Below are 72,089 nucleotides of genomic sequence, written 5' to 3' on the forward strand. Positions count from 1 at the left end.
TGACTAGCTATCCTGGTGGGGGGGGGGGGGGGGGGGGGGGGCTGGGGAGCCAGAAAAGCCACTACTCAACAAAACACTAAACAATACATTAATTGCACTATACTGTGCCCACAAACTGTTAAGGCCCCAACATCAGTCCCAACACCTTACCACTGCTACACCTGGCTTTCAGCGGAGCCTTATCTGGCAGCGAAACAGTTAATTCAGCCTCATTTACTGCCTTTTGAAAAAAACATAGCTGATATGGCGAACTTGCTTAAACAAATGTGGTTTCAACTGACAATTGAGATGCACAAACTACGGCATAAGGGGACGAGCTGGCTTGGCTACCCCTGGTTCCATCGATGTCGGCCCCAGAACCTGACGTCACCACCAAACGGAACGCCAGGACTCCCCGATGTTTCATATGATGGCTGCTGCATCCTGTAAGAACCGACGCCGGAGTAGAGAAGCAGGTACGGGGAGTTGACATTTAATTAGGAATAGACAGAGAACAAGACAGGAGCAGCGTCAGCATACGGGTATACAAGGACAAATGCCAATTAATGCAGCAGCGGGGAACAGAGATGGGGAGGTAATAAACAGGTGATTGAGTCCAGGTGAGTCCAATAAAACGCTGATGCGCGTGACGAGGAAAGGCAGGTGTGCGTACTGATGGTGGAAGGAGTGCATAATGCTGGGGAGCCTGGCGTGACACTTATTATCCATTTATTTAGATATCCCTCTAGTGGTGTGGGGGCTGTGCTTTGGCAAAGTGGGTGGGGTTATATCCTGCCTGTTTGGCCCTGTCCGGGGGTACCGTCGGACGGGGCCACAGTGTCTCCCGCCCCCTCCTGTCTCAGCCTCCAGTATTTATACGGCAATAGTTTATGTGTCGTGGGGCTAGGGTCAGTCTGTTAATTCTGGAGTATTTCTCCAGTCTTATCCGGTGTCCTGTGTGAATTTAAGTATGCTCTCTCTTATTCTCTCTCTCTTATTCTCTCTCTCTTATTCTCTCTCTCTTATTCTCTCTCTCTTATTCTCTCTTATTCTCTCTCTTTCTCTCTTTCTCTCTTTCTCTCTTTCTCTCTTTCTCTCTCTCTCTCTCTCTCTCTCTCTCTCTCTCTCTCTCTCTCTCTCTCTCTCTCTCTCTCTCTCTCTCTCTCTCTCTTTCTTTCTCTCAGAGCCCTAGGAGCCCTTAGGACTACCTGGCCCGATGACACCTTGCTGTGGTCGTGCTGTTGCTCCAGTTTCAACTCTTCTGCCTGCGGCTATGGAACCCTGACCTGTTCACTGGGCGTGCTGTTTTCAACTCTCTAGAGACAGCAGGTGCGATAGAGATACTCTGAATGATTGGCTATGAAAAGCCAACTGACATTTACTCCTGAGGTGCTGACCTGTTGCACCCTCTACAACCACTGTGATTATTATTATTTGATCCTGCTGGTCATCTATGAACATTTGAACATCTTGGTCATGTTCCGTTATAATCTCCACCCGGCACAGCCAGAAGAGGACTGGCCACCCTCATAGGTTTCTTCCTAGGTTCCGGCCTTTCTAGGGAGTTTTTCCTAGCCACCGTGTTTCTACACCTGCATTGCTTGCTGTTTGGGGTTTTAGGCTGGGTTTGTGTACAGCACTTTGTGACATCAGTTGATGTAAGAAGTAGTTTCGTTGGTGGAGTTTGAACACTTGATCAATGTATATATCATAGAAGAGTATAATTGTTTTTAGGCCAGCTGTTTTTAGTCAAGACGTTTGTGTTTTTATTGTCAAATGTTTTTGTTGTACTGTATGTGTGTTTATAGTTTTGTTTAATGTTGTGTTAGTGTTTGTAAGTTGTTTTGTCTGAAACGTTGTTCCCTCTGCTGCTATTGGACCAGGTCTCTCTTGGAAAATAGATTTTTTTTCTCAATGAGAAAAAAACCTGTATAAATAAAGATTAAATTAAATTAAAAAATTAAAAAGAAGGGCTTTCCAGGACCTGGGAGCGGGCAGCGGAGAGGTCCGAGGCTTCATCCGAGCCCACAGGAAGACATCCCGGGGCAGGCTGTGCCGACTTCAGGCAATGGGCCTGGCAGAACAGGCTCCAGCCCACAATAGTACCAGCAGTCCAGTTGATAAGGAGATTGTGGCGCTGGAGCCAAGAAAACCCCAATACCACAGGAACCTGAGGAGACTTGATGTGCATAAACTGTATAGACTCACTGTGGTTTCCGGACACACGCAGGTGTATAGGAGTAGTATTGTGGGTAACCCTGCCTACAGAGAGCCCATCCAGTGCTTTAACGTCCAGGGGACTGGAGAGGGGCTGAGTGGGGATGCCCAGCTCAGACACCAGGGTGGCGTCCATGAAACTCTCGTCGACTCCAGAGTCGACGAGAACCCAGAGAGATTTAGACTGGTCACCCCAAAGCAGGATGGCATGGAGAGGGGTGCGTGTAAGGGGAGAAGAAAAACTCTCCATATGGTCCACCAGAGTATTCGTACCTACTGATGAGCCGGGTCTATTTAAAGGACAGGTAGACACATAATGACCGGCAGTTCTACAATACAGACAACTCTGGGTGTTAACTTTGGGAAAGGCGTGACGCTAGCGGGACACCTCGACAACATCCGGTGAAATTGCAGGCGCGAAATTCAAACTACAGTATTATAAATATTTAACTTTCATAAAATCACAAGTGTAATACATCAAAATAAAGCTTCCTTCTTGTTAATCCAGCCGCAGATTTCAAAAAGGCTTTACGGTGAAAGCAAACCATGCGATTATCTGAGGACAGCGCCCCGCATGCAAAACCATTGAAACAATTTCAACCAGGCAGGTGCGACACGAAAGTCAGAAATAGCGATATAATAAAAGCCTTACCTTTGATGATCTTCTTCTGTTGGCACTCCAAAAGGTCCCAGTTACATCACAAATGGTCCTTTTGTTCGATAATGTCCTTCTTTATATCCATAAAACCTCAGTTTAGCTGGTGCGCTTCAGTCAATAATCCACCCAGTTTCCCTCTATCAAAATGCATACAAAATAAATCCCAAACGTTACTAATAAACTCTTCAAAACAAGTCAAACAACATTAATAATATGCAAATAAATGATAAAATTTAAGACGGAGAATCGTTAGTGCGCTCTCTTCCACGCACTTGGAAACACTACAGCCAAAATGGGAGCCACCTAGAAAAACAAAAATTTCTGCGTCATTTTTCCAAAAACCAGCCTGAAACTCTTTCTAAAGACTGTTGATATTTAGTGGAAGCCCTAGGAATTGCAATCTGGGAGGACTTCGCCTTTTAATAAAAGTGATAGCCATTGAAAATAGTGGTAAGCTGAATTTCTTTTTTGGGGGGGGGGGGGATGATTTTTCCTCAGGGTTTCACCTGCCATATAAGTTGTGTTATACTCACAGACATAATTTTAACAGTTTTAGAAACTTTAGAGTGTTTTCTATCCAAATCTACCAATTACATGCATATCCTAGCTTCTGGGCCTGAGTAACAGGCAGTTTACTTTGGGAACGCTTTTCATCCGGACGTCAAAATACTGCCCCCTATCCCAAACAAAAATGACTTTATGCCCAACCTTGGCACTATGACTTTCCTTTTTATTGCCACAATGTTATGGCCACTACAGCCAGTGGGACCTGATATTGCTCTGGAGTAAAGCTCTTCAGCATTAGTGAAGAGATGATCAATACACTACTGGTATGCACTCTAGTTGGTTGAGGGATAACCTGGGTCATATTACAGTCATAAGTCACAGTTAGAAGCTTCCTCTTGAGAGGACAGTTAGTTGCTAACCAGTCAATGTTTAGGTCACCCAGAAAATAGATCTCTCTGTTAACATCATCACACATTATCAAGCATTGCACATATACAGTATTATCCAAATACTGACTGTTAGCACTTGGTGGCCTGTAGCAGCACCCCAAAAATAGGCTTTAGATGAGGCAGGTGAACTTGAAACCACAACCCGTCAAAAACATTTGATATGATATCCTCTCTAAGCTTTACAGGAATATGGCTCTGAACATATATACAGCAACACCTCCCCCCATATCCCATGTTAGCAAGTTATTGATTTTATTAACTTTATTACTAAGGCTACATCTATTAATATGGGTTATTCTTAGCCCTTTCCTGGGTAGATTATTGGACAACAAATCAATCAAATAAAAATAAAGACATTGTTTGGCTGATAGAGTTAGTCAATCAGATACTTGTCAGTTGGTGTGTGTGTGTGTGTGTGATGTTGGGTTGAAGCTACTGACCAGGAAGCTTGCCTCTCTCAGTCATCCCAGGCTTTTGGGAGGGAGGGTGGACAATGAGCTTGTCATAGCAGACGTAAGCAATGTCCCTGTGTTCTCTGGCATCTTTCATAGCTGTTGTTTCTGCCTCTGGCACACAGCTTCAGAGAAATCCTTGTTGAGGAAGATGTTGGTTCCTCTCAAGTTCTTGGCTCTCTTCGGAACAGCCATCTCTTCCAACGGAATGACTGAAATATTCTGCTTTTACAAAGATGTTATGCTGTTTTCAAATGAAACACAGTCCCTTGCTCTTGTTAAAGCTTTAGACCTTTTAACCAGGGGTCATATGTCATAGTGCTTGGCTCTCAGAGTCAAGGTGACAGCAAAAAGTAAAGTACAGCCTCAATATCGGAGTATTACATTGGATCTATCACTTGGAGACAATACGGTTTGGAGTCTACTGTTGCTATGGAGGTCTGCATGGAGATCCATCATACAGTCGATAGCCTTCTGACAGGGAGATGAAACGGTAGGAGAGAGCAGTTCCGATTAATTTTTCCTTTTCTTTTTTATCCTCTGGCTCTGAGAAAAGTACACGTTACTGTACCTTCCATATCTAAGTTATGCTCCCCACAGTCCACTGACTTGACAGATGCTTTCTTTCTTGATCGGCAATTTTTCAACTCCAGCCTGCGAGGAAGGAAGCCTGTCGTTTGTAGCTGTTGCGACTGTAACAGCTAAGGGGATCCAAATAATAAAGACACGGTCTTGCTCTCCTCTGCTTTCTATGAAGTTGTTTGGCTTAATGTATCCTGAAATCTAAGTTCTGTTGTCTGCAATTGTGGTATTTGTTTCCCAGTGAGTAGCCTACCCCAACATTGTTTATAACTCTTTCCAGAAGACAACAACCAAAAACGTGACACCCTCGAACAAAGTGCCCGATATGGTAGTGAATGTACAACCAAGTAGAGTCTGAGTCAGTGCGGCTCACATTCCACATTCCAGGGAGCTGAAGTTAGGTGACTTGGGCATAACTTCTGTTAGCTGGAGGAAGGCCTTAACCTCAGACAGTTATGGTAGGCTGTACTAAAAGACATGCTCTAGGACTTTGGTGAGTAGTACACCAAGTATTTTTTAAACCTAGCGCTTTGGGCTGCGTGTTTCAATGTGTGGATCATACATCCCTAATCTATGAACAGAAGTACTGTTTTACCTCAATTAGCCACAAAATCCCTAGTTTCAAAGCAATGATTTTCTGGAAGCTGTGCTGCGCCATTTTCGCTACATTTTAACCCCAAGCTGGCCAGCCCGTAGCAATTCGAGTTTAACCAATGAGCTTCAGCTCCTCGCCATATGAATGACAGTTAGCAAGATGCACATGTTGCACCCACAGCAGAGCGAGAGAGAAAGCAATAACATGGTGGACATATCTGCACATACAGCGCCTTCAGAAAGTGTTCACACCCCTTGACTTTTTCTACGTTTTGTTGTGTTAGATCCTGAATTTAAAATTGATTAAACTGAGATTTTGTGTCACTGGCCTACACAAAATACTCCCTAATGTCAACGTTTTTTAAAACAAATGTATTGAAATTGAAAAGCTGAAATGTCTTGAGTCAATAAGGATTCAACCACTTTGTTATGGCAAGCCTAAATAAGTTCAGGAGTAAAAATGTGCTTAACAAGTCACATAATAAGTTGCATAGACTCACTGTGTGCAATAATAATAGTGTTTAATATGATTTTTGAATCACTACCTCATCTCTGTACCCCACTCATACAATTATATGTAAGGTTCCTCAGTCGAGCAGTGAATTTCAAACACAGATTCAACCACAAACACCAGAAAGGTTTTGCAATGCCTCAAAAAGAAGGGCACCTATTGGTAGATGCGTGAAAAAAAGAAGAACAAAGACATTGAATATCCCTTTGAGCAAGCTGAAGTTATTAATTACACACTGGATGGTGTATAAATACACCCGGTCACTACAAAGATACAGGTGTCCTTAGTAACTCAGTTGCCGGAGAGGAAGGAAACTACTCAGGGATTTCACCATGAGGCCAATGGTGACTTTAAAACTGTTACACAGTTTAATGGCTGTGATAGGAGAAAACTGAGGATGGATCAACAACATTGTAGTTACTCCACAATACTAATCAAAATTACAGAGTGAAAAGAAGGAAAAATCCAAAACGTGCATCCTGTTTTCAACAAGGGACATAAGGAATACTGCAAAATATGTGTCAAAGAAATGCACTTTTTGTCCTGAATACAAAGCGTTAAGTTTGGGGCAAATCACACACAACACATCACTGAGTACCACTCTTTATATTTTCAAGCATGGTGGTGGCTTCATCATGTTAAGGGTATGTTTGTCATCGGCAAGGACTCGGAATAAAAATAAATGGAATAGAGCTAAGCACAGGCAAAATACTAGAGGAAAACCTTATTTAGTCTGCTTTCCAACAGACACTGGGAGACAAATTCCCCTTTCAGCGGGACAATAACCTAAAACACAAGGCCAAATATACACTGGAATTGCTTACCAAGACAGCATTGAATGTTCCTGAGTGGCCTAGTTACGGTTTTGACTTAAATTGGCTTGAAAATCTATGCCAAGACTTGAAAATGGCTGTCTAGCAGTGATCAACAATCAACTTGACAGAGCTTGAAGAATTTCTGAAATAATAATGTGATAAATATTGTATAATCCAGGTGTACAAAGCTCTTAGAGACTCGCCCAGAAAGACTCACAGTTATAATCACTGCCAAAGGTTCTTCCTACATGTATTTGAATCATGGGTGTGAATACTTATGTAAATAAAAACAAGTTTTCTTTTTGACATTATTTGGTATTGTGATTTAATCCATTTTAAATTCAGGCTGCAACACAGCAACATGTTGAATAAGCCAAGGGGTGTGAGTACTTTCTGAAGGCACTGTATGTGATGTAGCAAGTAATTTTAATGGGACAGCTTTTTGCTTGTGAGCGCTACTTTCACTACTTACAGTAAAGGTACACAAATCTACCAGAGAATCCCTATAATGAATTGAAATTAATAGGGATTATCAACCACCAAAACCACACAAGATTCCAAAGAGAAAATTATATTAGTCTCTCTATCTCTCTCTTCTCGCCTCATAGGAACAATGCGTTATTATAAAGTTGATACACAAAAATAGTTACACAGCATTAACGATATTAGGATCAATGATGACATTGAGCATAACGTTGTAACTTATTTATAGCTCTAATCATCATCATTACAGACTCAGAGCCTGTACAATTAAATGTTGATTCATTCGTTTAGCCTCCGTTTCCAGTCTCCTCCCCGTCGATGACGTCACCAATCTCTTAGAGCAGAGCGCTTTTTTACAGAACGAGCACTCATCTAAGGGAGCTGGAAAAGAGCAACGTCCGAAGCCCTTTCCCGAAGTTTCCGATACGTTTTGGAATCCGGTCAACATTTTGATTAGGTGTTCACAAACCCTGGTAAGGTATGTCAAGCTTCTAAACTATTTTACATTTCGTTAAACGAGAGAGATGTCAAGATACAGTAGGCCTATTTATGATAACCGATTAAATGATGAAGCACACAAGTCATCGTTATTGGGTTTCCAATACTTTCTGAAGTAATGCCTTACTTGTCGTATCCGTTACATAATGTATAAATGGTTGTAATAATGCGCAATTAATTTAAAAGTCTTTACCATACCCCTGGATAGTCTTTTCTGAAACTCTCTTTGTTGAATGTGGCAAACAGCGGTAACTGACACTTCATACCACACCGTTGACCATGTGTAGCCTACTACCACAAGAGCTGCTGCTATGAAACAATATGGGGTTCCCTGTTATGTTTGGCGTGTTACCAAATAATAAATTTTCACCAGAAGCATCATGCCGAGTGGCGCAGCGGTCTAAGGAACTGCATCTCAGTGCTAGAGGCGTCGCTACAGACCCTGGTTCGATTCCAGGCTGTATCACAACTGGCGAACTTCCATAGGTTGTAGCACAATTGGCTCAGTGTCCTCCAGGTTAAGGTTGGGCCGGGGTAGGCCGTCACTGTAAATAAAAATATGTTATTAACTGACTTGCCTAGTTAAATAAATGAAATAAGAAAATCAACATCACCTTTATACTATTACTACTATAACATAGTATAAAAATATAGAACTATAGAAACCATCATCATCATCATCATACTCTTCTTTCTCTTGTTACCTATTCTCCTCTTCCTCCATTCTTTATTAGCAAATCATATATCATGTATGTTGTCATAATGAAGGGATATGCTCCTAAATATCACACATTCAATTCAAGGAGAAATAGAAAGTAATGAATGATGTAATTTGCCATGTTGTAACATTCATTAACCTTTTACTGCAGTGGGCTAAATCAGGGTCACACAGAGCGATTCTTGGTAGTCTTAAACAAATCTACTTTGAAACAAAAGTACACACCTCACACACATGGTTATAGTTTGCATCCCAATATTACACTTTATATACATCACAGAAGACGGAAATATAACAAAAAAAGTCTGTTTTAAAAAAAGTCTGTTTATTAATTATGGAATTCTGAAAAATATGAAAAACACTAGTCATTCGACTGAGGTTACGCTATTGGAGTCTTTCAAATTTGATACCGTTTTTTCCACCAAAATGGTTTTGAAGCCAGGCCATTTGTCCTCAGTATTATTTTGGTAATTACATATTCATAGTGTGTGTGTGTGTTATTGTGTGTGTGTTTGTTTGTTTGTGTTTGTGTGTGTGTTGTGTGTGTGTTTGTTTGTTTGTGTGTGTTGTGTGTGTGGAAAGAGAACAGCATTGTTGTTGGTATTGGGAGGCCCTTATTGCTTCTCTCAGACTGCATTAGAAGTGGATCAGGGCTTGGGACTGAGACGGGGACGTGGGTAGCGGCCTGCCTGGGTAGTGAGGGGATTTCAGGCTTATCAGATGACCTTATCCACCAGGGTGCATCCCAAATAGCAACCTATTCCCAATATAGTGCACTACTTTTGACTCTGCACTTTATAGGGAATAGGGTGTCATTTGGGACACAAACCAAAGGCTCAGGAAGTGTTGGAGAACATGCAGCTCTCACTCACATTTGACATGCCCCTCACGCCTACCCTTTACTGTTGTCACTCAACATTGTGGGCCTTTGACTCAAATGAATGTATCAGACTATGTCATAGGCCGGTCCTTCCCAAGCATAGTTATTATTTATTAAATGAAATATCTTGCACCCCATGATTTCAAAGCGATCCAGAATCTATGTTGTTAAACCCATGACGGGTGCAAAAAGAAATGATCATAAGAACATAGTAACTACACCTTTCATGACTCTCGTGACTTTACTAAAGGCTGTTGAATGCAGCTTAGCTCTGCCGTCTTGCTGTGTGACATCAGACAGACACCGTTTCATTTCCTGGCTGAGATGATTTAAACCAGAGGGTTGGGGGAATTCTACGTTACAGCAGGAATGTGGGCTGAGAGGTGCTCTACTGTAGTAGACCGGAGACCTGCCTGTAGTTGGTCTGTTTCCCATCAGAGAAGCATCTCCTCTTGTCTTGCTCTCGTCTCGTCTCGTCCTCCTCTCTTCTTCTCTCCTTTACTGCATCGCTTCCTTCATGTTTTCTTCTCTTCTTCTCTTCCTCTTCTTAATTAATGGGGGGGGGGGGTGACATAGGAAAAAGAGGGCTTTGGTTTCAGAAGTAAGACAGAAAAAGCTTAATATTGTTGTTCTACTGGTACAGGGCATATTGCTGTCTTTGATCAAATAAAGGAAACTTTACGACAGTGTGACCAGGATAGGAGAGGTGTATACTTTTGGGAGGGGACTGGAACTGTACTGTGGATTTCACTGTTGTTCGCACTGGTGAGGAGGAGCCATAACCTACAGTCAGTCAGTCACCTGTCTGTCTAGTCTACTAACTGGGTTGACGCTGTCTGATGTGTGGAGGGTCACACACACAAAAGTTAGACAGTACACATGGTTTAAGGGCGGTGATGGTAAGGTCAGTGTAGCAAGGTTAGCCATGCTGTATGTATCTGACCACTACAGTGGTAGAATTATGCAGTGTGCCATTACTCCTGTGGGTTTTACAGATCAGCATTTTGTCACTTTGAGACATTAAAGGTCAGATGCAGCCGTTTTTTTGTCTCAATATCAAATAATTTCCGGTCAACAATTAAAATGGTCAGAAAGAAACTCTTACACTAAAAGGGCATTGTCATAATTTTCACAATTTCACAGTATTATTCTAACCTCATAGTGTGCACATACAGTATATATAGAAAACAGAAAAATCATGTTTTTGACTGCTCTGGGCCTTTAAGACAATGGTTGGAGAAAAAGCCCAAATATGTGTGTTTTGACAACAGTACAGTGCCTTCGGAAAGTATTCAGGCCCATTGACTTTTTCCACATTTTGTTACGTCACAGCCTTATTCTAAAATGGATTAAATGTTTATTTGTTCTCCTCAATCTACACACAATTCCTCATAATGACATAGCAAGAACAAGTTTTTAGAAATTTTTGCAAAAGTATAAAAAATATAAACTGAAATATCCCATTTACATAAGTATTCAGACCATTTACTCAGTACTTTGCTGAAACACCTTTGGCAGTGATTGCAGCCTTGAGTCTTCTTGAGTATGACGCTACAAGCTTGGCACACCTGTATTTGGGGAGGTTCTCCCATTCTTCTCTGCAGATCCTCTCAAGCTCTGTCAGGTTGGATGGGGAGTGTCGCTGCACAGTTATTTTCACGTCTGTCCAGAGATGTTCGATTGCGTTCAGGTCCTGGCTCTGGCTGGGCCACTCAAGGACATTCAGAGACTTGTACCGAAGCCACTCTTGTGTTGTCTTGGCACGTGCTTAGGGTCGTTGTCCTGTTGGAAGGTGAACTTTCACCCCAGTCTGATGTCCTAAGCGCTCTGGAGCAGGTTTTCATCAAGGATCTCTCTGTACTTTGCTCCGTTCATCTTTCCCTCGATCCTGACTGGTCTCCCAGTCGGGCTGTCATGCCTTTTACTAAGGAGTGGCTTCCGTCTGGCCACTCTACCATAATGGCCTGATTGGTGGAGTGCTGTAGAGATGGTTGTCCTTCTGGAAGGTTCTTCCATCTCCACAGAGGAACTGTGGAGCTCTGTCAGACTGACCATCGGGTTCTTGGTCACCTCCCTGACCAAGGCCCTTCTCCCCAGATTTCTCAGTTTGGCTGGGCGGCCAGCTCTAGGAAGAGTCTTGCTGGTTCCAACCGTCTTCCATTTAAGAATGATGGAGGCCACTGTGTTCTTGGGGACCTTCATTGCTGCAGGAATGTTTTGGTACCCTTCCTCAGATATGTGCCTCGACACAATCCTGTCTCGAAGCTCTACGGACGATTCCTTCAACCTCTTGGCTTGGTTTTTGCTCCAACATGCACTGTCAACTGTGGGACCTTTTATAGACAGGTGTGTGCCTTTCAAAATCATGTTTAATCAATTGAATTTACCACAGGTGGACTCCAATCAAGTTGTAGAAACATCTCAAGGACGATCAATGGAAACAGGATGCACCTGAATTTCGAGTCTCATAGAAAAGGGTCTGAATACTTTTTTGTTTTTAATACATTTGCTAAAATGTCTAAAAAGCTGTTTTCACTTCGTCATTATATTCTTTTATATTTATTTTGTGTAGATTGCTGAGATTTATTTTTAAATGAAATTCATTTTAGAATAAGGCTGTAACGAAAAAAAATGTGGGAAAATTCAAGGGGTCTGAATACTTTCGAATGCACTGTATACATCTCTTTATACCATGGCAGTGTTGAATACTTGTTTCTGATTGGCTTGAAGGCAATATTTTGCACTATTTCCCTGTAACACACTGTATATCATAACGGGAGAATTCAATGGCTATACTTAATTTTTAAATGTTCTATGTTTGCGCTGCTTTTGAAAGCAAAAGTAGATTGGAAAACATCATTGGCATTGTTGAAATCGAATACCATATTAGCAAACAAATACTGTAGTTATCTAGTAAACTTGCAAGCAATTTCAGTGGATGTTGAATACATTCGCAAATTAACACATTTTTAGCATTCCTTGGAAAGTAATGCAACTCCCTAGCACATCGTGGAAAGTACCTTCCACGTCGGTTATTATTTTCCCTATAGCGCATAGCCCCTCGTTGATTTACCCTTACGTGTGTATGTAAACAGGAACTGAGATCACCTGAGCAAGATATGAACTCTATTGCGCTAAAACTGCTCACTCAGAATGACCCTGGTCTGGAGAGAGTTTTGAAAGACAAAATACATAAACTGGGGTTATTCCTACATGAGAGGGGGAAAGGGGCCTTGGTCAGGTCTTGTTTAATACTCTCAGGGAAAAGGTATGACAAATTATCCTAGCGCGTAAAAAAATATATATTTTGGACAGTCGGTAGGGAGTTTGACCTCCTAATAAAGGTGATTTTAACATTCAAATGATCTTCCTCTTCTCTTCACTTTTTCTCCTGCCATCTCAGAGCTGTGAAGAGCAAACGGTGTCATAGTCCTCAAAAGCCTCAATCCAGCCTCCCCATTAAAGGTTGCAGGTAGCCTAGCGGTTAGAGCGTTTGGCTGGTAACTGAAAGGTAGCTAGTTTGAATGCTCAAGGTGAAAAATCTGTTGATGTGCTCTTGAGCAATGCACTTCATCCTAATTTCTTCAGGGGCGCTGCTGATAATGGCTGACTGTCACGATCGTCGTATGAGAGAGACCAAGGTGCAGCGTGGTATGCGTACATTCTCTTTAATGAATGAACACTGAACAAAAACAAGAAAATCAACTAACGAAACGTGAAGCTATACAAATGGTGCAGACAGGCAACTAAACATAGACAAGATCCCACAACACAAATGAGGAAAATAGCTACCTAAATATGATCCCCAATCAGAGATAACGATAAACAGCTGTCTCTGATTGGGAACCATATCAGGCCACCCTAGACATACAAAAACTAGAGTACCCACCCTAGTCACACCCTGACCTAACCAAAATAAATAGAAAAACAAAGATATCTAAGGTCAGGGAGTGACACTGACCCTGGCTGTGACCCCACTCTCAGGGGGAGTTGAGATATGCACATTTCCATTTTACAGGTGTACAATACACACTTGTACATGTGTGAAACAGGACCAATATATATTAGTATTATTAGGGCTGGGAATTGCTAGGGACCTCACAATATGACATTAACACGATACTTTTGTGCTGACAAGATATGTATTGCGATTCTATATGTATTGTGATTCGATTCTATCATTTTATTGTGATTTGATGTTCCAAACATATGTCTGCTGCAGAGGGACAAGAGCGAGCCATGAGAAAACACGTTTTGATCTGTCATGGAAATAAAAGTGCTGGAAACAAATGGTCTTCCTGTTTAAAAGAAGATGGAGAACAAGCTATGAATGAAATATTTTTTGGTGCAGGACAGGTACAGCCAACTAGCGCAAAAATTGTCCAAACAATACCACACGATATATAAATAATATCCCCATATGTAACTGCATAGATTTTCCCCCCATCACAAATTATTAGTTACCAAGCTACAGCCAAATAACCTCTAAATAAACATCTCAAAACATAAATCAAATCCCAGATATTTACCTGTTTAAGGTGAGTGATAGGGGACACAATTGTCAAGACAATGTCTACTGTACATGATTGTCAATGTTTGGTACACAGAGTGGAATATAATGGAGGGAGATGTTTGGAAGGGGAAGGGGCACAAACAGCCAGTACCCATTACTGTCTCATTGGAGTTTCCTAGGAAGCTCGTCTCCCTTCTCTGCTAGCATGTCTGGTGCAGTACAGTATAGAGGTCGACCGATTAATCGAAATGGCCGATTAATAAGGGCCGATTTCAAGATTTCATAACAATCGGTAATCAGCATTTTTGGACACCGATCATGGCCGATTACATTGCACTCCACGAGGAGACTGCGTGGCAGGCTGACAACCTGTTATGCGAGTGCAGCAAGGAGCCAAGGTAAGGTGCTTAAAAAACAATCAATATTAACATAATCACTAGTTAACTACACATGGTTGATGATATTACTAGTTTATCTAGCTTGTCCTGCGTTGCATATAATCGATGTGGTGCCTGTTAATTTATCATTGAATCATAGCCTACGTCGCCAAACAGGTGATTTAACAAGCACATTCGCAAAAAAAGCCCTGTCGTTGCACCAATGTCAGTCAATACACAAGTATATATTTTTAAACCTGCATATTTAGTTAATATTGCCTGCTAACATTAATTTATTTTAACTAGGGAAATTGTGTCACTTCTCTTGCGTTCTGTGCAACAGAGTCAGTGTATATGCAGCAGTTTGGGCCGCTTGACTCGTTGCGAACTGTGTGAAGACTATTCCTAACAAAAACAGCCAACTTCGCCAAACGGGGGATGATTGAACAAAAGCACATTTGTGAAAAAAGCACAATCGTTGCACGAATGTACCTAACCATAAACATCAATGCCTTTCTTAAAATCAATACACAGAAGTATATTTTATTAAACCTGCATATTTAGTTAAAAGAAATCCAGGTTAGCAGGCAATATTAAACTGGGGAAATTGTCACTTATCTTGCGTTCATTGCACTCATAGTCAGGGTATATGCAACAGTTTGGGCCGCCTTGCTCATTGCAAACTAATTTGCCAGATTTTTACGTAATTATGACATCGTAATTATGACATATGACATTGCACAACCTTCAATGTAACAGGATTATTTAGACTTATGGATGCCACCCGTTAGATAAAATACGGAACGGTTCCGTATTTCACTGAAAGAATAAACGTTTTGTTTTCGAAATGATAGTTTCCGGATTTGACCATATTAATGACCTAAGGCTCGTATTTCTGTGTGTTATTATGTTATAATTAAGTATATGATTTGATATTTGATAGAGTAGTCTGACTGAGCGGTGGTAGGCAGCAGCAGGCTTGTAAGCATTAAATCAAACAGCACTTTCGTGCGTTAGCCAGCAGCTCTTCTCTGTGCTTCAAGCATTGAGCTGTTTATGACTTCAAGCCTATAAACTCCCGAGCTAGTTAGCGGGGTGTGCGCTAATAGCGTTTCAATCGGTGACGTCACTCGCTCTGAGACCTTGAAGTAGTTGTTGCCCTTGCTCTGCAAGGGCCACGGCTTTTGTGGAGCGATGGGTAACGATGCTTCGAGGGTAGCTGTTGTCGATGTGTTCCTGGTTCGAGCCCAGGTAGGGGCGAGGAGAGGGACGGAAGCTATACTGTTACACTGGCAATACTAAAGTGCCTATAAGAACATCCAATAGTCAAAGGTATATGAAATACATAGAGAGAAATAGTCCTATAATTCCTATAATAACTACAACCTAAAACTTCTTACCTGGGAATATTGAAGACTCATGTTAAAAGGAACCACCAGCTTTCATATGTTCTCATGTTCTGAGCAAGGAACTTAAACGTTAGCTTTTTTACATGGCACATATTGCATTTTTATTTTCTTCTCCAACACTTTGTTTTTGCATTATTTAAACCAAATTGAACATGTTTGATTATTTATTTGAGGCTAAATTGATTTTATTGATATATTATATTAAGTTAAACTAAAAGTGTTCATTCAGTATTGTTGTAATTGTCATTATTACAAATAAATAAATACATTTTAAAATTTGGCCGATTAATCGGTATCGGCTTTTTGGTCCTCCAATAATCGGTATCGGTGTTGAAAAATCATAATCGGTTGATCTCTAGTACAGTATAATGATGAGGTTTCAGTCTCTGTCATGCTGGCTGGGTCACTCACCAGTCAACCTCTCTTTAACCCTGCTCCCGCTCAGAGGCTGGCATCATATTAACGAGGCCTGGCTGTGCCAGAGGACTGGACTAAAATATGGAGGAACAAGGGCAATGGGAGTATGTGATCAATCACAGTGTGGGCCATTTCCACACACACAAAGCATACACATACACGAGAGCATACACACACATTGTGGTTCACATCAATTTTAGAAGTCACATGCCCGACAGGGGGAGAATATTGGGCTAGCAACCATACACATCTCAAAATATTGGAACTAAAGTACCTCCAAAATTGGTTTTGTTCATCTGGTGGTTTTGGTAATGCTGGAAGCCTTTTTCCCTCAGGAGCTAGCTAAGCTAGAGCTAGCTAAGCTAAGGCTGAAAAATAACATTGTTTTCCAACTTTCCGTTTCATAATTAATGGTTGGGCTAAACACAAGTATCTTGCTTACTAATCCTTTTGATAAAACACCTAGCACCTCTGTTATGAGGAGAGACATTAAATGCAGAGTTAGGGAAGAATTCATTTCTATTTATCTAATGTATTCTCAAGAGATATAGGCCTAGCCCTAGCTATTACAGCCTGCATACACACACATTCTCTCTCTCTCTCTCTCTCTCTCTCTCTCTCTCTCTCTCCTCTCTCTCTCTCTCTCTCTCCTCTCTCTCTCTCTCTCTCTCTCTCTCTCTCTCTCTCTCTCTCTCTCCTCTCTCTCTCTCTCTCTCTCTCTCTCTCTCTCTCTCTCTCTCTCTCTCTCTCTCTCTCTCTCTCTCTCTCTCTCTCTCTCTCTCTCTCTCTCTCTCTCTCTCTGACACACACATACAGTGAAACAGTCTGAAGCCCATTAGTGTCAGAAAGCTCCACTTAGTTCCATTAGCTGAGAAATAACTTCAGTTTAATTATGATGTTGTGTCACTGTGTTTGAAATTAATTTAATAATCAGCGTTTGAGCTTCCCGGAAGGCTGCTTTCTTTAAGAGCTCATTTATCCTTCCCTCGCCCAAGGCATGACTTCAATATCAGGCTCCTATAGTTCTCTTGTTAGTTGTTTCCAGCGAGATAATGGAATGCTTTAACACCAATTAATGAATGAACTAATGCTAATGAATGCAAATTATTTCGCGGTTGACTACCATACCCATGTCTTCTTGTGCAGAGATCTTCTCCACACCAAAGTGGATACCAATAACATAGTACTGTTGGTTATAACATTAGAACAATAGGTCTATGCTGACTAAGGTCTAATGGTCTATGTTGAAAGAAGTATAAGTCCTGACTGTTTTACTGCAGTATACTCTCATCCCTCGGCTAGGAACTAAATCCAGTTCTGATTTACTTCAACCATTAGCTCTCTGTGGTCTCAAATTAAAGGAACCTACAGACTCATCATTCACATCGTCTAAGAGTCTCGTAAATAATTCATATCTTTTGCTACTTTTTGTATCGGGATTCACAGCCTTGCTTTTGACAAAGTCATTCGCTTGTCAGTGAAGCAGGACAGAATGATGACATTGGCATGAATCAGTCGACATAGTGTGAGAAAATCAGGTTACACATTAAGTTGAAGATATACAAAAAAAGAGGTTATAAATAGTTTAGAAACTGTTAATGTTAGTTTATAGATGAAATATATCTAAACATTAGAATATATAAACATATAATATATATAAAAATAGAAACAGTTGTTACACGTCGGTTGAAATTGTGCGTACTGTAACTGTTATTGAGAAGGCCTGCCGTGAATGGTTGTTTTTACATAGACTGCGTCTTTTTGACAGGCTTCTCATTCCTATAATGACCGCAGATATTTCTAGGAGCCAAAGCAGTAGGCATACGCTTAATGGCGTTGCTATAAAAACGGGGGAAAGACAATCTCTGAGAACATACTTGGAAAAGGTAATTAAAGTAGAAAGTCAATCAAGGATTAGAGAAAATTGCTGTGGAGTTAATTAAGCGTGTTAAAGTCTCAGCTCCCTCGCGTGTGTTTAAGGAACGGTTTGCTGAAACAATATACCCTTTCCACTTTGTCGGCTAGATTAGATGAGGCCTTTCAGAACGTATTGACGGAAATGAGGCCTTTCGGAATGTATTGAAGGGAAAACTCTGAGCCTCATAAATAATTTGGATATTTTATTACATTTTATATCGTGATTAACATCCTTACGTTTGACAACGTAATTAGCCTGATTGGGAAAGTTTGGATTATGCTGCACCCACAGGCATGAACTGAATTGAAGATTGATAGCATCTAGAGAGACTCTCAATCTAGCATCTTCAGAGACTCAGTGACAAGGAGAAGTGGCTTCCGGTTCCAGTTCATCATGTCTGGCTGTGGTATCTGTGGATTCATCTCAGGAAGGATCTGCTATTTAGCTTGGTGCAGAACATCGGCAGCAATCTGACCCCGCTGTAGCATCGAAGTGAATGCCAGTCTTTTTGTCAGTCGAGCGTTATTGATCCCCACATCCATGGACTGTCACTGTCCCCCGAGCCTAGCTAGCTCCCTGGCAAGGGGAAGGAGAAACTAACAGCTTACATTGAGCCACATATTTTCCTCAAGGATTGAGAGTGGGTGTGAAATCTCTTCCTGACATCTCTGGGGACTTTAGTGTCTCCTTTTCGCTTTTAGGCCAGGGCTGTACGGTTCACTGCATTGAGGTGTAGTGTAGCTCGCTACCCCCTCCTGCTTCCTGTGCGAGAGAAAATGCTGGAATCAAGAATACGGTCTCACTCAAATAAAAGTACTCTCCTCCTGAGCTCGACTGACAGTGTGTTTTGAATGATGGATTGGCTAAATGTGAAATCATGAGAGAGGTCTTTGAGCTAGTTTGTTGTAAGTAGCGGAAGCTGTGTGACATGGTACTCAGCTGTGCGATATTTGCTTGCGCTATACACATGACATACATTTTAAATGTTACATGTGAAATGAAGTCAAATGACACTAAGTCATGTCCAAATTCTTGTCAAGACAGTAGCTATGTCAAGGAAGGAACCTATCTGACCTGGCATTTTTCCTATTTTCTTGCCTTGCACCCTGGAATTAAAATATATTTTGGAGCGGGGATGTATCATTTGATTTACACAACATGCCTACCACTTTGAAGATGCAAAATATTTTTCTTGTGAAACAAACACAAAAAAACAGAAAACCTGAGCGTGCATAACTATTCACCCCCCCAATGTCAATACTTTGTAGAGCCACCTTTTGCAGCAATTACAGCTGCAAGTCTCTTGGGGTATGTTTCTATAAGCTTGGCACATCTAGCCACTGGGATTTTTGCCCATACTTCAAGGCAAAACTGCTCCAGCTCCGTCAAGTTGGATGGGTTCCGCTGGTGTACAGCAAACTTTATGTCATACCACAGACTCTCAATTGGATTGGGTTTTGACTAGGCCATTCCAAGATATTTAAATGTTTTCCCTTAACCCACTCAATGCATGCTATTCAACCGATCACTTCCCGCACCTGCTCGCCCGTCCAGCATCACTACTCTGGACGGCTCTGACTTAGAATACGTGGACAACTACAAATACCTAGGTGTCTGGTTAGACTGTAAACTCTCCTTCCAGACTTGCATTAAGCATCTCCAATCCAAAATTAAATCTAGAATTGGCTTCCTATATCGCAACAAAGCATCCTTCACTCATGCTGCCAAACATACCCTCGTAAAACTGACCATCCTACCGATCCTCGACTTCGGTGATGTCATCTATAAAATAGCCTCCAACACTCTACTCAACAAACTGGATGCAGTTTATCACAGTGTCATCTGTTTTGTCACCAAAGCCCCATATACCACCCACCACCACCTCTAATAGGCTGGCACTCGCTACATATTCGTCGCCAGACCCACTGGCTCCAGGTCATCTATAAGTCTCTGCTAGGTAAAGCCCCGCCTTATCTCAGCTCACTGATCACCATAGCAGCACCCACTCGTAGCACACACTCCAGCAGGTATATTTCACTGGTCACCCCCAAAGCCAATTCCTCCTTTGGTCGTCTTTCCTTCCAGTTCTCTGCTGCCAATGACTGGAACAAACTGCAAAAATCTCTGAAGCTGGAAACACTTATCTCCCTCACTAGCTTTAAGCACCAGCTGTCAGAGCAGCTCACAGATTACTGCACCTGTACATAGCCTATCTATAATTTAGCCCAAACAACTACCTCTTCCCCTACTGTATTTATTTATTTTACTCCTTTGCACCCCATTTTTTCTATTTCTACTTTGCACATTCTTCCACTGCAAATCTACCATTCCAGTGTTTTACTTGCTATATTGTATTTACTTCGCCACCATGGCCTTTTTTTGCCTTTACCTCCCATATCTCTCCTCATTTGCTCACATTGTATATAGACTTATTTTTCTACTGTATTATTGACTGTATGTTTTGTTTATTCCATGTGTAACTCTGTGTTGTTGTATGTGTCAAATTGCTATGCTTTATCTTGGCCAGGTCGCAGTTGCAAATGAGAACTTGTTCTCAACTAGCCTACCTGGTTAAATAAAGGTGAAATAAATAAATACAAATAAATAAAAAATAAAGTGTTGCTTTAGCAGTATGCTTAGGGTCATTGTCCTGCTGCAAGGTTAACCTCCGTCCCAGTCTCAAATCTCTGGAAGACTGTAACAGGTTTCCCTCAAGAATTTCCAAGTATTTAGCACCATCAATCATTCCTTCAATTCTGACCAGTTTCCCATTCCCTGCCGATGAAAAACATCCCTGGTGTTGGATGGTGTTCTCGGGGTGATGAGAGGTGTTGGGTTTGCGCCAGACATAGCGTTTTCCTTGATGGCCAAAAAGCTCAATTTTAGTCTCATCTGACCAGAGTACCTTCTTCCATATGTTTGGGGAGTCTCCCATATGCCTTTTGGCGAACACCAAACATGTTTGCTTATTTCTTTCTGGCCACTCTTCCGTAAAGCCCAGCTCTGTGGAATGTACGGCTTAAAGTGGTCCTATGGACAGATACTACAATCTCTGCTGTGGAGCTTTGCAGCTCCTTCAGGGTTATCTTTGGTCTCTTTGATGCCTCTAATGATTAATGCCCTCCTTGCCTGGTCTGTGAGTTTGGGTGGGCGGCCCTCTCTTGGCAGGTTTGGGGCGGTGCCATATTCATTCCATTTTCTTATTATGGATTTAACGGTGCTCCGTGGGATGTTCAAAGTTTCAGATATTTTTTTTATAACCCAACCCTGATCTGTACTTCTCCACAACTTTGCCCCTGCCCTGTTTGGAGAGCTCCTTGGTCTTCATAGTGTCGCTTGCTTGGTGGTGCCCTTTGCTAAGTGGTGTTGCAGACTCTGGGGCCTTTCAGAACAGGTGTATATATACTGAGATCATGTGACAGATCATGTGACACATAGATTGCACACAGGTGGACTTTATTTAACTAATTATGTGACTTCTGAAGGCAATTGGTTGCACCAGATCTTATTTAGGGGCTTCATAGTGAAGGGGGTGAATACATATGCACCACTTTTCCTTTTTTGTATTTTTTTATAATTTTCAAAAATTTCATTTCATTTCACCAATTTTGACTATTTTGTGTATGTCCATTACATGAAATCCAAATATATATCCATTTAAATTACAGGTTGTAATGCACCAAAATAGGAAAAATGCCAGGGGGGAGAATACTTTTGCAAGGCACTGTATCTAGTCTGCACTTAGGTTTTTACTGAATATTGTACATCTGAGAAGATTTAAGAAGGGAATGGTCCATGATTTCCTGTTTATCCTCCATGTGATTCAGTGCCCCTCCCTGAGGATTTATGCTTCGCAAAGCAACAGAATGGAGATGGAAAATATGCAATTATCATCCTCAACTGCACAGATACAGAACTCGGAATTAGCCAATTCAGGCATATTGAGGACACCAATGACTGTAAAGTAATTGGAAAGGTGTTAAGATAGCAGAAGACCGACTGGGCACAGACGTCAATTCAACGTCTATTCCACATTGGTTCAATGTCATTTCGTTGAAATGACTTTGAAATAATGTTGATTCAACCAGTGTGTGAACAGTGGGTTATGAGTGTCATAAGATGTTAAACTTTTCCAAGGCAGGGTGCACTGCTCAGAATGTTTATTCTCTTCACTGGATATTATTTGGCATCTACTGGAATCCCATTCATTGTAGTCCCTAGCCAAGACTGTCCCCACTTCTTACTGAATCAAACCATGTTGTAAACTGTGATGATTTGATCATTTATGGCTCTTACAGGAAGGGCTCAATCACAGCTAATGAAGATGTTCTCATTTTTGTTTCCTTTCGTATAGATACAATGGAGAGCTGCCAAAGACTGAATATCATCATTGGAGAAATGGAAGAGTGGTAGTGCGACTGCAACTCGGGCAATTCGCACCAAAATGGCGGCCCACCGGATCATCAGAGTGACCAACAGTAATCATGTTCTCCCTCGCTGCAAATCAGAGGGCACGCTCATTGATCTCAACGAAGGGCTCTCTGAGGCTAGCCTCACAGATGTCAAAGGTCAGGATTCAATACTGACTAATGTACCAGACAGTTATTTAGCATTTAAAGATATACTGATTTAAATGTGAATTGAGGATGAATTGAGAATGTTTATGTGAATTTTTTATCTTCTTTTTCTTTTCATCCAGTGCCTTCTTCCAGTGCCTTACGGCTGGACAATTCAGAGTCCCTCGTAACTGCTCGTGAAGTAGTCGCCATCAAAGATTACTGCCCGTCTAGCTTTACCACGTTAAAGTTTTCCAAAGGTGACCGGCTTTATGTGATGGACACGTCGGGTGGAGAGTGGTGGTATGCCCACAACAACACAGAGATGGGCTACATCCCCTCAGCATACGTCCAGCCCATCAACTGTAGAAACTCATCGCTCAGTGATAGTGGCATGATAGACAATCTAGGGGAGTGTACAGACGAAGTGGCTAAGGAGCTGGATCTCCTAGGGGAGTGGACAGGGGTATCCGCTAAGACCACTCCTTGTTCGCCTTATTTTAACAGCAACCCCTTCTCCCTCCATACCTCCTCCACCAACCCCTTCATCAACAGTGCTCATCTACGTGGTTCTCTGGACCAGAACTGTAATGAGAGGGGAAGGTCCACGGACCTGCTGGTCTTTGACTCCCTGGAATCCCCAGTCTCCCCCTCGGTACCTAACTCTACCTCCAGCACCACCATGATCAATGGCTTCAGTAACTGCAACATCTTTGACATGATGACATCCACCAGCCCCAACCAGGACCAACAGGTTTTACAGACACTACGAAGGGATAACCCATTCTTCAGGAGCAAGCGATCGTACAGTTTATCGGAGTTGTCCGTCCTACAGACGCAATCCAACCCCCCTTTGCCTTCTTCCGGGTTCTTCACTGGCCTCAAGGCTCCCTCGCCAGAGCAGTTTCAGAGCAGGGAGGATTTCAGGACTGCGTGGCTAAACCATCGGAAGCTGGCCAGATCTTGCCATGACCTGGACTCTCTGGGGCAGAGCCCTGGTTGGGGACAGACTCAGCCGGTGGAGACCAACATTGTCTGTAAACTAGACAGTCGTGGAGGGGCCGTTCAGCTCCCAGACACCCAGATCAGCGTCCATGTCCCTGAGGGACACGTGGGTCCTGAAGACACCCAGCAGATCTCCATGAAGGCCCTACTGGACCCTCCACTGGAGCTGAACAATGACCACTGCTCCACGGTTAGCCCAGTGGTGGAAATCAAACTGTCCAACATGGAGACCAAGTCCTTCATCACTCTGGAGATGACTGTGTCCGTGACGGTAAAGAAAGACAGCAGTCAGGTAGCCGAGGTGCTCTGCGTCCGGAGTGACTGCAAGGAGGGACCCTATATAATCATCCCACATGCCTACCTATACAAGGACACAGTACAAGTTCAGTTGGATAACTTGGAGCCGTGTATGTACGTGGTGGTAGTGGTGCAGGCCCAGCACGTCAACCTTAATACAACTGTATGGGACAATGTGTTGAAGAAAGTCACCCTGGGTGTCTATGGGCCCAAGCACATCCATCCTTCGTTCAAGACGGTCGTGGCCCTATTTGGGCATGACTGTGCCCCTAACACCCTACTGGTGAGTGAGGTGGGGAAGCAGGCCCACTCCACCCCTCCAGTGGCGCTCACGCTGTGGGGGAAGCATCAGTTTTTCCTGGGACGGCCCCAGGACCTCCAGGTTGGTCTATACTCCAACATGTCTACCTATATGATCAAGGCTAATGAGCAAGCCAGAATTATTCGGGGTTCCCAGGTCAAACTGGGGAAGGTTAGCCGACTCATTTACATGATCACATCCAACAACCCTGAAGACATCTCAGACTTCACCTTGCAGGTCCAGGTCAAAGACGGCCTGGACTGTATCCTGGCTCAGTTCTGTGTCCAAACACCGCAACCGCCTCCGAAGAGTGGAGCGCGGAACACCGGCCACAGGAGGTTCCTGAAGAAGAAAGAGGTGGTAGGTAAGATTCTTCTGTCACCTCTGGCCATCACTGCCAAATATCCACAGTTTCAGGAGCGCTGCATCACCAACCTGAAGTTTGGCAAGTTGATCAAAACTGTGATCAGGCAAAACAAGAGCACATACCTGTTGGAATACAAGAAGGGAGACGTGATCGCCTTGCTGAGTGAGGAGAAAATCAAACTACGAGGACAACTGTGGACCAAAGAGTGGTATATTGGATATTATCAGGGAAAGACCGGGCTTGTTCATGCGAAAAACGTTCTGGTTTTGGGAAAAGTCAAGCCTATTTATTTCTGTGGTCCGGACCTCACGACTACCATGCTAGTGGAGGAGATTCTGAAGCCTTGCAAATTTCTCACATACATCTACGCCTCTGTGAGGACGGTACTCATGGAGAATATAGGGAACTGGAAGCCCTTTGCAGACGCACTGGGATATGGGAACTTACCTTTGTCTTATTTCTGTCGGACAGAACTGGACAACGAGCCTGAGAAGGTTGCGTCGGTTCTGGAGAAGCTCAAGGAGGACTGCACTAACGTGGACATCAAGGAGAGAAAGACCTTCCAGAAGGAACTCATGACAGTACGTTTGTGTGTGTGTGTGTTTGTCTCTCTGCCTCTCTCTCTCTCTGTGTGTGTGTGTGTGTGTGTGTGTGTGTGTGTGTGTGTGTGTGTGTGTGTGTGTGTGTGTGTGTGTGTGTGTGTGTGTGTGTGTGTGTGTGTGTGTGTGTGTGTGTGTGTGTGTGTGTGTGTGTTTGTCTCTCTGTCTCTCTATCTCTCTGATGTGTGTGTGTGTCTGTGTGTGTGTGTGTGTGTGTGTGTGTGTGTGTGTGTGTGTGTGTGTGTGTGTGTGTGTGTGTGTGTGTGTGTGTGTGTGTGTGTGTGTGTGTGTGTGTGTGTGTTTGGAAACCCCTCATCGTGCACATTGTACCTCTTAGGTTGTAGAAGCGATTCAAATGTATGGTTCAATACAGAAACCTTATCAAAAGCTAAAAAAATAGGAAATTCCACTTTCACCTGGAAATGGGTAGCGCTTCTGTGTTTATTCCCTATTTTCCATCAGCAGCAGATGTTGACATGGTGTTCCCATTCTGTCAGAGGCAATGGTCTGTGATGTACTGTGAGATGGGGGGCTGATATGTTACTGTACTCAGCTTATTCAGTCACATGTGGTAAGCATTTTTCCCTTATCGCCTCAGGGTGCCTTAAGAGTAGGCCTACTGGTTGGGAGAATAAGTGTGGTGTGACTTACAATGCACAAAAACACAGCTACACCACCTCCTTCAGTGCAACTCACAAACAAAGGCGACAATATCCTGAGAGATTCTCCTCAAAGCAGGCAGAGTTGCTGTTGTGACAGAAAGTGTTGACTCAACATGCCTCCCACTTCCCTCTACCTCTCTCTACCTCTCTCTACCTCTCTCTACCTCTCTCTACCTCTCTCTCTCTCTCTCTCTCTCTCTCTCTCTCTCTCTCTCTCTCTCTCTCTCTCTCTCTCTCTCTCTCTCTCTCTCTCTCTCTCTCGCTCCAGTCACCCTTGTCCTTTTAAAGTTTTTGACAGAAGTGCTTGGTAATGTAACTATAGCCCACATTGCATCAGTCACAAACAGGCAACCCGTTGCTTGAATTTGGATCTGTGGAGAAATTGGATCTGTCTGTGAAAGTGAGGTTGATGTCTTTTTCACAATGCTTGCTTTTGGAAACATTTGATCAGTAAGAGCTAGCATATATCAGTTTGTTTTGGCATGAAATATATCAGGTGTCTATGCCTTTCAATGGTATTCTGATCAAAGGCAGGCTAGAATTCAAACAAGCAACCATTTTTCTGCCATCAGGCATGATAAGCTGAGTAGACAAAGGGATGACGATGGATTGGTCCCAGAAAGCAATGAACCATGCCCAAAGCCCTCGTACTACCCCTCCTCGCACACACACACACACACACACACACACACACACACACACACACACACACACACACACACACACACACACACACACACACACACACACACACACATTATTTATGGTGGACAAACAGATCTGTTTAATGTGCCTACTAGCCTGGGAGTAACCTAACATAGCAAGCGTAAAAGAAAACACACGAGTGGAGTTCCTACATCCGGTTTTCAGTGGAAAAGGAAGCTAGGTTGAATGAGCTGTATCCCTGAAACCTGGAGGCATCTGGTTGTTGGCATCTCTGCTAATGGTGGCCTGGAAGCGGTCTTTGAATTAGATCCATGTCTTATCTTTTCATTCTAGCCACAGTAGAAACAGAGTGCTGTTGCCTATCCTGATCAGGCCAAGACACACCAGATATAACATCAGTGACACAACTGTTGGTCCATACTGATCCCTGAAATACTGTACATTAGAGCAGGATCTTGAGGACCATTGATATTGCTGTGTTGTAGTCTACAGATGCCGTGTCTTACTTTGATCCTCCTGTTGTTCCAGGAATTTTCCTGCATAGCAAGAAGAAATGCAAACGTGTAATGTATTCAAGGTTTAAAAAGGCTTCTAAAGTTAGTCATTTCCTTGATCCTATACATTTTTTTCGTTAATTATATTCCACATAAGAATTGGCATATCCTGTTGCTACAAGATTATTTATCTGCGATGTGAAACTGGCTCAAATTAAGTTACGAGATCTGTTTATAGGTTTTGGGGGAGATGGTTGCACAAAGGTTTGACAATATTGAAGCACATTATGTCATTATAGTGAGAGTCTATGGTGAGTGTGGTGAGAGTTATGTGGTCTTTTTGTTGTTCTGTGGTCATTCTGTGGTTCTGTGGCCTTGCCTCAAAGGTAGTAATTTGCCCTTTTGGTGACCTTATTCTCACACAGTAGTAATTACTTCTCTGGACTAAAAGTGTTAATCAAAACGTGTGTGCAAGAGCTAAACTAAGAAGCTTTAAAGCTCAGTTAGTAGGCATCGTTAGACAGAACAGAACCGTGGTTAGGTCATATGCTTGTCTGAATTAACACAACAACAAAAAATACACTACAAGACCAAAAGTATCAAACATCTCCTTCCAAAGTCATGAGCATTAATATGGAGTTGGTTCCCCCTTTGCTACTATAACAGCCTCCACTGTTCTGGGAAGGCTTTCCACTAGATGTTGGAATATTGCTGCGGGGACTTGCTTCCATTCAGCCACAAGAGCATTATTGAGGTCGGGCACTGATGTTTGAACTAGAGGTCGACCGATTATGATTTTTCAATGCCGATACCGATACCGATTATTGGAGGACAAAAAAGCCGATACCGATTAATCGGCCGATTTATTTAAAAATATATATATATTTATATATATATGTACGTATATATATATCATACACACACACACATTTTTGTAATAATGACAATTGCAACAATACTGAATGAACAATGAACACTTTTATTTTAACTTAATATAATACATAAATACACACACGCACACAGCTCTGAAGTGACAATGATACTGAAGAGTCTGCTTAGGAGACAAATAGTCTCAACTGTTTGAATAAAAATAGAGTTTAAGTTACCTGTGATGAATGTTGAAAACAAAAACTTTAATTTCTATATGCAGGAAATCCTATTTTAATAATGGGCATGGTAAGAATTGACAACCAAAGTGTGAGTCATAATTCCCATGACACCTAGCAAAATCTGAAAAGCGGTTCCTTCATTTATTCCATAGGATATTTTTTAGATTCACTTAAAATAAGGTCTGTGTTTCGTGTAGGCTTACATCACCGTGCCAATTTTATAACTGTGTAGATATCCATAGGACAAGGTAACTCTGATCAATATTTGCTAAATATAAGCGAAGATAAAAAAATGTGTAGAGTGGATTTATGAAAATATGTTGACAAACGTTACCTTATCCTAGTGAGATTTACACGGGTATCAAAACGTCGAGGCGGTTTAAGCCTGCACGAAACACAGACCTTATTTGAAGTAGATCAAGACATTCTCTATGGAAGACATGAACGGTAAAATAACGAAGGAACCCCTTTCAAAATCAGCCGCAAGTTATTACAGGAATTATAACGCGTCGACTATTTCTCTCTAAACCATATACCTTTGACTAATCCGGAAACTATCACCTCGAAAACAAAACGTTTATTCCGTTCCGTATTTTATCTAACGGGTGGCATCCATGAGTCTAAATATTCCTGTTACATTGCACAACCTTCAATGTTGTCATAATTACGTAAAGTTCTGGCAAATTAGTTCGCAAAGAGCCAGGCGGCCCAAACTGTTGCATATACCCTGACTATGCGTGCAATGAACGCAAGAGGAATGACCCAATTTCACCTGGTTAATATTGCCTGCTAACCTGGATTTCTTTTAGCTAAATATGCAGGTTTAAAAATATATACTTGTCTATTGATTTTAAGAAAGGAATTGATGTTTATGGTTAAGTACACATTGGAGCAATGACAGTCATTGATTGATTGTTTTTTAAGACAAGTTTAATGCTAGCTAGCAACTTACCTTAGCTTACTGCATTCGCTAACAGGCAGGCTCCTCGTGGAGTGCAATGTAATCAATGCAAGATTGGATCCCCGAGCTGACAAGGTTAAAAATCTGTCGTTCTGCCCCTAAACGAGGCAGAACGTTCCTAGGCTGTCATTGAAAATAAGAATGTGTTCTTAACTGACTTGCCTAGTTAAATAAAGATTAAATAAAGGTGTAAAAAAATAAATAATAATAATAATAATAATAATAATTCGGCAAATCGACGCCCAAAAATACCGATTTCCGATTGTTATGAAAACTTGAAATCGGCCCCGATTAATCGGACATTCCGATTAATCGGTCGACTTCTAGTTTGAACTCAACGTTCCAATTCATCCCAAAAGTGTTCGATGAGAATGAGGTCAGGGCTCTGTGCAGGCCAGTCAAGTTCTTCCAGACCGATCTCAACAAACCATTTCTGTGGATTTCGCTTTGTGCATTTGGGCATTGCCATTCTGAAACAGGAAAGGGCCTTCCCCAAACTGTTGCCACAAGGTTGGAAGCACAGAATCGTCTAGAATGTCAATGTATGCTGTAGCGTTAAGATTTCTCTTCACTGGAACTAAGTGGCCTAGCCTGAACCATGAAAAACAGCTCCAGAACATTATTCCTCCTCCACTAAATTTTACAGTTGGCACCATGCACTCGGGCAGGTAGTGTTCTCCTGGCATCCGCCAAACCCATATTTGCCCGTCGGACTGCCAGATGGTGAAGCATGATTCATCACTCCAGAGAACTTTTCCACTGCTCCAGAGTCCAATGGCTGGAGCTTTACACCAACACTTTGCATTGCACATGGTGATCTTAGGCGTGTATACGGCTGCTCAGCCATGGAAACCCATTTCATGAAGCTCCCGACGAACAGTTCTTGTGCTGGCGTTGCTTCCAGAGGCAGTTTGGAACCCGGTAGTGAGTGTTTTAACTGAGGACAGATGATTTTTACACGCTACGCGCTTCAGCACTCAGAGGTCCCGTTCTGTGAGCTTGTGTGGCCTACCTCTTCGTGGCTGAGCCGTTGTTACTCCTAGACTTCTCCACTTCACAATAACAGCATTTACAGTTGACCAGGATAGCTCTAGCAGGGCAGAAATTTGACAAACTGTAACGGAATTCGTCCTCCTCATCTGACGAGGAGTAAGAAAGGTCGGACCAATGGGCAGCGTGGTAAGTGTCCATTATATTTAAGAATCCTGAACACGACAACAATACAAAAATAACAAAGTGAATAGAATAGAAAACCGAAACAGTCCTGTAACGTGAACAAACAGACACGGAAGACAACCACCCACAAAACACAACAGAAAATAGGCTACCTAAATATGGTTCCCAATCAGAGACAATGACTAACACCTGCCTCTGATTGAGAACCATATCATTCCAAATGAAAAACCCAACATAGAAACACAAAACATAGATAACCCACCCAACTCACGCCCTGACCATACTAAAACAAAGAAAATACAAAAGAACTAAGGTAAGAACGTGACACAAACTGATTTTTTGGAAAGGTGATATCCTATGACGGGGCCACGTTGAAAGTCACTGAGCTCTTCAGTACGGGCCATTCTACTGACAATGTTTGTGTATGGAGATTGCATGGCTGTGTGCTCGTTTTTATACACCGGTCAGCAACGGGTGTGGCTGAAATAGCCGAATGCACTAATTTGAAGGGGTGTCAACATATTTTTGTATATATAGTGTATCTGATTATTATATAAAAGTCTCTTAATAGAAGATAACTGAGATTATCACTTATCAGCTAAGTGGCCTATGATTCAAATTCCTCACAAAGCGTTTATCCACAGGTGTGAGCACCATATCCATAGCTCTGTCTAGCCTAAACAACGCTGTGCTCTATTGGATTTACTAGCCTGCCTTCCCTTTTTTCTGAGTCGCTAGCATGGTCTGACAGGTGTTGTCAGTTGAAATGTGAGGAGAGGAAAGGAGACATTGGTCAGGCCAGATCGCAGGCCAGGGGGGGTTGAGCGACCAACGCAAACTGACACCGCTGAGAATTCTCAATGTGATGGATGGCGTTGCTCAGGTAGCGGACAATTGAAATGCCATCCCACTGCTCATCACTGAAATAGATCCCAACGGCCAACCAGAAAGACAGAGAGAGACACCTGCAGACTCCACAGAGTGGTAAGACATTAGACTATACAAGTGGACTGCTTTTCTCTCATCAATGAATATCATATGAGGATCTCTATGGGTAGCAGAAAGACACCTCTAGATTCTTTCTTTCTTTAACCTTTATTTACACAGGGTGTCGTATTGAGACCCAGGTCTCTTTAACAAATGATCCCTGTAATACTACTGTACACATATAAAAGACCCAGTCGTCAAAAACATGATATTCCTGTGTTTTATATACAGTTGAAGTCGGAAGTTTACACACACCTTAGCCAAATACATTTAAACTCAGTTTTTCACAATTCCTGACATTTAATCCTAGTAAAAATGGCCCATTTTAGGTCAATTAGGATCACCACCTTATTTTAAGAATGTGAAATTTCTGAATAATAGTAGAGAGAATGATTTATTTCAGCTTTTATTTATTTCATCACATTCCCAGTGGGTCAGAAGTTTACATACACTCAATTAGTATTTGGTAGCATTGCCTTTAAATTGTTTAACTTGGGTCAAACGTTTCAGGTAGCCTTCCGCAAGCTTCCCACAATAAGTTGGGTGAATTTTGGCCCTTTTCTCCTGACAGAGCTGGTGTAACTGAGTCAGGTTTGTAGGCTTCCTTGCTCGCACACGCTTTTTCAGTTCTGCCCACACATTTTCTATAGGATTGAGGTCAGGGCTTTGTGATGGCCACTCCAATACCTTGACTTTGTTGTCCTTAAGCCATCTGCCACAACTTTGGAAGTATGCTTTTGGTCATTGTCCATTTGGAAGACCATTTGTGACCAAGCTTTAACTTCCTGACTGATGTCTTGAGATGTTGCTTCAATATATCCACATAATTTTCCTGCCTCATAATGCCATCTTTTTTGTGAAGTGCACAAGTCCCTCCTGCAGCAAAGCACCCCCACAACATGATGCTGCTACCCCCGTGCCTCACGGGTGGGATGGTGTACTTCGGCTTGCAAGCCTCCCCCTTTTTCCTCCAAACATAACAATGGTCATTATGGCCAAACAGTTATATTTTTGTTTCATCAGACCAGAGGACATCTCTCCAAAAAGTATGATCTTTATCCCCATGTGCAGTTGCAAACCGTAGTCTGGCTTTTTCATGGTGGTTTTGGAGTAGTGGCTTCTTTCTTGCTGAGCGGCCTTTCAGGTTACGTTGATATAGAACTCATTTTACTGTGGATATAGATACCTTTGTACCTGTTTCCTCCGGCATCTTCACAAGGTCCTTTGCTGTTGTTCTGGGATTGATTTGCACTTTTCGCACCAAAGTACATTAATCTCTAGGAGACAGAACGCGTCTCCTTCCTGAGCGGTATGACGTCTGCGTGGTCCGATGGTGTTTATACTTGCGTACTATTGTTTGTACAGATGAACGTGGTACCTTCAGGCATTTGGAAATTGCTCCCAAGGATGAACCAGACTTGTGGAGGTCTACAATTCTTTTTCTGAGGTCTTGGCTGATTTCTTTTGATTTTCCCATGATGTCAAGCAAAGAGGCACTGAGTTTGAAGGTAGGCCTTGAAATACATCCACAGGTACACCTCCAATTGACTCAAATGATGTCAATTAGCCTATCAGAAGCTTCTAAAGCCATAACATAATTTTCTGGAATTTTCCAAGCTGTTTAAAGGTCCACAGTCAACTTAGTGTATGTAAACTTCTGACCCACTAGACGTGTGATACAGTGAATGATAAGTGAAATAATCTGTCTGTAAACAATTGTTGGAAAAATGACTTGCGTCATGCACAAAGTAGATTTCGTAACCGACTTGCCAAAACTATAGTTTGTTAACAAGACATTTGTGGAGTGGTTGAAAAACGAGTTTTAATGACTCCAACCTAAGTGTATGTAAACTTCTGACTTCAACTGTATATATCCACACTATGAGGTTGGAATAATACTGTGGAATTGTGAAAATGACCAAAATGCCCCTTTATTGGAAGAGTTTGAAAAGACCGCCTGACATTTCAGCCTGTTTTGGTGGGATGGAGTTAGTTAGTAACAGCTAGTTATCTGTTTTCCCCTCCTTACTCAGACCACTCCCAGACAGTCCTAGCAAATGAATACAAAATTAAACAATAAATACATGTAATACATTTTGTGTGTAGTAAGACACTGCAAGTTGAGAATTACTTTGCACAAACACTTTTGACAAACAGATATGGCAATGATTTCAGTCACCACTGCCATCATCCTATGTACTGTACGCACCATTAAATAGAATGACTGAAAGTCGCCGTTGGGCCTACTTTCCCTATTTCAAACTACAGAGAAGTTTATAGACTGCTGATGTAGATAACTTTTTCCTCACCTATAAAGTCCCTGGTTGACTTTAATGAGGAGGTTGGGTCCTTCTTAACTGTGTTCTCCCCTCTCCTGTCTCTCCTCTCCCCTGATGTTAGTCTCAGGGACACTGTGTGTTTGTGTGTATGTGTGCACACTCCTTTCCCTGCCTTTTAAATGCAGGGAGAAGAGCCAGACAGGCTCATTTGGAATGGAGCTTAGAGAGATAACTGCCTCTGAGAGCTCTGGTGCACAGGGTATTTTTGAGATGTCAGTCATGTCTGTCAGGGCTTTCCCCCAGTGGGCATGTGGATCAAGTCAAAGAGATGGAGTAATCCACACACACACACACACACACACACACACACACACACACACACACACACACACACACACACAGAGACATTTTGAAGGATGTCACTATAGCTTCCTCATTTTCATCAGCCTGCTTACCACTGGCATTCAGGTGCCGTTCTCTGAATGGATGGGAAACTGTCTGAGTGTGTGTGTGTGTGCGCGCAGGCAGGATATGCTTCAGAACATTTCAGCGAGTCACGTAGTTTTATCATAGGTTTAGGTTAAGAGTTGAAACGAGAGGTAAACGTGAATGGCATAAAGCCTTTTGGATTTGGAAGTTTTTACAAGGCTCCATTGCACTCTGGAATGTTTGAAGAATAAATGAGATCGCTCACTGAACTGTGCAAGAGGTCATTCAAAAGAGCTGGATTCCTTTTTTATACAGTACCTCTCTGAAGATAAAGAAAATGGAATATGACAGTACTAGCTATTGGTTTCATAAAAGACTACTGCATGAACCATAGTACATTATCACAAAGTTTATCTGCTGCCATGGAATAAATGACCCAACTCCTCAGCACTGTATGGGAAAATGACATGTCACTCGGTTTGAGGTTTCCCTGACAGGAAGTGATTGAAGGACTATGAAGATGGATGTTGAGTTAAGAGGTTTTAAGAGACAGTGATTCAACTAATCTTCCTGCTGGTTGAAGGCTGTCTGTGACATAACTGTGACATGGTAACGAGAGTTGCGTTCCAAAGGGCACTCCATAAGGGTCTGGTCAAAAGTAGTACACTGTATAGGGCCCTCAAACTCAACTCTGGACCTCGAAGCTAGTTCCACACCATTTTGTTCATTGTTCCCCTCTAGTCAGGAACTGATTTAGATCTGGGACACCAGGTGTGTCCAATTCGTTATCAGGTAGAACAGAAAACCAGTAGGCTTCGAACCTCGTAGGATAAGAGTTGAATACCCCTGATACATGGTATAGCGTGCCATTTGGGACTCACCCTAGTGACTACGCTACCATGTTGACTACTTGTCCCTGCCAGACCAGTGTCAGATGGTGTGAATGACACAGCATTAGGTCTGTGATTGAACTGAGTCCCTCCACTGTGTCATTCACGGTAGAGTCAGTTGCCATTGTTGGCAGATGGCGGTAGAAGCCGGCCCAGTTCCAGACAGGTGTTGGGGATGGTGGACGTTATGCTGCAGTCCTATTTTAGTAACTTTGACAGAAATGTGAGTCCTGATTCAGCAGTCAGTGCAGAACAGAGGCCAGCTCATTAAAACAGTGCTGTTCAGAGTCAGGCCAGGTGACTGGAGTAGCACTGAAATGCTTTGAAGACAGTGCATGTGTCCCAGTAGCACCCTATTCCCTATTTAGTGCACTACTTTTGACCACGGCCCATAGGGGACTTGCCTAGTTAAATAAAGGTTAAATAAAATGTAATAAATATAGGGCAATGTTTCCCAACTCCAGTCCTCGAGTAGCCCAACATAACCCTGGATAAGCACACCTGATTCAACTATTCATCAAGCCCTAAATGAGTTGAATGAGGTGTGTTTGTCCAGGGCTACAACATAAATATATGCTGTTGGCGGTACTGGAGGACTGGAGTTGAGAAACACCGATCTAGGGAATAGGGTGCCATTGCAACAGGCACTCAGCTCTCAGTGTGCCTCATTCTCTTTCTGCAAAGCAAACAAATGCTGGCTCTTCTATTTACATACGGTACTGTGCAAGATATAGATAGTGTACCTGTCTCAGTAGATCCTGTCAAGTGGCAGGCAAACTCTCCAAAGAGACTTGGAAGTGGAAAAAAACGTTTATGTATTAACTGTTTCGTAAGATTTAGCGGTGAAAAATATGCGGTCTCTTATTGGCAGGCTTAAACTGGTTGGCTCAGACTTGAAAACACGAGTTCCTGTACATAAAACATATTGTCTTTACTGTGTCGTACTTTCCATTATCCTTTGATATTCTATAGCCCTCCTGGGTTGTAGCCTACACAGTGCAGACATGCTGTATGTCAGCCCACCTCCTCGTGGGATCCTGATAGACTTGATTCACTGTCTCTCTTCTTTCATCCCCTGTTCGTCTGTGGTGTTTCTGGTGGAGAGAGGAGGGGACTACTAGTGTATTTTCTCTGGCCTCCTGGTTTCATTCTTGTTCAACACATATGTGTGTTTGTGTGGTAAGACCTAGAGAGGCTCTTCTGAATCGTGCTATAAATCACCCTCAGGGTTCACAGCAGGCTTTGTAGAGAGAGAGAGTTTGGAGGGATAGTGTAGCCGTAGTTAGAGACGCACATGTATTGTATCAAGACAATACCCTGGTCCCCTAATGCTGTTCCTCCCCACTCCATTCACTATGTCTAGAGAGTCATGTCTTTACCCCCTTTAATGGTGAACACCGTGTGACACAATGGCGTGTCTTTGCTGATCCTTGGGGTGTGTTGTTGAACTGTTGTGTCGTGGCTAAATGTTGTCTTCTGTTGTCGACGACCTATGCTCCAGCAGGAATTAAAAGCCTGAATTAGTAAATCAAGTTGTCTTTGTGTGGCCTTTCCTCTAGGCCCTGTTGAAGATGGACTGCCAGGGTCTGGTGGCCAGGCTGATCATGGACTTTGTCCTGCTGACCACGGCCGTGGAGGTGGCCCCGCGCTGGAGAGAGCTGGCGGAGAAGCTGGCCCGGGTGAACAAGCAGCAGATGGAGCAATACGAGGCTCCGCACAGGGACAAGAATGGCCTGGTGGACAATGAGGTGAGATTATCAGCCCATTACTTCTAGGTACTGTAACATTTACTGGGTGTGACTGGTGTTGGCTGCCTCAGACCGGTAATCAAAATGGACGTGAGAAAACGCTAACCCTGCCATCTGGTTCTTGTGTGCAGTGTTCCTTTATATCAGCCAGTCAGACTTGACCTTAGACGCGCATTTGGAATGATTCTCTGTCCCCTCTGTTGATCTTAAAGGGTTTTACAAGTACATTGGATTGACTGATTGATCGTTTGTTCTTTGACAGTCAATTGATTGATTGATCCTATGTTGACAGTCAATGTGGAAGCCAGCCTATGACTTCCTGCTGACCTGGGCGGCTCAAATTGGGGACAGCTACCGGGACGTGATCCAGGAGCTGCACCTGGGCCTGGACCGGATGAAGAATCCCATAACCAAGCGCTGGAAGCACCTCACCGGAACGCTCATTCTGGTCAACAGCCTAGATACGTTACGCAGCTCTGCCTTCAGCCCTGTAGGACAGGGGGACTATGCCATTTGATCTTAAACCATCTACGTATGAAATGGTATCCTATCCCCTAAATAGCCTGCGTTTACGCAGGCAGCCCAATTCTGATATTTTTTCCACTAATTGGTCATTTGGCCAGTCACATCAGATCTTTTCACATCAGATCTTTTTCAGAGCTGATCTGATTGGTCAAAATACCAATTAGTGAACAAAAGATCAGAATTGGGCTGCCTGTGTAAATGCAGGCATAGTAGGCCACACATTTTGGCTGGAGCCTGGTCAGAAGCAATGCACTATGTAGGAAGTAGTGAGTCTCAGGAGCTGAGGGGTGATTCCTAACTTCCACTGACGTGAAATGTTAACTTAGTCATGCATTGACGTCAGTGGGAGACTAGGTGAACGTTTGGTTTAACTTGAAGTTAGAGTTCACACCCAGAGATTTTTGAAGCTATGTCAGAAATGGCACCCTATTCCCTACATAGTAGTGCACTAGTTTTTGCAAGAACTTGGTCAAAAGTAGTGCGATATATAGGGAATAGTGTGCCATTTAGGATGCACACTGAGTCTCTGGAGCTTGGCACTATGGATCCAGCAGGACTACTACTGGCCTCCTCCAGCCCTCAGGATGACCAATCACCAATCGGACCTTGACCGTAGCTGTTATACCTTGAACGTTCAACTCTTGACCCTGCTCCCATCCTGTTGCACAGGACTACAATGGTTTTGTAACCAGTTACCACCACTTCACACAGAGCACATAGATATAAACTGTAGGTCTATTTCTCTAGAGGGTTTAAACACTCAACACTCTTATTGGAATTTACACTAGATTATTATTAAGCCACAATATCGATGTGATTTCATAATGGTTGATGTTACAATCAATTTCTAAAGGGTGGTTTTTAATCTGTATCGTCTTTTGCTACGCATTTTTTTTCTACAGAAAGTGGCATAGCACTCGTTTTTATTGCTTCTTTTTCCACTAAATATATAGATATATTTCAAATGAAAAATGTACAGAAACTTGATTTATGAAGTGCATTATATTATACGCAACCTCTTTGGATTTCTATTTCTATCCCCCTTAGTGTTCCTGTGCTTAAAATCTCTTTTTGACTCCTCGTTGTACTTTTTGCTTGCCAAAACAGTTAGGTGCTAGCCTAGCTATCACAGCTTATTGTTCTACACAAAAGTATCATAAGTTCAGAATAACCCCCCTTTGGTTAGTTTCCTCTATGTTCACTTTAGGACAAAATGCGTGCCACAAAAAGCTGAATAATAGTTACATAATGTATCCAACAAGGATCTTTTCTCTTTGTTTTATGATAGTTGAAAAGCAGAATTACCTCACAACATGGTCTCTTCATTTCATTTGTTTAACCGGCAGTAACGGAATGAACAATTATTTTGAGGAATTAAATTGGCTGTGATGGTTTCAATTGTTTGGTCCGCCATTTTGAAGCTGGTGAACTAATGAAGCCTTGTTGTTCTTGATTTGCTCATGAATATATTTTGGTTGCTGTGTTTTGCATTTTCAATGATATCAATCAAAAGCTCAAACTCCGGAGCTCTTAATCGTTATACATGCTTCCTCTTCGTGTAACGCTACTGTGTGTTTTCAGTGCAAGAGCTGTATTTTGTATGTTTTGTGAATTTCAGATGAAATATTGATAGTATTATTTGCGTAGTTAAATGGTCACACTGGTCTGTGACGGTACAGATTGACAAGTTCTGCACATCGATGCCTCTATTGGTTGTTGTCTTTACCCGTTGGTTCGTATTGACTCAATAAAATGACTGACAATTCTAAAGTGCTTCTGTCAGGCAGGTTCATGGTCGGAATTTGTGTTCCATGATTCGACATTCACAGACATTATTCAACGTGATTTGTCTCAGTATGGCCCTACACAAAGGAGTGAGAGAGTAGCCTAGGCTACAGTGTTTTCTGAGGAGGAGGTATTGGACTCTTAGGCTAGTGGCCAGTTGGCTTGTTTTCTAATTTAAGGCATTCCTAAGCACTTGCATCAGGCTGATTTAGGAGATCAATCTCATACTGAATTTAAATTACACAATTAATTGTAGACTTGCAAAAGGAATGCCACTTTTTTTTGTATTCCCATAAAAAAAGGTACTTTTAATGAGGTAACTGATTAATGAATTAAGCTAAAACAATATGGAATTCATGAAAACACAAAGATATTACAATGAACAACAAATCACTGTAATATATGGATGGATTAAATACTATATGCAACAGGATCTCACAAACAAATGTCCCGTCTTGACGTTCGTCCAACTTGCGCCAAGGTCTAATTGCAAGTCAAATGTCAAATTATGCCGTCAAAAAGTGAGATTGGGTTGCAGCCACTGTCTGTTCGTTACATTTGACATTTGAGTCATTTAGCAGACGCTCTTATCCAGAGCGACTTACAAGTTGGTGCATCCATCTTAAGATAGCTAGGTGAGACGACCACATATCACGGTCGTAGTAAGTCAATTCTTCCTCAGTAAAGAAGCTATCAGCAAGACAAGTGCAACTTTTATTTACATTTTTTGACCTGGGAAAACTTGGGAACGTTGAAAGCCAGATGGGCTGTGGCATTCTGGATAAGTTGCAGGGGTTTGATTGCACAAGCGGGGTGCCCAGCCAACAGATAGTTGCAGTAGTCCAGACGGGATATGACTAGTGCCTGGATTAGGACCTGCGTCACTAGTTGTTTGAGTTCATGGGAGGCCTTGGTTGATCTGAGTTCAAGCGATATGAGAGTGGCTACCCAAGCCGAGGTATTACACATAGTTCAGTAGAAGGATGTTTGAATGTATGAAACTTTCTCCGTGCCCACTATTGAAGGTAGAGCTCTCATTAGAGCCTAGCAAAGGGCACTGCAGCAGTTGAATCAATGTGATTTCCATAGGTCTGATCGAAATGTGCCACCCCCTCACCTCTCCACAGTCTGGACAGAGAGAGGACAGGCTCAATGTGCATCTATCAAAAGAGAGGAGGGCGAAGGAGAAAGAGGGGGAGCAAAAAAGAGGAGATGGAAAAGAGTAGCCAGACACCAATGCATTCCTAAACGTATAGATCACGTCTATTATTGTGTAGCTGTCTGTCCTGTCACACCTTTATATAATAATAATTACCGTTTTTAACAATCACTTTGGCACTAATTTCAGAACCTTGTGGTCATTTTTCAAAACTCTCGACACAAAACTCAAAACGGTCATCACTTGTAACACAGGCTGTCCAATTTTCCAAACATTGCATTGTGCATTCATATCTTTAAAGAAACCTTGCACTTGCAGAATCATTGGTTCAAATAACTAATTTATCATGAATTACCATAGGAACATTCATTTAGATCACCCACACACAAGATACCGATAGTTTCACTGTGTAGTTGTTCGTACAATAAATAAATATTGTAGTACAAAATATGTGGTACATGTTTCATTATGCTACTACACGTAAATACATCACTGTAAAAGAACTAGTAGAGAGAATACTACAGACACAGTGGAATCATTGAACAAAATATGAAATGTATTGATGAAATACAATAAAATCCCAACATAGGTTTCTTTGAATCAAAGCAAAAAGAATTAGCTACAAAAATAGAAAAAACAGTTACAGTAAAGGCCAACTGCAGTTTTCCTCACCTGGTTTACTGTAAAAAGCAAAACAAAAGATTGATTACTGTACTTATATATTTCCATCAACCCTGTCTTGTGGATTTGGCCACAGGTTCTCATCCACATCACAATGGATGTGGTTTTCATTAGCCAAACATCTTGGGAATAATCTTCGGGCATGGTGAATCCAGGACTGACACTGGTCTGCCGTGATGTCATTACATGCGTCATCCATGGCCTGGAGAAGGGTGGCTTGTTCGTGAAGGCGCCTATCATATACCTTCCACCTCCATGTGGAGAAAAATTCCTCAATCGCGGTAAGGAAAGGAGAGTATGGGGGTAAGTACAGGGTGGTAAATTGTGGATGGGCCTGAAACCATGCTTGCACCATTTGAGCATGGTGGAACCAGACATTATCCCACACAATGACATAGGTCATGCCATCAGCTCTACAGACCTGATTTAGCTCATCAAGGAAGGTTACATTCGAACAGAGAATCATGTGGCTGCCTGCAACTCAATATATAGAATATATAGAGTAGAGAGCTTTAGTTGTTGTTCGACCTAACATTAGAACGGACAAGATGCGTATTCTAAGCAACTTTGACCGTGGTATGATTGTTGATGCCACACATGGTGATTCCAGCATCTCAGAAACAGCTGCCTTCCTGGGATTTTTACGCACTACAGTCTCTAGAGTTTACAGAGAATTGTGCGATAAACAAATCACATTCAGTGAGCGGCAGTTCTGTGGGCAAAAACACCTTGTTAATGAGAGAGGTCAGAGGAGAATGTCCAGACTTATTCAAGCTAACAGAAAGGCCACAAATGCTCAAATAACAGCTGTTTAAAACAGTGGTGTGCAGAAGGGCATCGCTTAACGTACAACACTGTGAATAATTCAGGCTGTTGTGGAGGCAAAAGGAGGTCCTACCCAGTACTAGATACGTGTACCTAATAAAGTGGCCGGTGAGTGTACAGTAATGTCAAATCTGAAAACATGGTCTGGAAAAGTGGTGCATGGGACCATAGAAACAGTGTCTGATAAAGAATGATGATGAAATATTACACCCATAGATAATATAGTCCAATTGGTTCATGTTCCACGGTAATTGGTGTCAATGGATCTTGTAATCCTGAAACTTTCATGATCTAAACATGGAATATTGTTTGTCTGTTTCCATATTACTATGCATTAAGGGTAATGCAACAGTTACTTATCATTTTGAGCAGTTGCATCAATTGATAGTTAGATTATTGTAATGAAGTTAATAGACAGTCATTTCAGATGTAATGTGTGAATTGCATTTTGAAATGGTAATACTTTGATGTTAAGTTGTGTCATTTTGAACAGTTGATTTTAGTTCAATGAACAAATGATCTTAGCTTTATGTGTATTGTACCCAAGCAATTGGAAAAAGTGTTAGAGTTTTGAAAAATTTGCATTTTGATCATTGGTTGTGAATTTTGTGTGTAGAGTTTTGAAAAATGACATCAAGGTTCTGAAATTAGTGCCAAAGTGATTGTTAAAAAACTGTAATTAAACTCAATCTATGATAATTATTCCTCCCTAACGGAGACAGACTCCCCATGGTGATGGAGGGGCACCTGCAGTTCCCTTCTTCCTGCTTCCATATGAGTCACCACGGCGATAAACATTCCTCCTTGCCCGTCGCCTGGTTACAGCTCAATGGCCTTCACCGTGCGTGCTCAGAGAGAGGGTCACACCATTGTCTGGGGTTCGACCCTCTGCTTGTGAATCATGCATAAACCAATGAATGCCCATGAGACATTAAGGCCAGTCCAGACCATACACAGTGTATTGGGACATTGAGGATGGCTGTGAAAGAAATCCTCACGCAAATGCAAAGTACAAATGCAAAGCAGGCCTACAATCGTCACTTTCTCAGATAAGCTTAGGAATTGAAGCTTGGGACAGGGCAGGGGTTTAGTTTCCCAGGCCCATGTTTCACTTCATGTGTTCTTTAATTTCTCAAACTGTAAATTAACTGTTATAGTCAAAAGAGGTGCCTAGGCTAGTGAGTTTTATAATGGAGGAAGCCCTTTTGAGGTAAGGATAATGTGATCATTAGTCTACAGATGGAAGATGTTGTGAGCTGAGGGCAATGCTTGTCCCATTTACTAAATGTTGTTTGATTTCATATCCTGTCTCCCTGGGATCATGAATAATCACCTCTGTCCCTGACTCTGTGTGTGTGCGCCCGTGCATGTATGCACGTGTGTATGTGACTCTATAGTGTGTATGCCAGTGTGTCCATGTACCAGTGTATGTGTGTGTGTTCACTCATAAAGTACTGTAATTTATAGTGAGGGAGAACATATTGGCTGAATGTGCTGCTTTGATGATTTGCTGTCTCCATGGTAACCTCTCCATATAAACACTTGCCAAGGGAGTGAGCTTGCCTCTGTCTGAGAAGAGGGGGAAAGCACTTGAGTTTCTACTGCCAACAGCCTGACACTGAGGGAGAGAGAGGGGGAGGGTCTAGTCACTCTACAACACTACACACCGTGATTATCTTAAATCCTGTTGATTTCAATTCAATGTTTATACAATATTCAAAAAGATTTTATCTGTGGAAATAAATAACCTAACCAGGAAACAAAAGCCTGCTAACCTAGTTTCAGGTGAAACCAGTGTAGGGTAGTTATAGTAGTCTTACTCTCTAGGCCTGGTCATATAAAAATGCTGTCCTAAGCAGTATACCAAATGGCCTTGTTGTTACTTTTCCTGTTCACTTTCTCACTAAGGTCCCATGGAGTCTTGTAGAGTTCTGTAAATTATACTGTCAGCACATGAGAGTAGGAGTCAAGTCAGGTGGACGGGAGGAGGACAGGACACCCATGGCACAAAGGGGACACTTTAATTAGAGGTCTCACTGGTTCAGCAGCGAAGGGAGACTGGTACTCTCTCCCTCTCTCTCTCCCCCTCTCTCTCCATCTCTCGCTCTCCCTCTCTCTTTCTCTCTATGTCTGTCTCTCTCTCTATTTCTCTCTCCAATCCAGGCTGCATCACATCCGGCCGTCATTGGGAGTCCCATAGGGCGGCGCACAATTGGCCAAGCATCGTCCGGATTTGGCCGGGGTAGGCCGCTATTGTAAATAAGAATTTGTTCTTAAACTGACTTGCCTAGTTAAATAAAGGTTACATTTAAAAATTTGAAATAATCAATAGGAGGTTATTATACCATCCCCTCTTCTAACATCTGCAAATGAGAAAGTGATTATTATACTAGGAGTGCTGTAGTAATTGTTTCTAAAAACATGACTGGAGTTTCATTTAGCCTACAGTAGATTTCTTCCACACAGTCATTCTAAATAAGTTGACCTATTTGCTTATGGTTTTGCCTACATCTAGTGACCTGCTTCTTAAATTATATGAGCAAAAAAATATTCCATTTCATTTGGAATGGCAAGCCGGACAAAATTAAAAGGGCCTATTTATATAACGAATATGGATTCGGAGGGCAGAAATGATTAAATATTAAAGCATTAGACCTCTCACTAAAGGCATCAGTCATACAAAAGTTATACTTTAATCCGAAATGGTTCTCGAGTAAATTGGTAGGAATGTCTCAGCCCATGTTCAAGAATGGCCTTTTTCCCTTTATTCAGATTACACCTGCTCACTTTCGGTTGTTTGAAAAGGAAATAATCTCCAAAATATTGTTATTTTTTTAAACAAGCCTTAGAAAGTTGGTCGCAATTTCAGTTTAATCCACCTGAAAATACAGAACAAATAATACAACAAATATACTAATTGATAAAAAAAAAAAACGTATTTTTCGATAAAATGTTTAAAAAAGGTATAATTTTTGTAAATTATATCATAAATAGGACTGGTGGTATTATGTCACACATGCAGCTAACACAGACATATGGAAATGTCTGCTCTACCCAAAATTACAACCAACTAATTGAAGAATTACCACAGAAATGGAAGAGGCAAGTAGAAAGGGGAAAAAGTAAGGAAGATAAATTGCAAAATAGTTGAAGAGATTTTTGATGTACCTATTCCATGGCACATGGTTTATGAATTGACACGCAAAACAACCCGGACCCAAAACGTAAAATGTTTCAGTATAAATGATTATACTAATTTCTTGCAACCAATAGAACGTTATATATATGGGGGATACAATCTTCCCAGCTCTGCAGATTCTGCTGTGAGAGGCAGTCATTAGATCATTTATTTTGGTACTGTCCATATATTGCTCGTTTTTGGTCACAGGTCCAGGAATGGCTGAAGAATTGCAACATTTGCCTAAAACTAACGCTGCAGATAGCAATACTGGGTGATTTGAAAAGCCATAGTCAATCAATCAATAATATAATAATTATTTTAGCAAAAATGTTTCTCTTTAATTTACAATCTGTAGAAGCTATGAGAATAGAAAGGTTCAGTACTTTTGTGATGCATCACAGCACAGTTGAAAAATATATGGCAAAAAGAAATACAAAATGGATGGTGTTAAGAGACAGATGCGATGAGTTGAATGGAGCTGAAGGGTGGGACTAATAACAACAAGATAACCAATGCAAACATACAGGGTCCTTAAAATGTATATACAGTAGTAAATAGAGGAAGGACTAAAAACAAACAAAATATAACTATTGTAAAATAGATTGTGTCTGTAAAATGTGTATAAGATGTATAAACTGAAGGTAGAAGCCTAAGTGTTATTGTTTATTAGTTTACTCCAATTGGGGGGAGGGTGGCAGGGTTTGCGGGGAATAATAAAGGTATATTCTAAAAAAAGTATGTACTGTATATGCATGTCTGTATATATCTATGTGTATGTATGTATATATGTGTATATATATATTCATGTTTATGTCATATATGGGGGATTGGAAATGATGCAGACAACTACATTGATGGAAGCAACAATCTTTCCGCTATATTAAAGCTGATCCACCCCTTTAAAAAAAGTATGAATTTAAATTGAAATTAAAAATAGGCTGTTCTGTGTTTTAGCCACAGAATGAAATTGCATTGTATTGCAATGTATCTCTATGGTTTTAACCTTTATCGTTGCTTAAGTCTGAGCTCAAAACGAAGTCTACTGGGTGTTACTATTCTCCATGGAATGCATCCTTGTGTCTATACCTTGACACGTTTCCTTTCGTCTCAGGGACACGTCAAGGCTCTTGAAACTGCCAGTGCCTAGCAACAGAATGGGTCCCATGTGTTCAGATGGGTTGAGTGTTCTGCTCTCCATTTCAATATGTATATTATTCTAATCCACACACCATTTCAAGCTCCTCTAAGAAATTGTGTGTAGGTGACAGGCTGCCCCGTTTGACTTAATCTATAAACAAATATAATTTAATAGAATAGTATAGAATAGAATAAAGTACATTTTTTTCCTGTTAACTACATTTTTGGTTAAAGATGATATGCAAATCATGCTTCACAACAGCTTGTGTCTGTGCATGCATGCGTGCGTGCTTGTGTGTGTGTGCATCTTTGCGCATGTGTCTGTGTGTGTGTGTGTGGTGTCCATTTTACTCCCGTTTCCCTACTGAAAATAGCAGCAGTGTTTCAGCACTGTTTCTCCGTCCACCTGTAGTGTGCCCTCTCCTCTGCAGGCAGGCTGTGTCCGCTGGACCATAGCAGAGGCAGTACCAGGTACACTGGAAATGGAGTGAAAGATAAAGTGAAGGGACTTCTGAGTGTGTGGGGTCGATTTCAGGGAAGGAGAAATGTCAAACTCTCGCTGAACGTAGAACTAGATAGAGCAGAAGGTAGAACATTAAATGTATCCTCATTTAGCTGTTAATCAGGCTTTCAGGTGTAATATACAGAAACCATAGGCTACTAAAATCACTTTGTTTGGCACCAAATGTGTCATGTTCCTGACCGGTTTTCTGTTATTTTGTATGTGTTAGTCGGTCAGGGCGTGAGTGAGGGTGGTCATTCTAAGGAGGAGACGTTAGCTGGGATTGACTATGGTGGGGTGGGGACCTCGCCCAGAGCCTGAGCCACCACCGTGGTCAGACGCCCACCCAGACCCTCCCCTAGACTTTTAGTGGTGCGTTCGGAGTACGCACCTTGAGGGGGGGGGGGGGGGGGGGGGTTATGCCACGTTCCTGACCGGTTTTCTGTTATTTTGTATGTGTTTGACGGTCAGGGCGTGAGTTTGGGTGGGTAGTCTATGTTATGTGTTTCTATGCTTGTTAAAGGGTGACCTGATATGGTTCTCAATTAGAGGCAGGTGGTTTTCATTTCCTCTGATTGAGAGCCATATTAAGGTAGGTGTTTTCACATTGATTGTTGTGGGTGGTTGTCTCCTGTGTCTGTGTTTGTCGCGCCATACGGGGCTGTTTCGGTTTGTTTGTCAGTTCGTTCTTTTGTGTAGTCATTTTTCCTGTTCGTGAGTTCTTCGTTTTATGTAAGTTCGCATGTCCAGGTCTGTCTACTCCGTTTTGTTATTTTGTTAGTTATTCAAGTTAGTTTGTTTTTTGTCTTGTTAAATAAATAAATGATGTCCTATTCCAACGCTGCATTTTGGTCGAATCCTTGCTCCTCCTCTTCGGATGAAGAGGAGGAGGAAATCCGTTACAAAATGTTCTTTTAAAACTAACAAAAACTAACAAAGTCACTCTGCATCCCAAATGGCACCCTATTCCCCACATAGTGCCCTACTTTTGACCACATCCAATGGGGCTCTGGTAAAAAGTTGTGCACTATATAGGGAAAAGACAGCCAGTTGAGACGCAAACTGAGAGAACTGGAAGGAAATCAATGTTGCTGATGTCTCTTCATGCCACTGAAGCACTTTACATCAGAGCTAATGTAAAATGCATGAGCTAGCCTGGCTGGAAGGATGTCTCAGGTGTCAGGCAGTAGGACTGGTTAAACACCAATAAAGAAGTGACATTTCACACGGAGAGAGCGAGAGAGAGGGAGAGAGAGAGAGAGACTCCTTTGTCTTCCTTTAGGGAGCTGGACAGGGCAACATTATTTGCAATGTGTTGATTTGTGATGAGCCTCAGCTTTCTTTCTTAATTTTATTGATCCCAGCTCCCACCACAAGCTGTATCAATGAGCCACGCAAGGATAAAAAGCCACTTGTGGGGGACACGGCCCTGTTGAGTCAGGTTGCACAGTCTCTCTCTCTCTCTCTCTCTCTCTCTGTCTCTCCGTCTCTCTGTCTCTCTCTGTCTCTCTGTCTCTCTGTCTCTCTCTGTCTCTCTGTCTCTCTGTCTCTCTGTCTCTCTCTCTCTCTGTCTCTCTCTCTCTCTGTCTCTCTCTCTCTGTCTCTCTCTCTCTCTGTCTCTGTCTCTCTCTCTCTCTCTGTCTCTGTCTCTGTCTCTCTCTCTCTCTCTCTGTCTCTCTCTCTCTCTCTCTCTCTCTGTCTCTCTCTCTCTCTCTCTCTCTCTCTCTCTCTCTCTCTCTCTGAGTTGTATAATTAGTTTGCTTCTTTGGGGAAAAAACGTTTTTGTAGGAATAAACAAAATATATAGCCTTTTGGCCAACAAGTCTATATGTTGCAGTGTGTGTATTTATGCATAAACTATTTAGTTACAAAGCATAGGCATTCACTAATAGCCCTAAATAGCCTCAAATAGCCTATAATAGCCTCATATACCCTAAATAGCCTCATATATGATTAGGAAAGGCTGATCAGAAAATAAAATGCAGCTCTGTCTGAACTGTGATAAATGGACAAAATATTAATTAGGTGCTTAGTTAATAACCCCTGAGGCATGCTGTTACATTAAAGGCCCACACAATGCTGGTGATTCTCTGATACACCTCGACGCAGACGACACCATTCTGTATACTTCTGGCCCCTCTTTGGACACTGTGTTAACTAACTTCCAGACGAGCTTCAATGCCATACAACTCTCCTTCCATGGCCTCCAACTGCTCTTAAATGCAAGTAAAACTAAATGCATGCTATTCAACCGATCACTGCCCGCACATCCAGCATCACTACTCTGGACGGCTCTGACTTAGAATACGTGGACAACTACAAATACCTTGGTGTCTGGTTAGACTGTAAACTCTCCTTCCAGACTCACATTAAGCATTTCCAATCCAAAATTAAATCTAGAATCGGCTTCCTATATCGCAACAAAGCATCCTTCACTCATGCTGCCAAACATACCCTCGTAAAACTGACCATCCTACCGATCCTCGACTTCGGTGATGTCATCTATAAAATAGCCTCCAACACTCTACTCAACAAACTGGATGCAGTCTATCACAGTGCCATCCGTTTTGTCATCAAAGCCCCATACACTACCCACCATTGCGACCTGTACACTCTCGTTGGTTGGCCCTCGCTTCATACTCGTCGCCAAACCCACTGGCTACAGGTTATCTACAAGTCTCTGCTAGGTAAAGCCCCGCCTTATCTCAGCTCACTGGTCACCATTGCAGCACACACTCGTAGCACGCGCTCCAGCAGGTAATTCTCACCGGTCACCTCCAAAGCCAATTCCTCCTTTGGTCGTCTTTCCTTCCAGTTCTCTGCTGCCAATGAATGGAACGAACTGCAAAAATCTCTGAAGCTGGAAACACTTATCTCCGTCACTAGCTTTAAGCACCAGCTGTCAGAGCAGCTCACAGATCACTGCACCTGTACATAGCCTATCTATAATTTAGCCCAAACAACTACCTCTTCCCCTACTGTATTTATTTATTTTGCTCCTTTGCACCCCATTATTTACATTTCTACTTTGCACATTCTTCTACTGCAAATCTACTATTCCAGTGTTTTACTTGCTATATTGTATTTATTTCGCCACCATGGGCTTTTTTTTTTGCCTTTACCTCCCTTTTCTCACCTCATTTGCTCACATTGTATATAGACTTATTTTTCTACTGTATTATTGACTGTATGTTTTGTTTATTCCATGTGTAACTCTGTGTTGTTGTATGTGTCGAATTGCTATGCTTTATCTTGGCCAGGTCGCAGTTGCAAATGAGAACTTGTTCTCAACTCGCCTACCTGGTTAAATAAAGGTGATATAAAATCAAATAAAAAATAAAACGGCAGCCCTGCCACTTGGTTTGCTATGGAAGCCTGCTGGGGAGTTGTCCTGACATCTAGTGGTGAATCTTTGCAACACATGCATTTTTGTGTAATGTGATATAAATGTAACATGCCATGGGTCGTAAAAAAAGGCAATAGGCACACCTGTAAAAAATAACTGAGAAAAACACCTGGTAAAAATGTGTCTAAACTCCACCTCCTCAATTATGGTGCAGTATTCATGTCATGTCATAGGTCTATTCTTCATTTGTATCTTTATTTGCATGTCATAGCTTTACATAGGTGACAGCAATGTATTTTAATAAATAAATATAACACTGTACAAGGTTTTGTAACCTTGAAATTTCCTTTCACTATTGACCCTTAGTGCAGTTTGCTTGCCGCTATGCACATGTGGCACGGTTAATGTGAAGTTTCGCCCCTCCATACTGAAGTCTATAACATTCCTGATTTGTCTGCTACGCGAAGGCGGAGTCTCCTAGTGTAGTAGACTAATATGTGTGCGCAACGCTGAATGGTAACCCCTGTGGCAACCTTGTGAACCAACAGTCTGTCCACAGCGCTGGGCTTCAGGATGTTCTTTTTTTCCGCTGATAACAGAGATTTTCTGAATTTAGGCTACCTGGCCTCTTCAGAGAAGGTCAGCATTTGCATATTAATTCATGTTAAGGTGAGATGTTAATACAACAACCCGTGGTGGATTGTTAGGCAGCATCCGATTATTGAATAGCATTTGTTGGCTGCAGCTGTATGCGACGGGAGACAACATGACAGAGGTGACTGCATCTCATCGCAGCATTTATTGATAGACCAAGGGGGACTGATGACAATAACCATTTCAGATAGTACTTAATTGTGCTCGTCTACAATTCATACATGTTGTCTACCTTGAGAAATGCGTGCTTGCAGAACGCAATAGCAGAAGATGGAACAACAATTACTTTTTTTCATATAGATCTCAGAAAGCTATAGCCTATGTGTATGCTTAGCATAAAGCAGGTCCCTCTTATTGGACGTCTCATTCACTAGTGCGTAAAATGGGTAACCGTTTTTCTAACATAGCTGCTTTTCAGTCCCTGCACATTGTAATGCTGGGTTTAGATTCTGCCGGTAAAACGACTGTCCTGTACCGCCTGAAATTCAACGAATTTGTGAACACTGTTCCCACAATCGGATTTAACACCGAGAGGATAAAACTGAGTAACGGTACCGCCAAAGGGATTAGTTGTCATTTTTGGGACGTCGGGGGACAGGAGAAGCTAAGACCGTTATGGAAATCGTACAGTAGGTGCACGGATGGCATTATTTACGTAGTGGACTCAGTGGACGTGGACAGACTAGAGGAAGCCAAAACAGAACTGCATAAGGTGACCAAATTCGCAGAAAACCAAGGGACTCCACTACTGGTGATAGCCAATAAGCAGGACTTGCCCAAGTCTCTACCTGTCCATGAGATTGAGAAGCAACTGGCACTGCATGAGCTCAGCCCTTCTACCACTTACCATGTCCAGCCTGCATGTGCCATCATAGGTGAAGGGCTTCATGAAGGCATGGATAAACTGTATGAAATGATTGTGAAACGAAGGAAATCATTGAAACAAAAGAAAATGAGATAAAAAGTCATTACTGTGAAGTTGACCGCTATCTTCTGAGCTGTACCATGACTTTTGCTATAGTCGGCATGTCAGGTGATTCTTGTTATGCAGACTGTTACACTTGCAGTGGTTTATTATGATACACGGTATAGCTTTGGAGTTATTGGTGAAGTTCGTCACTTTTAGCTGTGCTGTTACATTCAATCACACAGAGGAAGGAAAATAAAAGCTTGCTTCTTGCAATCAGAAATGTCCTTGGCAGGCTGGTGGTACCTGTTTGTTGCTGCGTCACAATATTTTCTTGTCAATACTTTTTTTCTCCTGAAGAGTGAATGGCCTACACAGCACTTTTTGACAGACTGGAGTAGCCCACATTATTTCCTGATTGGAATGAACGTCATTAATCAATATAAATGTGCTTATAATTTAATTTTTCCACTTTGCACGCTCTGTTTATGTTACTAACGGATTTTGAGAGAGACCGTCCATTTCGTTCTAACTGGGCAAACAGTGCTGTTTTATAGTAGAATACAATAGCCTATATTGGGTTGAAGGTGTCTTTCAAATAAAGGCTATTCATATTTTGCACGTTTCATCACAATATTATCTTGAACGTTTGTTTCATGACTGATGCCCATTCTACTTAATGCAGTGTCAATAAATGCCGATGAAGATTTGGTCTGAAGTGCATTACTGTGGCTTGGAAACACGATGACATTCCCGAAAGGAGGCTAATAATTAGTAGGACACGCGTTTGTCATTATTGTTATGTCGCCAGATTGACTTTAGATGCAGTATAACTTTAGCTAGCTAAGATTGAGGGGAGAGTGCAACATTTTTGCTAGCCAACATTAGCATTGTTAAGTTACCTATTTCTGACAAACTTTGCTATCTCACGGCAACATTGCCATCTCTCTCAAGTAAACCTGACGACATCATAATGATGGCAAAGTTGTTTTCCACTAATTATTTGTCTTTAGTAATATCATCGGATTTCCAGGCCACTATAGTGTAATTTTAATGAAACAGTCATTAGCCCACACTCAGAAAGTTTGAGACTGCAGTCCAAACACTTAAAAGACACACCCTCTTCACTTACTTTCGCCTTACAGGCTGACTACACCGCTCGCGTTCGTTGCAAAAATAAATGTAAAAATCTATATTATTCCATTATTGCACCCACACTGCTTGCGCACGCCAACGAGCATCTGCGTTGCCAAGGGCTAAAATAGAAGTCAGTTCTATTTGTGACACAGATCACGCTGCAAGTCCTGCCTCTCCCATCTCCTCATTGGTTTATAGAAGCAGGTACCCACGTGCCATCTCCTCATTGGTTATACTCCTCATTGGTTATATAAGACTTACGAGGTCAGTGGCGGTAATACACCTAATTTATGAAAGTTGCCAATCGCCATATAAAGTCCATAGAAGAAAAAGCCTCGAAGAAGGAGAGATGACTAGAAATGATTCGGTTGACCGGTTTATGTGTGGATTAATTGTCAGAGTAGAGGACCTTGTGCATTTCAGGTAAAATAACAACTCAATGTTTATATCCCAGGACAAATTAGCTAGCGACAGCAAGCTAGCTTAATAGGACAAATGAGCTAGCAAAATTAACATAAATGTTTAATGCTTTTCAACCTGTCCCCAAATTAATGTAATTTGTTCAGAGTTTGTTTTGATATTTCAACCTGTGTATCGTGATCGTGTTTGGTGTGGGGGGAAATTTATGCACGATGGCGCATGCACGCAGTCGGATTGGGTTCCGTGTTACATGCTGATGTAACAGTATAACTTTAGACCGTCCCCTCGCCCCGACACGGGCGCGAACCAGGAACCCTCTGCACACATCAACAACTGACACCCACAAAGCGTCGTTACCCTTTGCTCCACAAAGGCCGCGGCCCTTGCAGAGCAAGGGGAAACACTACTTCTAGGTTTCAGAGCAAGTGACGTAACTGATTGAAACGCTATTAGCGCGTACCCGCTAACTAGCTAGCCATTTCACATCCGTTACACTGACCACACGACTCGCGTTGCGTACGCGAGAGTTGCAAGATAAATTTAAACATACAGTTGAAGTCGGACGTTACATACACATTATATAAATACATTTAAACTCAGTTTATCACAATTCCTGACATTTAATCCTAGTAAACATTCCCTGTTTTAGGTCAGTTAGGATCACCACTTTATTTTAAGAATGTGAAATGTCAGGATAATAGTAGAGAGTGATTTATTTCAGCTTTTATTTATTTCATCACATTCCCAGTGGGTCAGAAGTTTACATACACTCAATTAGTATTTGGTAGCATTGCCTTTAAATTGTTTAACTTGGGTCAAACATTTCGGGTAGCCTTCCACAAGCTTCCCACAATAAGTTGGGTGAACTGTGGCCCATTCCTCCTGACAGAGCTGGTGTAACTGAGTCAGGTTTGTAGGCCTCCTTGCTCGCACACGCTTTTTCAGTTCTGCCCACACATTTTCTGTAGGATTGAGGTCAGGGCTTTGTGATGGCCACTCGAATACCTTGACTTTGTTGTCTTTAAGCCATTTTTCCACAACTTTGGAAGTATGCTTGGAACTATGGAAGTATGCATTGTCCATTTGGAAGACCCATTTGCGACCAAGCTTTAACTTCCTGACTGATGTCTTGAGATGTTGCTTTAATATATCTACATTGTTTTCCTGCCTTATGATGCCATCTATTTTGTGAAGTGCACCAGTCCCTCTTGCAGCAAAGCACCCCCACAACATGATGCTGCCACCCCCGTGCTTCACGGTTGGGATGGTGTTCTTCGGCTTGCAAGCATCCCCCTTTTTCCTCCAAACATAACGATGGTCATTATGGCCAAACAGTTCTATTTTTGTTTCATCAGACCAGAGGACATTTCTCCAAAAAGTACAATCTTTGTCCCCATGTGCAGTTGCAACCGTAGTCTGGCTTTTTTATGGCTGTTTTGGAGCAGTGGTTTCTTCCTTGCTGAGCGGCCTTTCAGGTTATGTCGATATAGGACTCGTTTTACTGTGGATATAGATACTTTTGTACCTGTTTCCTACAGCATCTTCACAAGGTCCTTTGCTGTTGTTCTGGGATTCATTTGCCCTTTTCGCACCAAAGTACGTTCATCTCTAGGGGACAGAACGCGTCTCCTTCCTGAGCGGTATGATGGCTGTGTGGTCCCATGTGTTTTCACATAATGATTGTGTTTTCATATATGCCCTACAGTCAATTTTGAGTGCATGTCTACTTATATTAAATATAAAATTATTAATATACGCCTACTGTATGATAGCTAGCAAATTAATAGCTAACTAATGTTAGCCTGCCTATTGTAGCTGGAACTTCTGAAGAAGGTAAATGTTTTATTTCTACAATTTCTAAAAGATAACCAAACAAAACATATTTACTTTTTACGAGACGTGCTTGTGCCGTCATGTGCATTAGTAGCACAATTTCAAACTTATTTGCATTCATTTCTACTTACACTTGTATGTTGACTTCTCCATTGATGTTGTTTTTAAGTTTTCGTTGACTTTTCTTAGCAGATGTGCAATCGTCGCGAATTGAAATATGGTTTCAGGCCCCGGTGTGAACATAATTGTACACTCGCAAAGCCGACTAAAAATGAGGGCTGAGGGGCTTACGTTGCAAACTTCCCTTGCTTGGCTAATCATTTGGACCGCCCTCCAAGATGGCGACAGGGATTCCCCCAAGGGCATAAGGCAAGTGGACGAGCGTGTGTCTTTTAAGTGTTGGGACCGCAACCTATGTGTTCTCACTTCAATAGCATGATACTCAGCCTGTTCTAGTTGCTACTTCCTCATTTACATTGGTAGTAGTTAAATAAAGGTTAAAAAAACGATATATATATAATAATTATTGGTAGAATAATAACTAGCCAACAATAGAAAAACCAAACTGTATGTACGGTAGGACACATTCATATTTTTTTCGAAATTAAAATGTTGGTTAACAAAACTCGTACACTTTTATTTACTTCTCTGAGAGGTATTGACACTTAATGGTATGTTTGTAAGTGTGTTTGATTTGATTTGACTGTGTAATTTAAACGTGGAGATTGTTGGCTGATTGTCCAATGCAGATAGATTTGCATTGAAACTGTTCTTTTTCTGAGTATATCTATACAACTGTGTTGTGACAGGATGTTTTTTTAGTAGTAGGTAGAATATTTAAAAAGTGAAGAGGTATACAAAATACATCATTCATTCTTACATTTTAAAACTGCTTATACAGTGTGACAAAAAATGTGTGCGCACAGTCACATCTCAGGTACAGAGGCTAATGGACTTAGGCAGATCATTTTTTAAATTTGACCTTTATTTAACTAGGCAAGTCAGTTAAGAACAAATTCTTATTTACAATGACGGCCTACACCGGCCAAAACCGGACGACGCTGGGCCAATTGTACACCGCCCTATGGGACTCCCAATCACGGCCGGTTGTGATACAGCCTGGATTCAAACCAGGGTGTCTGTAGTGATGCCTCTAGCACTGCGATGCAGTGCATTAGACCGCTGTGCCACTCAGGAGCCGGTGCTGGTGGGATGTCCCAGACCAGTTCATGCTAACCAACCACACATTTAACTTTCAAAGAAAGGGGCGTTTAAAAGGAGGGACACAAAAATATATCACACCGTGATTTTTGTATTTATTATTTTCAGTATTATACAATAAACCGAATAGTAAAGTATTAATTATTAATAGATTGCAATGGACTCTGGTTTTAGGCATAACTGGTAAATTAAACAAAAAATGGCAAAGAACAGTAGTAGTTTAACAGTAAATTACTGTAAAGACTTGCTGTATTTCGAATGGTCCTGTAATTTCACTCCACAGAATACAGTACCCTACTGTATTTTTGGAGCACCTAAAACCTTTTGTCTCATTAACATATTTTGAGGCGTGCCTTGTAAGAGGGTGCATGTATTGCACCCGTTAGTGAGAGTGATGTACCCATTTCATTGATGTGTGGTACTGTAGTAGTGTACCAACAATTACATGTGTATAGGGGACAGATTGGAGTGTCAGTAAGTAATGATTGAGTATTTGCCATGTCCTTTGGTCTGTTTTGCACTGTAGTCATTGCTAGTTTGGAAGCCTTTGATAAGGCCTCTAAAAATGCAAGTGATATAAAAGACCAGATATTCATAAATATTTTATATACAGTGGGGAGAACAAGTATTAGATACACTGCCGATTTTGCAGGTTTTCCTACTTACAAAGCATGTAGAGGTCTGTAATTTTTATCATAGGTACACTTCAACTGTGAGAGACGGAATCTAAAACAAAAATCCATAAAATCACATTGTATGATTTTTAAGTAATTCATTTGCATTTTATTGTATTGTGTTTGTATTTCATCTCCAAGTGTCTGTCCTCACAATTATCAGTACCATTATCCTCACAAGGTGAGGTATTGAAAGGTATTGAAAACAGGGTTGTCAATAAATTTAACCCGTATGAAATAAATAATACAACTACTGAGCTATATTGTGTGCTTAAAAAAAGGGGGAAACTATATTTTTTTATACTAATTATTTTATTGCTGAGAGAAAGAGATTTTTTTAACAGGTAATAAAAAAAATCTTGAAAGATAACGGTTAAATTTACTGGCACCCCTGTTTTCAATATCTTTCAATACCTCACCTTGTGAGGATAATGGCACTGAGCCTTTTTCTAAAATGTTTTATTTGAAGACATTGGGAGGGATCTTCGACCATTCCTCCATACATAAACTTTCCAGATTCTTGATATCCTTCATCGTCGCTGTCTGATGAAAACCTTGTAACTCAATTTGTGCAAAATGTTGCATGTATTGAAAGCAGTAACTCTCCTCAATGTACTTGGATCATTTCATGACTCTAGGAACAAGACAATGTATGCAAAATAGCTTCTGCAGTTTGGTCATTTTAGATTTGTTAATGGTAAAATGTGTCCGTTTTTTCAATTTCCTGAAAAGTTTCTGTTTTGGAGATGAGGTTTTCATCAGACAGAGACGATATTTTATATCGTTCGACTTACAACCCACCACTGGTGTGCGTGGCCAAAGAGCTCTATTTTCATGTCATCTAATGTAAATGCCTGGAGTTTGCTAAACGACACTTGCACTTGGATTGGAACCTATGCTGTGGTCAGAGGACATGAAAATAGAGCTCTTTGGTCATGAACCCCAGTGGTGGGTTTGGCGTTGAAAGAAATAGGCATATGCAGAAAATAACCCTATCCCTACTGTAAAATATGGTGGTGGATCTTTGATATTATAGGGCTGTTTTGCCTCCACTGGTCCTGGTGCCTTCGTTAAGGTCAATGACATCATGAACTTTACCAAGTACCATGACATTCTAGCTAAAAACCTGGTTTCCTCTGCCAGGAGGCTGACACTTGGATCTTCCAGCAAGATAATAACCCCAAACACACATCAAAATCTACAAAGAAATGGTTAATTGACCACAAAATCAACATTTTGCAATGGCCATCTCAGTCTGCAGACTTGAACCCCATTGAAAACATGTGGTTTGAATTGAAAAGGACAGTCCATAAGCGCAGACGAAAGGATATCAAGGATCTGGAAAGATTCTGTATGGAGGAATGGTCTCAGAAAAACAAGGGATCCAATCATTTCGACCCCCATTCTTCTAAAGATTTTTTTTATTACTCGTTATACAACATCTCTTTCTCTGAGCAATTGTATTAATATAGTAAAAAAAAAAATGCATTAAATAAAGCTGAGTATTTGTATTATTTATTTTATACAGTCTTTTTTGCTCATCTTTATCAAGGGATCCAATAAGTCCGTATATACAGTGCATTCGGAAAGTATTCAGACCCGTTGACCTTTTCCACATTTTGTTGTTACAGCCTTATTCTAAAATGGATTCAAAAAAATTATTAAAAATCCTCATCAATCTACACATAATAACCCATGAGGACAAAGCCAAAACAGGTTTTTATTTAAAAAAATATGCTAATATATACAAATTAAAACTGAAATACCTTATTTATATAAGTATTCAGACCCTTTGCTATGACACTCAAAACTGAGGTCAGATGCATCCTGTTTCCATTGATCATCCTTGAGATGTTTCTACAACTTGACTGGAGTCCACCTGTGGTAAATTAAATTGATTGGACATGATTTGGAAAGGCACACACCTGTTTATATAAGGTCCCACAGTTGACAGTCCATGTCAGATTGAAAACCAAGCCAAGAGGTAAAATAAATTATCTGTAGAGCTCCTATACAGGAACGTGTTGAGACACAGATTGGGGAAGGGTAACAAAACATGTCTGCAGCAAATGAAGGTCCCCAAGAACACAGTGGCCTCCATCATTCTTAAATGGAAGAAGTTTGGAACCCCAATGACTCTTGGCCGCCCGGCCAAACTGAGCAATCTGGGGAGAAGGGCCTTGGTCAGGGAGGTGACCAAGAACTCGATGTTCACTCTGACAGAGCTCCAGAGTTCCTCTGTGGAGATGGGAGAACCTTCCAGAAGGACAACCATCTTTGCAGCACTCTACCAATCAGGCTGTTATTGTAGAGTGGCCAGACGGAAGCCACTCCTCAGTAAAAATGCACATGACAGCGCGCTTGGAGTTTGCCAAATGGCTCCTTAAGGCCTCTCAGACCATGAGAAACAAGATTCACTTTGGCCTAAATGCCAAGCGTCATGTCTGGATGAAACCTGGCACCATCCCTACAGTGAAGCATGGTGGTGGCAGCATCATGCTGTGGGTATGTTTTTCAGCGGCAGGGACTCTGAGACTAGTCCCGATCGAGGGAAAGATTAACGGAGCAAAGTACAGAGAGATCCTTGATAAAAACCTGTTCCAGAGCGCTCAGCCCCTCAGACTGGGTCTAAGGTTCACCTTCCAACAGGACAACGACCCTAAGCACGTGCCAAGACAATGCAGGAGTGGCTTCGGTACAAGTCTCTGAATGTCCTTGAGTGGCCCAGCCAGAGCCAGGACCTGAACGCAATCGAACATCTCTGGACAGACGTGAAAATAGCTGTGCAGCGACACTCCCCATCCAACCTGACAGAGCTTGAGAGGATCTGCAGAGAAGAATGGGAGAAACTCCCCAAATACAGGTGTGTCAAGCTTGTAGTGTCATACCCAAGAAGACTTGAGGCTGTAATCACTGCCAGAGGTGTTTCAACAAAGTACTGAGTAAAGGGTCTGAATACTTATGTAAATGTAATATTTTATACATATTTTATTCTTCTAAATTTGCAAACAAAAATAAAAACCAGTTTTTGCCTTGTCATTATGGGATTTTGTGTTTAGATTGATGAGGGAAAAAAACGATTTAATCCATTTTAGAATTATGCTGTAACCTAACAAAATGTGGAAAAAGTCAAGGGGTCTTACTTTCCGAAGGCACTACATAGTATATACACTGAGTGCACAAAACATTAGGAACACCTGCTCTTTCCATGACAGACTGACCAGGTGAACCCAGGTGGAAGCTATGACCCATTATTGATGTCACTTGTTAAATCCACAGGTTAGAGAAGCTTTGAGACAATTGAGACATGCATTGTATATGTGTGCCATTCAGAGTGTGAATGGGCAAGACTACATTTTTAAGTGTCTTTGGTAGTACGTGCCCGGCGCACCGGTTTGAGTGTTTCAACAACTGCAACGCTGCTGGGTTTCCCGCGTGTATCAAGAATGGTCTACCAGCCATTGGAGTAAAAGCTCTGACGAAGGCCTTGAGGCCGATACGTAAAGCTTAATAATAAAGAGCAGTGATACAAGCAAGAGCAGTGTGCGGGTTTCTTCTTTTTTCTTAAACATTGGAGTTAACATGGGCCAGCATCCCTGTGGAACGCTTTCGACACCTTGTAAAGTCCATGCCCCAACGAATTGAGGCTGTTGTGAGGGCAAAAAGGGTGCAACTCAATATTAGGAAGGTGTTCCTAATGTTTTGTACACTCAGTGTATATAAAATAAGATAGTACTTTATTAATCCCCCAGAGGAGAAATTTGATTGCACCAGCCAACACATAGAGTACATCACCAATAAACACACAATTAAAACACAACAAGGAAACACAGACACTAATAGCAGCACACCATCAATGAATATAAAAACAAAGAATTAATGTAAAAAGTCTCATGGCATAACGTAAAAATGATCTACAGTATTTTGGACCTAGGTAAAATGAATCTGTCTGATATCGCACTGCGATGCTCCAAGCAGATACTGTCGGGTGGGTGGCCAGTGTTGACCTCTATACTCAAATCAAATGAAATTATAATTTGTCACATGCACTGAATACAACAGTGAAATGCTTGCTTACAAGCCCTTAACCAACAATGAAAAATACTTTTTTTAATTACAGGAGGGAGGGACAATTCAAACAGTCTGGGTAGCCATTTGATTAGATGTTAAGTAGTCTTATGGCTTCGGGGTAGAAGCTGTTTGGAAGCCGTGCAGTAGCAGAGAGAACACTATGACTAGGGTGGCTGGAGACAATTTTTCGGGCCTTCCTCTGACACCGCCTGGTATAGAGGTCCTGGATGGCAGGAAGCTTGGCCCCAGTGATGTACGCACTACCCTCTGTGGTGCCTTGTGGTCGGAGGCTGAGCAGTTGCCATACCAGGCAGTGATGCAACCAGTCAAGATGCTCTCGATGGTGCAGCTGTAGAACCTTTTGAGGATCTGAGGACCCATGCCAAATCTTTTCAGTCTCCTGAGGGGGAATAGGTTTTGTCGTGCCCTCTTCACGACTGTCTTGATGGGCTTGGACCATGTTAGTTTGTTGGTGATATGGACACCAAGGAACTTGAAGCTCTCAACCTGCTCTACTACAGCCCCGTCGATGAGAATGGGGACGTGCTCGGTCCTCCTTTTCCTGTAATCCACAATCCTCTCCTTAGTCTTGATCAAATTGAGGGAGAGGTTGTTGTACTGGCTAGACACGCCCTCCCTATAGGCTGTCTCGTCATTGTTGGTGATCAGGCCTACCACTGTTGTGTCGTCAGCAAACTTGATGATGGTGTTGGAGTCGTGCCTGGCCGTGCAGTCATGAGTGAACAGGGAGTACAGGAGGGGACGGAGCACGCCCCCCCCCCTGAGGTGCCCCCGTGTTGAGGACCAACGTGGCGGATGTGTTGTTACCTACCCTTACCACCTGGGGGCGGCCCATTAGGAAGTCCAGGATCCAGTTGCAGAGGGAGGTGTTTAGTCCCAGGGTCCTTAGCTTAGTGATGAGCTTTGAGGGCACTATGGTGTTGAACCCTGAGCTGTAGTCAATGAATTGCACTCACACATATGTGTTCCTTTTGTCCAGGTGTGAAAGGGCAGTGTGGAGTGCAATAGAGATTGCATCATCTGTGGATCTGTTTGGGCGGTATGCAAATTGGAGTGGGTCTAGGGTTTCTGCGATAATGGTTTTGATGTGAGCCATGACCAGCCTTTCAAAGCACTTCATGGCTACCGACTTGAGTGCTACGGGTCGGTAGTCATTTAGGCAGATTACCTTAGTGTTCTTGGGCACAGGGACTATGGTGGTCTGCTTGAAACGTGTTGGTATTACAGACTCGGACAGGTAGAGATTGATAATGTCAGTGAAGACACTTGCCAGTTGGTCAGCGCATGCTCGGAGAACACGTCCTGGTAATCCATCTGGCCCTGCAGCCTTGTGAATGTTGACCTGTTTAAAGGTCTTACTCACATCGGCTGCGGAGAGCGTGATCACACAGTCGTCCGGAACAGCTGATCCTCTCATGCATGTTTCAGTGTTACTTGCCTCGAAGCGAGCATAGATGTAATTTAGCTTGTCTGGTAGGCTCGTGTCGCTCTCGGCTGTGCTTCCCTTTGTAGTGTGTAATAGTTTGCAAGCCCTGCCACATCCGACGATCGTCGGAGCCGGTGTAGTACGATTCGATCTTAGTGCTGTATCGACGCTTTGCCTGAGCTTCTTGAGGATCCGATTATCCAGGATGGGCTCTAGATTTTCCTGGTGGGTGCCGATGATAGATCCAGCCTTCTTGATGATTTTGTTCAGCTTGTTGGCATCATCCCTTGGGAGGTTTTGTCATTTTAGTGCACCTTTTAATGAATCACATTGTCTGAAATCGTTGAAAATATACTGAAAACATAAAAAATATACAAAGCCATGTAAAAACAAGTTGACATTGAGGTTAAAGAAAGTATGCTTCCTCAATTTACAAAATGTTGCCAATCGTTACTTCAGACAAAGTCAAGACATCAACATTCTTGTAAAAAGATGTTGTATAAAAAATCTTAAATTACAACTAACTTTGAGCAAATTCTGAATTTGCAAATAATCGCGATTAATCACAGCAAATCCTGCAATTAACTTAATATTTGTATGCTGTAATATGAAAACACATTAGCTAGCAGCAAACAATGCTTAAACCAATCCCAAGTAATTACTGTAAAATACCTTTTTTACAGTAACTTACAGCCAACTGGCTGGGTGTAAGTTACCGTAAAATGAACAGGACATTTTGTCACGCCCTGACCGTAGAGAGCTTTTTACGTCTCTATTTTGGTTTGGTCAGGGTGTGATTTGGGTGGGCATTCTATGTTCCTTTTTCTATGATTTGTATTTTTGTGTGTTTGGCCGGGGGTGGTTCTCAATCAGAGGCAGCTGGCTATCATTGTCTCTGATTGAGAACCATACTTAGGTTGCCTTTTCCCACCTGTATTGGTGGATAGTTGTCTATGTGTTGTTGCCTGTCAGCACTCATTTTTGTATAGCTTCACGGTTCATTTGTTATTTTGTTAGTTTGTTTAGTGTTCGTTCTTTAATAAATTAGTATGTACGCATCCCACGCTGCGCCTTGGTCTCCTCTCTTTGATGGCCATGACAGAACTACCCACCACCAAAAGACCAAGCAGCGTGGTAAGAGGGAGCAGCGTTTTTTGGAGAGTTGGACATGGGAGGAAATCCTGGACGGCAAGGGACCCTGGGCACAGACGGGGGACTATTGCCGTCCTAAAGAGGAGCTGGAAGCAGCTAAGGCGGAGCGGCGACGCTACGAGGAGTTGGCTCAAAGAGGCGTGCACGAGAGGCAGCCCCAGATTTTTTTGGGGGGGTGGCACACAGGGAGTGTGGCAGAGTCAGGTTGGAGACCTGAGCCAACTCCCCGTGCTTACCATGGCGAGCATGTGACTGGTCAGGCCCCGTGCTACGGGGTGATGCGCACGGTGTCCCCAGTGCGTACTCATAGCCCGGTGCGCTATATTCCAGCTCCTCGCATCGGCCGGGCTAGAGTGGGCACCCAGCCAGGACGGGGGGTGCCGGCTCAGCGCATCTGGTCTCCAGTGCGTCTCCTCGGACCGGGTTATCCTGCGCCAGCTCTACGCACGGTGTCCCCGGTTCGCCAGCACAGCCCAGTGCGGCCTGTTCCAGCTCCCAGCACTTGCCGGGCTACAGGGGGTATCCAGCCAGGACGAGTTGTGCTAGCTCTGCGCTCCAGGCCTCCGGTTTGTCTCCTCAGCCTGGTGAGTCCTGTGCCTGCGCCCAGCCCGGAGCCTCCAGAGACGGCCTCCAGCTCGGAGCCTCCAGAGACGGCCTCCAGCCCGGAGCCTCCAGAGACGCCCTTCGGTCCGGAGCCTCCAGCGGCGCCCTTTAGTACAGAGCTTCCAGAGGTGACCTTTAGTACGGAGCTTCCAGAGGCGCCCTTCAGTACGGAGCTTCCAGAGGCGCCCTTCAGTCCGGAGCTTCCAGAGACGCCCTCCAGTCCGGGGCTCCCAACAAGGGTCCTCAGCCCGGGGCCCACTACAAGGGTGCCCAGTCTGGGGTCGGCGGTGAGGGTCCCCGCTCTAGAGGCACCACCTAAGTGGGCCAAGCCAGAGGTGGAGCGGGGTCTACGTCCCGCACCAGAGCCGCCACAGCGGTGAAACGCCCACCCAGACCCTCCCCTATTGGTTCAGGTTTTGCGGCCAGAGTCCGCACCTTTGGGGGGGGGGGGGGGGTACTGTCACACCCTGACCGTAGAGAGCTTTTTATGCCTCTATTTTGGTTTGGTTAGGGTGTGATTTGGGTGGGCATTCTATGCTCCTTTTTCTATGATTTGTATTTCTGTGTGTTTGGCCGGGTGTGGTTCTCAATCAGAGGCAGCTGGCTATTGTTGTCTCTGATTGAGAACCATACTTAGGTTGCCTTTTCCCACCTGTATTGGTGGGTAGTTGTCTATGTGTTGTTGCCTGTCAGCACTCATTTTTGTATAGCTTCACGTTTCGTTTGTTATTTTGTTAGTTTGTTTAGTGTTCGTTCTTTAATAAATTAGTATGTACGCATCCCACGCTGCGCCTTGGTCTCCTCTCTTTGACGGCCGTGACACATTTTTGTACTGTGCAGGTTGCAAAGGGAGGTAATATAGCTTTCTTAACCTGACTTAGTTGACAATATTATGTGTTCTTTTGAAAACCAAAGAGATATTGTTTACTTTGCCATTATATACTTCAAGATTACAGTCACAGTGATATCCACTATTATTGTGGTGGTAATGCAATGTCTTGCACAAACAGCATTTAAAACCCCTCTTGTCATCTTCAAATTTCATATATACATCTGGGTTGTGAAGCTGTTGTTTACAATGGGTTATTAAGTTTCTAGATTGAAATACCAATGTAATAACATGTTATCCTTCATAATCATGCATGCCAATTGAAAAACACAATGCTTGTCATTTGGCATAGCAATCACAATAAATATATTTAAAACTATGTACAACCATAACATTAGTGCACTAAATGCTTATTCCTCCTGGACTGTAGCTATTGGGTTACAGTCTAAAGTAAGACACCACAGCCAATTAAATACAACATGAAAGGGAATTCTGGATTGGAGTGGTTCCTCTAGGATAAACTACTGTAGGATACCAGGGTTGAGTCCCAAATAGCTCCCTATTGCCTATTTAGTGCACTACTTTTGACTAGGAGCTATAGGGCTCTGGTTAGAAGTAGTGCACTATATAGGGAATAGGGTGCCATTTGGGACCCCACCCCAGCTAGGGATTGGACTCAGGCACTCATTCTAACTTCCTGAAATATTCAGGAGCTATCTCTTCCCTCACATTCCATCACACAACTTTGCTACACTCCTACCTGAGTGAGAGGGGTGTGAAGGCAGCCATCTAGTGCACATCTAGTGCACATTTTTACACACTTTCTCTCTCTCTCTCTTGCTCTCGCTCTCTCCTCTCTCTCTCCCACAAACTCGTCCTGAAGTGCACACACTCTGCTCCTGTCTCCTCTCACATCCTTTCACCTGTCATCCATACTCTCTTCACTGCCTCTCACAGAGGCTTTTAACTCTCATCTCCTAACACACACACACACAGACTCCATCCTCCATCCCGGCCGTGCCATGTCAGTGAACACGTATCTATGGGGGCATGTAGAGGAGATGCACTCACTTTCAGGAGTGAAGAGTGAAAGGCCCCAGAGGTATGTCTGCAGGGAGAGTGTTGTTATTCTGCTATAAGGAGCCTGTTAGATGTTGGAGTTGAGTACTAGTTTCTGCCCTCGATGCCCTTTTTTCTCTTCTTCTACTTCTTCATCTTTAACTGCATTTCTCAGTAGATATAAATAGCTTGATTTCTCTAATAGGTCTACATCAGGTGGTAAGTATTTCTAGTGACTCCATAGGAGTATAATTGCATATACTTTATGTTTCTCTATATAGTCAAGTACATGGCTGGTAAAAAGTGGCCATTTATTAAACCGCCTCCTCAGGTAGCTCCAGTGAGAGTCACAAAAACGAATGTTAAAACATTTCCTCACCTATTTCTCACTGACTCAAGCAGCGACAGACAGGGGAGCTACAGAAAAAGATCATTCCAATTGACTGTGTTATTTTGTTGCCCTAGTTTTCCCTGCGTCATTTCCCGCCCACTCGCATATAAAACTCTTGATGTTTTGCTGTTTCTCTCACTCATTTATTCCTAACCTACTGTAAAATACAGACCTACTTAGCCACTTTTATATACTGTACTCTCTCTTTTGTTTATCCATCCAGGTCTTAAATATTGAATAATCTTGCTTTTTCAGCCACCTCTTCTTATGGATTATGTCGGTGGTCATGAATGAATGTGGGGATATTTAAATCTCTCAGTTTTTTTTCTTCTTCAGTAGATTAATCCATTGACTTTCATCTCCAGCGACATCAGCTGAGCTCGTTCCGAAAAGAGAAGAGAGACTGTGCTTTTTTCCCCCCACTGAGCTTGAGGCTGCTTTATTCTCCGCAAACAAGGATGATAGGGATGGGAATGTGCTTAAGCCTCTCCTTTTCATGTGGTTCAGTGACTAGGAAGGCATCATAATGGTATAGAGTAACGAGCAGATTGCACACATTCTGTCAGGCCATCATTCAGTGACCGTGTGCAAGCTTCACTGTCACTCGGAGAACACGACGGCCGTTTTGACATGCAGGTTGTACATGTTTAGTCAGGACATGTTTTTTTTTATGTGAACATGTGCAGGCTTTATAGTCACTTGGACTACACATGTGTTGTCCATCTCGGGACCTGATCATGCCGTTATTCCTCTGTTCAAATAGAACACTACTCTCTTCCCCCTCATTCCGCTCCTCTTTTATCTCTCAAACCATAAAGTCTTCATCTTCACATTAGACATGAATCCTTTGCTGATCAACGTGTAAGGAAAAGAGCCAGAGGAGACACTTGGACTCTGTCAAAGAGCCATTGACTTGGTTGACTTGTTATAACCCTTTATAGACTACATACTAATTAAGGACCCTAAGGGCCCTAAAGCTCGTGACTATTCCGACCCTCGTTCTTTTGAGAATTTGCATAAAAGAATGTAAAAGTCCTTTCAATATGTTTTATTGTGTATTTTTCCGTGTTACGTAAGTTCCATTACCGGTCTGGGATTTTCCCATGTTCGCCAGAGGGTTTCAGACGGATACACCATTGAGAGATGAGGAAAGTATAGCCTGAAATCCCATTTGCCATTTGGACAGGATAGAAATCAACTGCAGTGTTATGTAAGCGAAGTACATTTTGAGTAACTGCCTTGTGACAAACCCTAAGCATGTGACATAGCAACAAACAGGGTCTTTAAGGGCAGTTGTTATGAACCAAGAGTTCATAGGGAGACATAAAAGGTTCTACAGGTTTATAGAGGGTCATAGAGGTGAGCATTGAATGGACAAACAATAACTGAGATTTCCTCCTTCATAAACAATTGCATGACATTAGACGGCCATTTGATGAAGCATGTTTCGAAGGGGGACAGAAGCATGCTAGAATTATATTCCAAAACACTTTTACGAGTTTTAACATAGTAAACAAGCTGTAACAACTCAAGTCTGAGAGAAGGAGTATGATCTATGGCCAGTTCTCTGTCGAATTCCCCACAACAGCTCAACAGATTATAGAGAGGAGAGGGAGAGACTTAATGGCATCTGTCTGTGGAGGCTCAGTCAGACTGAATCCAAACCCTGGCTGTCTCTCTCTGAAGTGTGGGTTAACACAAAGAGAAGAAAGACCACTTTTATGTGGAGCTACTGTCTGCTTTGACAGCCACGGTAGGTTACATATGCAAGAGAAGTGAGGAAAGACTGTTGAAGTGAGGAAAGACAAAGATTCTCACGGCTTTCTGATGAAGCCTCATCTTGCCCATGCACTTCAGAGCATACTATGGCATAACAGTGTTCCAAGTGCAGGAACAAAAAAATCACTAAAGAGGTCACACTCATGTTTATTTATTTTATTTTGATTTAACCTTCATTTAACTAGGCAAGTCAGTTAAGAACAAATTCTTATTTTACAATGACGGCCTACCACGGCCAACCCCTCCCCTAACCCGGAAGACGCTGGGCCAATTGTGTGCCGCTCTATGGGACATCCGATCACGGCCGATTCTGATACAGCCCGGGATCGAACCAGGGTCTGTTGAACATCACAGTAGGCTCTGGTGGCAATCACTCTGATTAATATTCTCATCTATAATTCTGTTGAAGACAAGATGAATCAGAGTTCAGACGCAGGGTAACTCGCTGCCAGTGTGTTTCTCGTTTCTCTGTTGATCCTCTCTGAGAAGCAGCAGTTGTGGGGAGTTTAGATTGCTGGGGAGATGGAGTAGCACAGAGAGAGATGCGTCAGAGAGAGAGAGAGACAGACAGACAGAGAGACAGAGAGAGAGTGCGAGAGAGAGAAAGAGCAAGACAGACAGACAGAGAGAGAGGGAGAGATTGACAGAGAGAGAGCGTGAGAGAGAGAGAGAGAGAGCGCGTGAGACAGCCAGAGAGAGAGAGGGACAGAGAGACAGCCAGAAAGAAAGAGAGACAGGGCCTCATTTGCATTCTATCCGGAGCTATGAAAATGTCTCATTATCATTTTAATTATTAGCGTAGCAGAGACAGAGATGGGAATGGAGACGGAGACGATCCTTCACAGAGCCTTTAATTAGGTGGTAGTGGTGAAGGCTGCAAATCCTCTTCTCAGAGGCAGGGAATAAAAACATGTGAGATGGGAGAGCGAGAATAACAAGCTAAAAAGTGACTGAAGAATCAGTGATGAAGTCCATGTGATCTCCAAGTCAATGTGTACTCTTCTCTGTTGTGAAAGTTCTGTCTTGTGATGTATCAGATATACAATTGCACATGCTTTACAGACCTGGCCCAACAAGTATCTTAGCATTAGCATAAATTGTCAGATTTAACGTCAAAGCCGCAGAAGTGTCAAACTCAATTCCAGGAAGGCCGTGTGTATGCTGGTTTTTATAATTTATTTTCAATTTGGGTCCAAATAAGACCTAAACAACCAGGTGAGGGGAGTTCCTAATTAATCAATTACCTTAGTTGATCAGTCACATACAAGGAAGGAGCAAAAACCCGCAGACACCCAGCCTTTGAGGACTGGAGTTTGACATGTGTTCTTGGCCAATGTCATCTGGTTGAAATGTGCTGATACCACATGTTGTTATCTCCATGTTTTTGTAGTATGGCCCCTTTAGCTATTTGTGACTGGTGCATTTTAGATGTTTTAGTTATGCAGGATCTGCCGTTTACAGAAAACGGAAACAAGAGAGACCTCGTTTGAGTACCAAATGGCACCCTATTCCCTATATTCCCTATATATTCCCACTTTTGGGCTCTGAACAAAAGTAGGAATAGGGTGCCATATGGGACTCAGTCCTCCTCTGCAGCTGTTATTCTCTGACATCTAGATATTCCATGGTTAGTGTCAGTTCCGGGTTATCATTTTCCTATGTAGCCACTACATTTAAGCAGTACGAGCAGCACCAAGGTCTAATAGCATAAGGCAACATTCATGAATCCGACTCAAACTGATGCCACGCTGCCTCAAGACACTCATTCTGTGCATACATGCATCGTGATATGCATAGTGGTTTCGGATCTTTGATTCACTGCCACAAATTCACCCATCAATCTCGCTGCATATGGGAGTGGATGCAGTAAGAGTCCTGAGGAGAGGAGAGACTCCTAACTCTCCTTTACAGGATGCCATCAATCTTACTCACAACACAGGCATTACTAAGTCCTTTCAGGACCCATTCTGTAAAGGGCAGGCTGAGTTAAATAAGGTAAGAGAGAGAAAGAAATCCATTGTCAACACTTTCTCCCCCCCCCCCAACAGTCCTGTCACGTCATGAGTGTATATGATATGATCAGATATTTGTTTGGGATTGGGTTGATTTTTCCCTGAGCTCAGCTGAAATCATCCAGAGAAACTCTAACTCAACCTCCTAGTTTGTTTTATGCTTGATGAGTTACAGAACACAGTAGTAGTGTATCATAATTGCTTTTGTGTACAAGATATGTGGTCCAAATGGTATCCAATATCAAGGCACAAGGCTAGACCCAAATGCAGACACGGGAGTCTTACAATGTTTATTAATACAAAGCGGTAGGCAAGAGAATGGTCGTGGACAGGCAAAAAGGTCAAAACCAGATCAGAGTCCAGGAGGTACAGAGTGGCAGACAGGCTGGTGGTCAAGGCAGGCAGAATGGCCAGGCAGGCAGGTACAAAGTCCAGAAACAGGCAAGGGTCAAAACCGGGAGGACTAGAAAAAGGAGAAAGCAAAAAGCAGGAGAACGGGAAACCCGCTGGTTGACTTGGAAACATACAAGACAAACTGGCACAGAACGACAGGAAACACAGGGATAAATACACTGGGGGAAACAAGCGACACCTGGAGGGGGTGGAGACAATAACGAGGACAGGTGAAACTGATCAAGGTGTGACAATCCAATATCTGTCTAGGTCAGCTGTTGGGTGAGTGTATTGTAAATGGAATGGTCCAGAGGAAAGCTTTCTCTCAGAACGTCCCCCGGTCATGAAAGTTCATATCCTAAAAAGCTCTCTTTTTTCTCCTCTTACAGATATCATGTTTAGAGGCAGGTGGATCATACTTCGCAAAGAGAGCAGGAAGGCGTCAGTACAATGCCCCCTCTCAGTGCTCCCAGCATTAACTAGTCATTTGGCAGGAATGTGAGATGTGAGTGCAAAGCAGAGCTACCTCCTTGGCTCCCTGTCAACAGCAGGATAGACCAATCCCACCACACACACACACAATCCAGGTGGAGCCTGGTGAAAGCACTGTCTGTTCTGTACCTTCCAGAGGAATTCACTGCATGAGTAAAAGAGATTTTAAAAAAAGAGATACCCTGTGATCCTACAGCGGTTTACTGGGCTTTGTACTTCATCAAAGTGGTATACTACAAAGCAGGATCAATGAGGAATAATCAGGAATAACTATAGATTTTCTGCGTCATTGAGAAAGCTACGCTTAGATATGTCGTTGAGTCAATTAGACCATGCCCATTTCAAGCTTATTTTTCTAAAAAAGTAAAAGTTATTTCAGAATATTTAGTTAACTGGCTCATTCATTGATCCTGCATTGGTGCATACCCCACCGGTTGTTTCACTTCATCCACCGCAGACATATTGCAATGATCTGACCCTTGAGGTAGGGATTCTTCAGGTGTCTAAGTATTCAGCTCTTCCCAGTTTAGACAATACAGTGTTGTGAGCTGTTTTGGTTCTGCACATTACTAAGGAATGGTAATCATCGGTTGATTGTTGAGCTTATCTCTTTAATACTTTTTTTTTAAACATAATGATAGAGCAGTTTGTTCATCTAGGTCTAGGTCAGCTGTTGGGTGAGTGCGTTGTAAATGGAATGGGCCGGAGGAAAGCTTTCTCTCAGAACGTCCCCGGACATGAAAGTTCATATCCTAGACCTAGATCCATGCCCACCATAATGCAGCTGCACTTGCAAAAGCTCTCTACTGTCACAAGTGTAGAGAGGAGTAGGCAAGAGGCAGTCGCAGGTTTAGAACTACTGAATTTATTAAAGCACTATATATATATATATAAAAGCGGGACAAAACCCAAAGTGCAAAATAACAAAGTACTCAGGAAATAGTAGGAGAGATTCCTCTCAGGAAAACAAGCAACATTTACAATGACCAACAAAGACAAATGACAGAGGGAGTGTATATAGTGATGGAGTGGGGATTGGAACCAGGTGTGTGTAATGATGACGAGACAAGTCCGGGGTTGATGAGTGAATGGCGTTTGCCAGCAGCCGGTTCGGCAGCAGCTAGAAAGGCCGGTCCTGACCTTTAACTACGAAGGTACCTACCCAGTTCCTGATTTACCCTTTCCACCTGCCCATTAGATTGGAGACGGTACCTGGAGGTGAGGCTGACCGTGACCCCCAGTCGTTCCATGAAGGCCTTCCAGACACGGGAGGTGAACTGAGGACCACGGTCAGACACAATGTCCTCCGTAATCCCGTAGTGCCGGAAGATGTGAGAGAAGAGAGCCTCCGGGGTCTGCATGGCCGTAGGG

The 72,089-nt window shown here is 42.4% G+C and overlaps 2 protein-coding genes across 4 annotated transcripts; both read left to right on the forward strand.

The window, feature by feature from the left end:
- The first annotated feature begins 7,602 nt into the window (after positions 1–7,602).
- Positions 7,603–38,817, forward strand: LOC129840411 (SH3 domain-binding protein 4-A-like). 3 transcript variants are annotated; one of them, XM_055908260.1, is made up of 6 exons: positions 7,603–7,725; positions 22,332–22,545; positions 22,677–24,500; positions 24,975–25,084; positions 36,315–36,503; positions 36,796–38,817. In XM_055908260.1, exons 2-6 carry the CDS (start codon positions 22,422–22,424, stop codon positions 37,018–37,020), a joined length of 2,472 nt encoding a protein of 823 aa, XP_055764235.1. In that variant the 5' UTR covers positions 7,603–7,725; positions 22,332–22,421; the 3' UTR covers positions 37,021–38,817. The 3 variants fall into 3 exon arrangements, with proteins under 3 accessions (XP_055764235.1, XP_055764233.1, XP_055764234.1); XM_055908258.1 differs by having other exon boundaries at positions 22,677–25,084; XM_055908259.1 differs by having other exon boundaries at positions 7,603–7,720; positions 22,677–25,084.
- Positions 38,818–50,116: 11,299 nt separating this feature from the next.
- LOC129840484 (ADP-ribosylation factor-like protein 4C) lies at positions 50,117–51,915 on the forward strand. The gene has a single exon (XM_055908400.1). It carries the CDS (start codon positions 50,681–50,683, stop codon positions 51,257–51,259), a length of 579 nt encoding a protein of 192 aa, XP_055764375.1. The 5' UTR covers positions 50,117–50,680; the 3' UTR covers positions 51,260–51,915.
- Positions 51,916–72,089: the final 20,174 nt, after the last annotated feature.

This window comes from Salvelinus fontinalis, chromosome 41 (genome assembly GCF_029448725.1).
Source record: "Salvelinus fontinalis isolate EN_2023a chromosome 41, ASM2944872v1, whole genome shotgun sequence".
In the NCBI taxonomy this organism is placed as follows: Eukaryota; Metazoa; Chordata; class Actinopteri; order Salmoniformes; family Salmonidae; genus Salvelinus; species Salvelinus fontinalis.

Excerpts from the sequence above, each read along its gene's own strand:
- LOC129840484 (XM_055908400.1), top strand. The coding sequence starts at position 50,681 with ATGGGTAACCGTTTTTCTAACATAGCTGCTTTTCAGTCCCTGCACATT.
- LOC129840411 (XM_055908258.1), top strand. The coding sequence starts at position 22,422 with ATGGCGGCCCACCGGATCATCAGAGTGACCAACAGTAATCATGTTCTC. Across the intron at positions 25,085-36,314 it reads TCCAGAAGGAACTCATGACA|GCCCTGTTGAAGATGGACTG; the intron begins GTACGTTTGTGT and ends CCTTTCCTCTAG. Across the intron at positions 36,504-36,795 it reads ATGGCCTGGTGGACAATGAG|TCAATGTGGAAGCCAGCCTA; the intron begins GTGAGATTATCA and ends CTATGTTGACAG.